The following is a 72,089-nucleotide window of genomic DNA, read 5'->3' on the forward strand; positions in this document are numbered from 1 at the left end:
AGGAATGTTCATCAGCTCCAGGTGGGGGGAGAGAGAGGTTTGATCCCAACAAGCTACACTGAGGCAAAAACTACCTGGGCCTTCCATCCACTAGGGCTGCACATGGTGTTGGCTGCTCAAGTTAGTGACCTTGGTGTAAAAAGACAGTTATAGTTGTAGTGCAGCTGCAGCTGCAGCCCAGGTGCAGTGGTTGGCATTAGCTTTCCCTTTGACCTGACCTAAACTCCATCACTTTTCCGAGTCTAAACAAACCCTGAGCATTACGGTTATACTGTTCCCCCATTTCAAAGCAATTGTTAGTCATCAACAAATTGTTTCGTTCCCAGTTGCTCTGATGTTGCTTCAGGTTGTGCTGGAGAACAAATTGTTACTACCACTTTTCTCACTTAAAATATATTGAACTATAACAAAGAGATGGAACTGGGAGAGAGAGCTCAGTGGTTTGAGCATTGGCCTGCTAAACCTAGGGTTGCGAGTTCAGCCTTTGAAGGGACGATTTGGGGCAAAAATCTGGGGATTGGTCCTGCTTTGAGCATTGAATTCAATGACCTCTTGAGGTCCCTTCTAACCCTGATATTCTATGAACAGGGCAGGGATAGGGGAAAATGTCACTTCACCCTCTCTAACAACAGAAGAAGCTAGGGTAAGTCAGAGGGCTTCCCTATCACCATCCAAACCATTCAGTTGGGAAGGTCAATATATTTTCTAAAGGGCTGTGAAGAAGATTCCCTGGTAAATGACTTGGAACTAAGGTTAGGGGGTTGTTACAGGAGTGGGTGGGTGAGATTCTGTGGCCTGCATTGTGCAGGAGGTCAGACTAGATGATCATAATGGTCCCTTCTGACCTTAAACTCTATGAGACTATAAGATACCCATGCATTTGGCCCCCAAAGCAGTTGTGGCCCAGGCCCTGCAGGAGGTTGCTCGTGAAGAGATCTCCTTCCTAATCAGGTGCGGGTTGCCTGTTATTTGGGAAATGCAATTCCCATCTAGGTAGGGAAGGGAAAAATGGAAGTGATGTTTCTGTTCAGTCACCCCTGGGCGATGCTGCAAATATGTAGAAAATGAAATCCGTGTTGAATGTGATATAGCTGCAGAAAGAGACCTATTTTCCATAGATACCTGACATTTGGTGTTTTACAAGGATTCTAAGCCACACCTGAATTTAGTCCCTAATTTAAATCTGTGCCACCAGATTAAAGAAATAAAGGGCATATTTGGGGGAGGGGAGGAGTTATACTTCACTATTGCTACTGATCTTTTATGTGCTTGGTGAAGAATTCTACACCAGAGAAGTATAAAATTACTCCAAGAAAAGTCAAAGGTTTGACAAGGACTCAGGTAGAAATCGCATGTACTAGTGGTTGATTTTTCGCCCCAGTGATGGAAGCTATGGTGACCTGTGGCCCAGGTAAACTATTTTTAGAATGCTGCTCCTAGTTAAGTGGCATTGGTCTCACTCCTAAAGGATGCCATTATTAAATTGGGAACAACTGTCTTTTACCATTTGGATCCAAAGTTTCATGAAGCACAGAGAGAAACATCTGATTGCTTCAGAGCCAATCCATGCCTATGGGTCCCAATCTGGCTGCCTTGTTGGACAAGAAGCAGTTCCATGCTGGGCAAATTATGGTAGCTAATGAGGGAATGTATCAGATTCCAAGTTCAGACTGCAGGATACATGAATGCTGAGTCCTGACTCTGTGGTTTGGTCTCTTAGTTTTGCTATTAAGTCTTATGCATTTGTATCACTTCTCCACCTGTTGCTACTCTGAAAGATTAGAAAATGTGATAATAGAACACAGGTGTTTTTCTCATGATGCAGCCTTCCCACGTAGCGTGAGAGCCCTTCCACCTACACTTATGGGCGAAATGAACTCACATAAATGGAAGGCTCCTAGGTTATTGTAGAATGTGACTTCACACAAAACTCAATGGTGGAAATGGGAATTAAGAGAAAACTGCCCTATAGGTTTATATTTTGTAATCTTTGAATAAGTTGTTACCAGTGACAATGAAATTAAACATGAAGTTAATTAGTGTAAAGTAAGAGGCTGATTATGTGATAACTTTCAGTGTTACTATATAATTCAGGTTTTCTTCTAGTTCTCTCCCCGCCCCTCCTACTATATTGGAAATGGTGGCTAATCCTGAAAAGTAAAACCTCACTCCAAAGGAATTAGAGCGGGGGAACATGTGGGAGAAATAGCATGTATGAAAATAGAGCCCCAGTGTAGACTGTAATTATTTCTCTTTCAAATGGAATTTACTTTGATAAACTTTAAAATAAATATTCTGTGAAGAGGAAAGTTGCTTGAGTCAAGATGTGTAACCTTCTACCGAGTTAGAGGGTAACAGCCACAGAGTCCCCAATTTGCTTGTTTGCTAAACAAAGACACATCGGGCGGGAGAGGTCAGAATTTAAAATGGTGATGGATGCAGGATGATTGATTTTTGCAACCAGTTATTTTTATGGGTGCTGAGACCGTTTTTCCTTTTGAGGAGGCAGCTGTTAGAGCCCAGCTGCTTAACCCTCAGGCCTGGCCATGGAAACCTCCCCGTAACTGGCCTTTGTTTCTTTCACATTTGATACCTTTGGGGTTCACACGTCCACACTGCATGTGGTTTACGGCAGCAGATACTTTGAGAAAACTGCCGGGCTCAGTCGGGCTGTTCCAAACTGACGTTGGCCCAAACTCTGCCTCACTTCATCTAGAGTGGGACATGTCTGTATCGAAGGATTGGTTCACACCTGATTTGCCCAGACACCTCGCAGGAGGTGTGGTAAGATGGGGTAAGCTGGAATCTACAACGATAAAGTAAAAGGTAAGGGTGGGAGTCCTTCAGCTTTCAGCTCAACAAGCGTGTTCTGTTCATTCTCTCTGAAGCATCTGGCACTGGTCACTCTCAGGCAGCACACTGGGCTAGATGGCCCATTGGTTTGACCTAGTATGACCTGTCTTGTGTTCTTATGTAAGTCATCTAAGGAGACTGACTTCCAGGATCCCAGGACTGATCCTCTGGGAATGAAGCACAACAGTGACAGGCTGTGCAGCCTGCACTAGTCTCCTGTACCTGAAAAGCCTGCTAGCCCGAAGTGCTGGGCCAGCTATGCCAGTACCTGGTTCCTCAACTGCAGCTACAGGTCCTGCTCCATGTGACTCCAAAGCCAAAGAGCTGCAGAGATCCAACCCCTCATAATCTTTGCCATTTATTTTCCTTTTCTATTATTAGTGATGCAATAGTGAAATCTAAGGAGAAAACTAATTCACTTTGAGGCTGTGGGCTAAATATAAGCAATAATTTGGTTTCGGTATTGAAATGTTCAGCTCTCCAAATCTGGGATGCACTGCCTGGGTGAAAACCTCTGATTGGGGTTTTGGTACCACTAAATATGCACCTGCCTCCTTGGGTTGCTGTTCTAGGATTTATAAGGGTTGATTTTCTGCTGTATTCTTCTGATGGTTTGACTAAATTGATGACTTGATTCCAACGCAATATCCTAGTTAACTCGTTGATTTACTGATTTGACCTGAACTTTATCACTGCATTGTTTAACCCTTCATTAGCTAGTCGTTTAGCCTTAGCGATGTATGTTCTTGGTTGTATTTGTTCATGTTAATAAAACATGAAACTGGGATACTGAGTCATTTCTTTCAATAAGCAACAAGGGCTGGAACTGTGGAGAATGTGAACGGAGATCAGACATTGGACGTCTGAGCCTTATCAGATTCATCTAAATTAACACTGTGTTTCCCAAAGGGGAGCAATGGAGGGGCATCTATCTTAGCTCCAGCTGCGGCCGGGTGGGGGAGAGAGCTCAGACCATCACAAGGGAAAATAAGCTCCCTACCCAGGCTTTCAGGAATTTGGGGAGGGTGCAGTGTGTCTGAGTGAGAGAGATCAGTGAGGTGGGGCTGATCTGAGTAGGGGTCAGGGGTCTTGCTCTGCAGCCACTCTCATGGCCCTGCCCAATCCTTACCCCAGTCTGATTTGCCCAGGGGTTGGGCCTTGTCAGGCCAAGATGGGGTTGGAGCTCTGGTTGGAAGGGCTGTAAAGGTAGTGAACAGTTTGTAGATTTCAGCCAGCAGGGTGTTGGTAGAGTAAATGTGTGTGTGTTAAAGGGACGCTGCTGACAGAGGACAGGATGAAGGTGGTGCAGGCAACTGTAACTGCGTCTCCTGCTTTTCAGAAGTTTGAGTTTTGCGGCTGCAGAGGTTCTGCAAGGGGCTGATATTGCTCCAGCCAATCTTAACTCTGCATTAAGGAAGGGTTTTGCCCTTTAATGATTAATTCTCCTCAGTACTAACTGGGCTCTGAGGCTGACCCCAAGCTAAATGCTTAGAAAGAAAACAATGAAAATATCAACTGTCCATGACTCGTTTAAAACAAATCCTGTCCCTCCTGTCTGCACTGGCAATGATGAGAGGAAACCAAGCCAAGTGATTCATTGCCTCGGAGAAGTTTAACCACTTCCATTCTCTGTATCTTTACTGTAACGGAAAGGAACAAGAAAAGCAAATGGAGTTCACAGAGAAAAAGTGGCAGATTTCTTCTCTCTCCAAAGCTCTGAGAGCAAACCCTGTTCTCCACATGACCCTCTTCTTTATATTTAACTCCTCCCCATTGGGCTGGATTACTGCTAGTAGCACATCCTCGCTCTGCTTCCTTCAGCATCTCAGTGTGATTACGATTAGATGAGTAATGTCCGTCCTTTCCCCTTCAACCTGCAAAGGAAACTTCTGCTTCACCACACCAGCTAACAAGAAGTCATGAAAGCAGTTTCCTTGGGAATTCCAGTCCTTGTATTACCACCAAAAACACTAGACTGAGAAATGAGTGGTTCTTTAAAATCAATGTCTTCAACTAAGGCCTGGTCTACACTAGGTGGGGTGTCGATCTAAGGTGCGCAACTTCAGCTACGTGAATAGCGTAGCTGAAGTCGAAGTACCTTAGCTAGAATTACTTACCCGTCCTCACGGCGCGGGATCGACGTCCACGGCTCCCCCGTCGACTCCGCTACCGCCACTCACTCTGGTGGAGTTCCGGAGTCGACGGGAGCGTGTTCGGGGTTCAATATCGCATCTAGATGAGACGCGATATATCGAACTCCGAGAAATCGATTGCTACCCGCCAATCTGGCGGGGAGTGAAGACACCCTAAGAGGCTATATTCTGATCTCACAGGACCAGCCGCCCACCCAGGTCAATATATAACTTAGATATTTCCCCAAAATCACATTGATGCCAATCCTTCAGTATCTAAATGCTAAAGGTTTATTTATAAAAAGAAAGAAAGAAAGAAAGAAAGAAAGAAAGAAAGAAAGAAAGAAAGAAAGAAAGAAAGAAAGAAAGAAAGAAAGGTGAGAATTAAAATTGGTTAAAGGAATCAAATACAATAATTGCAAAGTTCTTGGTTCAGGCTTATAGCAGTGATAGAATAAACTGCTGGCTTGATAAGTCTTTGGGTGCTTCCAAGTCACTGGAAGTTCCTCTCCCTTGGTTAGATGCTCCCATTAGTATAAGTCAGGGGTGTCCAAACTACGGCCCGCGGGCCAACTGCGGCCCGCGGGTCAGTTTTTATTGGCCCGCAGCAAATTCTGAAAATATAATTGAATATGGCCCGCACATGGCGCTTGAGCTCAACTCTGTTGCACTTCTCAGTTTCAACACTAGATGGAGCCAGTCACAGAAAAGGTGCTTCTCCACTAAACAACATTAAGCAAAGAAAAATAGTTACCACCAGTCACCAGAAATGGCAGCACCGAAGAAACGCAAGATAGCAAGTGAGTGTAGAACAGGGGTGGGCAAACTATGGCCTGCAGGCCACATCCGACCCGCGGGACCGTCCTGCTGAGCCCCCGAGCTTCTAGCCCGAGACGCTCGCCCAAGGCCCCTCCCACACTGTTCCCCCTCGCCCACAGCCTCTAGATTTTCAAACCTCTCCTCCCTCCCAATGACCCACCCAGCCCACTTCCCGGGTGCCCTTCCTCCACACTCCCCTCCCCTTCTTCCCATTACTCTCAGCCGGCACCACTTCCCGGCACCTTGGGAGCTTCTTGTATTTTCTCCTCATCTCTCACTACCTCCTACCTCCCTGCTGCTTCTTAGCTCTAACCCTGCACACACCCTCCCCATGTCCTGGCACCCCAGAATTATCTACTCCCCCCTCTTCTCCGCCCCTCCCATGGCTCTCTTATCCCTTCACCCATGGGATCCTGAATGGCAACATTACACGCTCTCCTAAAAGAGCTCATCTCACTGTCACACAAACCATGCATGAGTCATACACATATTTACTCAATTTAGAATTCTACAGGAGGCATATTTTCCTCTTAAAATGAGGAAAAGGCATGAAAGCTACAGTGATTAATATAGCCAATAAGGATATATTAAATCCAATTTTAAAATGACTGACGGCACCAAAAAGGCACATGTCCAAAAATGATACTAGCGTGTGGGAGATAAGGCAAAAAAAGGGGGGCAAGAAAACCTGCAAAACTTGTATGATGAATAAAGGTATACAGTTATTACTACTCAGGTTCTTTAGAGACCCCACAGCTTCTAATAACCCAGGCGACAGGACTCCTTACCCAGCAAGACCACCGTCTCATAGTTCTCCTGCATGACATCCCTGTAGAGGGCTCTCTGAGTGGGGTCCAGCAGAACCCTCTCTTCCCTGGTGAAATACACAGCCACCTCCTCGAAGGTCACCGGCCCCTGAAAGAGCAAGAGTCCAACACTCAGTACCTGCTGCCCCACTCACAACCCCACTATTCACGGAACAGCAGCACCAGGTAAATGGGAGCTCCAGGAGGCACATGTTAATAGAGTCCCACCCCACCTTGCTTAGAGCAGCCAGGAGGCATCAGAGGGTGGAAAGAGAGAACCTTTGTGTCTCCCAGCTGACAGACAGAGGCAGAGTCATCACATTTATCACATAGCTACTAGCCAGGGTTTGATATAGGAGATGGGGCTGTCTCTGGACCCTGCTGGTGGCTCCCTGATAGGAATCTCCAAATAAAATATATGGAAAGGGAAGTCAACAGTAAAGAATATAAGTTAGAAAGTCAGAATTGTAGAAAATTGGTAAGGAAGCTATCAGAAATCAATGACCACTTAATGAAAATAAGAAGGAAGTTTAAAAAAAGTATATTAAGTACAAAATTAATCCCTAACAATGGTAGTGGTAAATTACTAGATGGAAATGGCAGTATTATCAAAAATAATACAGAAGAGGTAAAAGTGTTCAATAAATATTTCACTCCTGGAGTTGGAGAAAAACAGATGATTTAATCATATAAGACGTTGACAACGACAGTCTTTCCATCCCAACAATAACTCACGAGGATGTTAAGAGCAGCTATTACAGTTAGACATATTTAAATAAGCAGGTCCAGATAACTTGTATTAAGAGTTTTGAAAGACCTGGTGGAGGACTGTTAATGTTGATTTTAATTAGGACTTGGACCAATGGGGAAATTCCAGAAGAATGGAATAAAGCTAATGCTGTGCCAATATTTAAAAAGTGTAAAAGAGATGACCCAGCTAATTACAAGAGTGTTAGTCCGATACTGGGCAAGATAATAGAGCAGCGAATATGGATTTAATTAATAAAGAGGTAAAGGAGGGTAATATAATTAGTACCAATTAACAAAGGTTCAGAGACAACAGATCCAATCAAATTCCAAGGGAGGCTGTGGAATTTCCATCTGTGTTGAGGCAGGACCAAGTATCCCTAGACATTCGCAGACTGGCGTATCTCTAACCTGGTCATAAAACCTCCAATGAAGGAAATTCCACAGCCTCCCTTGGAAGCCAATACAAGGCAAACACAGACCAAAACAACGCTGTACACACACACGCTGGGCTTGCGGTTAAGGGGGGAGGCAAGAATTGAAACAATCTGGGTTCAATTCCCAGTTTGGCCGCAAATTCTCCACGCAAACTTGTTAGACACCGGTGGCTGGCCCGTACCACTGACTTGGGCCCACACGGCTCAGGCTGTGGGGTTGTTTAATTGTCATGTAGAAGTTCCGGCTTGGGCTGCAGCCCAAGGTCTGGCACACTCCTACCTCCCAGGGTCCTAAGGTGAAAAGATACAAATTCATATTACAATTAAGGCACAAATATTCAACAGCGAGGATGATTCACCACAGGAACAAGCTACCAAGGAAAGTGGTGGATTCTCCGTCTCGTGACGTCATTTCATGAAGACTAGATGCCTTTCTGGAATGTGTTTACCCCAAAAGTAGCTAGTGTGTCATACAGGAGGCCTGTGATATGCAGGGGTCAGATTAGATGCTCTAATGGTCTCTTCTGGCAATAAAGTCGACTAATTTCTTTAGAACTGAATGTAGCATTGGGAGCAGCAGCGTCTGATGTTTTTCTGTCTAGCCGGCTTGCTTCCTAGAACGAATGCTCCTTGAGTGGGGTGATCCACAGGGAGTAGCTCAAACCTCCAAAGTGCCTGGCCAGGGGCAGGACATTAGCCCAGCAAGGGAGGGGTGTGGCAGTGACATCACAAAGGCCTTTTGCAGGACCTCAGACTATTGGTCAAAGGTGGTGGGGAGGTGGTGACCTCACAGAGAGATGCTGACATCAGCCAGGCAGGACAGGGGCGAGGGGCCAGGGAAACCTCAGAGACCCTGTGGCTTTGCTTCAGCAAGTCTCCTTCTCCAGGTCTCTCTTTGAGGACTGGGGGAATATTGGGGTTCACGTACCTGAGCGCCAGGAGGAACCTCTTTCGAGTTTTCTCCTTCCCTTTTAGTGATTTTACTTGAAAACAGCCGACCCTGTTTAGAAGGTAAGAGCCTCCTCGAGGTTTGAAACTGTTCAGTCTGATCCATCTGGTGACAGTTGAATTCATGGGAAACATGATCTTAAGGAGGCAGAATTTTATTCCAAACCTGGCATCTTGTCCCTTAGAATCACTGAGGACATTAGGGTTTGTCCTTTTTGTTTCACCTTTTCCTCCATCCATCCCTCCTTTCTCTTCCTCTCTTGCTTCTTTTCTCCTTTCTCCTGTTCCCCTCCTAACACCAGGAGAGGGTGTGTGTGTGTGTGTGTGTGTGTGTGTGTGTGTTGCGGGGGAGTGCTCGGCAGCTCTCACTGTGGGAGGTCCACCCCAAACTGTGGAGCTGCAGTAGTGCTGGGGCAGTGATCCCCGCCAGTGACCTGGGCCATCCTTTGAGCTCTCTGGTGAGACCCCTCAGCCTCCCCTCCTCAGTCTCTATCCTGATTGTCTGAGCAGGGCGTTAATGACAGGGAGCAGACTCAAGGCCTTTTTGTTCTCTTTTAAGACCAAGTAAATAAGTCATAACCACTTATATGTTTGATGGATTTTGCTGCTTCTCTGCATTAATTGTCTCTGAGCAGTTCATGATTCTCTCTAACATTGCAGTTCTCCTAAAACACTGGCTGAATAATTACTGTGCATACTTGTTGGTCTGGAGCTCATCTGAGAGCACTTTGTTGAGGTCATTCAATGTATGAAATTCAAGATCTGATGGTTAATATGAAAATCAGGGCTCTGGGGTCCTATTCCCAATTCAGCCATTGACTGGCTGTGTGACCTAAGACAAGTCAATTTTCCTTTCTCAGCCTGAGCGTCTCCCTCTTTCAAGTAGGGATAATTATGATCCGCTCCTACCTACCTCAACCCACTCACTCTTCCCCAGCACACACACACACTGTCTCTCCCCACACACAAACAGTCTCCACACTGCAGCTGAAAAGCAGCTGGCAATCTAGTAGGATGACCCTGGAACAATGGGATAGAGAAACCTGCATCACTGAAAGTGCAGCCACAAAGACACCACACACCAGCTTCCCCTAGCTGGCAAGAATCAAACCTCCAGAGAAAGATCCCTATGGTATTGTAGGCCAGCTTCCTAAAGCCTCAGCCTCAACCACTTAACACTGGGGCCTGTCTACACTCTGGTTCTGTTCTCACTGAAGGATCATTTCCAATTGTTCGCTCAGACCAGCTTGCCCAGCACCCTCACTGCTGTGCAGCTCTGGATGTGTGGCCATGGCTGAACAGCAAGAATTCCTGCCCATTTCCCTTCTGGCTGGAGCATGGTTAGAGTGTGTTTGTGGTTAATGATGTTGCTGTAGATTGTTGGCTTCCTGCTTTGGCAATTCAGACAGTCCCTTTTCCCAACATATCTCCAGCACATCAGTCCCTGGCTGGGTCTCCTGGGCAGTGGAAAACATCCCTTGTTTGGTGCTGCCAAGGGGATCGTGCATAGCTGAGATGTCTCTCGGCTTGGATCAAAGGGGAATGTTGGATGGAATTTATCACACAACCCTCCCTGCTCCCCAGAGCCCCATGGGGAGAATGTAGAGTCATTCCTCCCTGCACTCCCAGGAGAGTTGCTAGGACTCCTTCCTGCCAGCTACTCACCCCTGGCTTCATCCTTAGCTCCTAGGATCTTTCTGCTCCAAAGGCTCCATAGTCCTGGGGTGGGGAGGGTGTCACTGCACAGTCTGAAACACAAGGGAGGTTTCTGGAATTGAAGGAAGGAGCAGAAAATGGAGAGGAAAGAAACAGAGAGAAAACGCCTCATTTCTCTCCTCTCCCCCCCCCCATCAAGAAATGTTACCAAGGACCAGCGTTAGAGGAAATGGTGCCCTGGGCAAGACTTGTACTTTGGCAAAGTTCATAGAATCATAGAATCATAGAATTCAAGATCAGAAGGGACCATTATGATCATCTAGTCTGACCTCCTGCAAGATGCAGGCCACAGAAGCCGATCCACCCACTCCTTAAGCAAGCGACCCCTGCCCCATGCTTGGAGGAAGGTGAAAAACCTCCAGGCCACTGCCAATCTACCCTGGAGGAAAATTCCTTCCCAACCCCAAATATGGCGGTCAGCTCAACCCCGAGCATGCGGCCAAGACTCTCCAGCCATACCCTCTGGAAAAAGGCTAACAATATCCTATCATTGACCCATTGTACTAATTACCAGCGTGTCACTTAATTGACCTATTGACTAAGCCCGTTATCCTATCATACCATCTCCTCCATAAACTTATCTAGCTTAATCTTAAAGTCATGGAGGTCCTTCGCCCCACTGTTTCCTTCGGCAGGCTGTTCCAGAATTGCACTCCTCTCATGGTTAGAAACCTTCATCTAATTTCAAGCCTAAATTTCCTGACTGACAATTTATATCCGTTTGTCCTCGTGTCCACATTAGCACTGAGTTGAATTAATTCCTCTCCTTCCCTGGTATTTATCCCTCTGATATATTTAAAGAGTGCAATCATATCTCCTCTTATCCTTCTTTTGGTTAAGGAAAATCAACCGAGCTCCTCAAGTCTCCTTTTGTACGACAGGCTTTCCATTCCTCGGATCATTCTAGTGGCCCTTCTTTGTACCCGTTCCAGTTTGAATTCATCCTTCTTAAACATGGGAGACCAAAACTGCACACAATACTCCAAATGAGGTCTCACCAACGCCTTATATAATGGGACTAGCACCTCCTTATCTCTACTAGAAATACCTCGCCTAATGCATCCCAAGACCGCATTAGCTTTTTTAACGGCCACATCACATTGCCTACTCATAGTCATTCTACGATCAACCAGGACTCCTAGGTCCTTCTCCTCCTCCGTTACTTCCAACTGGTGCGTCCCCAGCTTATAACTAAAGTTCTTGTTAGTCATCCCTAAATGCATAACCTTACACTTCTCACTATTGAATTTCATCCTGTTACTAATACTCCAGTTTACAAGGTCATCCAAATCTCCCTGGAGGATATCCCGATCCTTTTCCGAATTGGCAATACCTCCCAACTTTGTGTCATCCAAACTTTATCAGCCCACTCCTACTTTGGTTCCGAGGTCAGCAATAAATAGATTGAATAAAATCGGACCCAAAACCGAACCTTGAGGAACTCCACTGGTAACCCCCCTCCAACCCGACAGTTCACCCTTCAATACGACCCTCTGCAGTCTCCCCTTTAACCAGCTCCTTATCCACCTCTGGATTCTCATTTCGATACCCATCTTTTCCAATTTAACCAGTAATTCCCCATGCGGTACCGTATCAAACGCCTTACTGAAATCAAGATATATTAGATAGAACCGCATTTCCCTTGTCTAAAAAATATGTTACTTTCTCAAAGAAGGAGATCAGGTTGGTTTGGCACGATCTACCTTTTGTAAAACCATGCTGTAATTTGTTCTTGGTTCAGGCTTGTAGCAGTGATGGAATAAACTACAGGTTCAAATCAAGTCTCTGGAGTACATCCACAACTGGGATGGGCCATTCAGTCCTTTGTACAGAGCTTCAGTTTGTAGCCAAGTCCCTCCAGAGGTAGGAAGCAGGACTGAAGACAAGATGGAGATGAGGCGTCAGTCTTTTATAGTCTCTTGCCATGTGGTCTTTGCTTTCTTTGTCCCAAGGACATTCTATCCAGCACGTGACATCGAAAAACCTTAGATTTCTGTCCATAGGCAGGTCCCTGCCCACCTTGCTGAGCCACAAGGCATATCTGCCTTCTCTCAATGGGTCAATTGTATAGCTGATGGTCCTTAATGGGCCATCAAGCAGGCTAGGCAGAGCTGACACCAATTTGTCTGGCTGGTGTGTTCCCCAGAAGCATAGCACAAGTTTGAAATACAGGCAGCATAGAGCCAATATTCATAATGTCAACTACAAAAATGATACATATCTAGAGATAGCATAATTATAATCAGCCAATCATAACCTCTCCATAGACCCTTTATGTGACCACTTTTATACAATATTGGCTGCAAATATAGAACAGTGGTGGCAACGGTGATCTATACAGTTACAGATTATGTCAAGAACGTCGCAGGAGGTGACATGGTATCAGTCAGACTGATACTGGAATACTGCCTCCAGTTTTGGTGTCCTCATTTGAAAAGATGGTGTGAAATTGGAGTTGAGGCAGCAAAGAGCCACCAAATGTTCTGAGGGCTGGAGAAAAATGCCTTCTAGTGAGGTATTGAAAGAGCTCAACCTGTTTAGCTTCTCAAAAGAAGATTGAAAGGTGACTTCATTGAAACGTTGAAGTGCCTTACTGGAGAGAAAAGATTGGCTATTAAAGGGCTCTTTAATGTAGCAGAGAAAGACATAAAAAAACCGAATGGCTGGAAGGTGAAAAGAGACAAATTCATATTACAATTAATGCACAAATATTCAACAGCGAGGATGATTCTCCACAGGAACAAGCTACCAAGGAAAGTGGTGGATTCTCCGTCTCGTGACGTCATTTCATGAAGACTAGAGGCCTTTCTGGAATGTATTTACCCCAAAAGTAGCTAGTGTGTCATACAGGAGGCCTGTGATATGCAGGTGTCAGATTAGATGCTCTAATGGTCTCTTCTGGCAATAAAGTCGACTAATTTCTTTAGAACTGAGTGTAGCATTGGGAGCAGCAGCATCTGATGTTTTCCTGTCTAGCCGGCTTGCTTCCTAGAACGAATGCTCCTTGAGTGGGGTGATCCACAGGGAGTAGCTCAAACCTCCAAAGTGCCTGGCCAGGGGCAGGACATTAGCCCAGCAAGGGAGGGGTGTGGCAGTGACATCACAAAGGCCTTTTGCAGGACCTCAGACTATTGGCCAAAGGTGGTGGGGAGGTGGTGACCTCACAGAGGGATGCTGACATCAGCCAGGCAGGACAGGGGCGAGGGGCCAGGGAAACCTCAGAGACCCTGTGGCTTTGCTTCAGCAAGTCTCCTTCTCCAGGTCTCTCTTTGAGGACTGGGGGAATATTGGGGTTCACGTACCTGAGCGCCAGGAGGAACCTCTTTCGAGTTTTCTCCTTCCCTTTTAGTGATTTTACTTGAAAACAGCCGACCCTGTTTAGAAGGTAAGAGCCTCCTCGAGGTTTGAAACTGTTCAGTCTGATCCATCTGGTGACAGTTGAATTCATGGAAAAATTGATCTTAAGGAGGCAGAATTTTATTCCAAAGCTGGGATCTTGTCCCTTAGAATCTCTGGGGACATTAGGGTTTGTCCTTTTTGTTTCACCTTTTCCTCCATCCATCCCTCCTTTCTCTTCCTCTCTTGCTTCTTTTCTCCTTTCTCCTGTTCCCCTCCTAACACCAGGAGAGGGTGTGTGTGTGTGTGTGTGTGTGTGTGTGTGTGTGTGTGTGTGTGTGTGTGTGTGTGTGTGTTGCGGGGGAGTGCTCGGCAGCTCTCACTGTGGGAGGTCCACCCCAAACTGTGGAGCTGCAGTAGTGCTGGGGCAGTGATCCCCGCCAGTGACCTGGGCCATCCTTTGAGCTCTCTGGTGAGACCCCTCAGCCTCCCCTCCTCAGTCTCTATCCTGATTGTCTGAGCAGGGGGTTAATGACAGGGAGGAGACTCAAGGCCTTTTTGTTCTCTTTTTTAAGACCAAGTAAATAAGTCATAACCACTTATATGTTTGATGGATTTTGCTGCTTCTCTGCATTAATGAGGCAAGTATGAAGCCTCATTCAAAGACCAGGGGTCACTATATTACTGCACAGTCAATCAATGCAGTCAATCAATGCGGTTGTAGATAAATCTCTGCATTATGCATTTTTGTATAACTTGTATATGACTTTGTATTGAATCTTGGTAATATGTTATAGCGGGCCCCTAAGGTAGTGTAATTAAGGTAAAAGAAAAGTGTCTTTTTGCTAGAAGTAGAATAAGATCTCCCCCCCCCCACTTGGTAATCAACTGCCCTGTTGCATGAATGAGGTGTGACTGAGCAAGGCGTGGAGGGCAGTACCTCCAGACAGCTGCAATCCTTGGAGAGGGGCTGGCAGCCCAACCAAGGACAATCAAGCTTGGCAAGTGGGCTGACTAGAGAAGAGCAGACATACTGATGGCCTCGGGGATAAGAAGCAAACACCTTCCTGTGGGAACAACCCCCAGCCCAGAGAAAAGCAGCTAGAAGGACCAGCAGACACAGTCACAGATTTTGAATCTGGGAGATTTGCCCCTCTCCATCCACCGACTCGCTGATTGCCTCCTCACCCCCCCACCCCAAGTATAAAGCCTCATTCAAAGACCCAAGGAGTCACTATATTACTGCACAGAGCCCTCCCCCCTGACGAACTCTGCCCCTCACCTGCCTCAGGCTCTGCAAGGGAGTTTGGGTCAGGCGAGGAGGTCTGGGGTGCAGGCCCTGGGTTGGGGCAGGGGTTTGGGGTGTGGGATGGTTGAGAGGTTGGGCTCTGGAATGGAGTTTGGGTGCTGGGTGCAGGCTCCAGGCTGGGGCACAGGGTGGGGGTGCAGGATGGGTGGAGGCAGGGGCGACTCTAGGCACCAGCAAAGCAAGCAGGTGCTTGGAGCAGCCCATTTGCAGGGGCGGCAGCCAGCAGGGATCCAGCCTGGGAGCTGAGAACCAACAGGGGCACTGGGAGCTGTAGTTCCTTGGTTAGCTCCTGCCTATAGAGCCAGCTCTGGAGCAGGAAAAAACTACATTTCTCAGCATTCCCTTGGCCGCTATCAACAGGAAAGGGAGGGGGAGGGAGTACGGTAGCTGAAACCTCAAGCCGCAGCTTGCTGTGAATGGAGAGCTCACTGCTAGAGCGGGGTGGCACTGTGAACACTGGACCTGGGCAGCTTTAGATACAGTACCAGGCACATAGAGGATTTCCACTTCTGAGCCATCGAAGCAGAAATTGACTTTTCCTTTCCAGATTTAGCTAATATTCAGAAAGGGAATCTAGCACCTGCCTTCCAGATTTGAACACCCTCAAAATTCAGGAGTGCTGAAGCTCAATTTGGGCAGCTGTTACTTCATTTCTCCCAAATCAAATATACTGATTCACTGTAGTTTGCTGTAGAAAAGTAGGATAAACTTGAGCAAGAAATGCTTCCCAGTGGTTTTTAGGACTGGAATTGCTATTTTCAACAGCCATTGCCTTTGTTTGTTTGTTTTATAGTTTTATTTGTTTAAAAGGAAGACAGTGATATTGCATTGGCAAATTGCCCATAGAAACAAAGAATGGAACATAAGAATAATAAAGGCACCTCAACGTTTCCTCATTTCTGTAGGACAGTCTTATAATCTGCATCCAGATATCCTTTAATCACACAAGCTGGAAATTGTTCCATGTTACTGCAGTTCTGTAACCATATGGGAACCAATCCTGTCTGTGTTCTGTGCACATCCAAAATTCCTGCTGAATGACCCACTCTGGGAGCAAGTTACCAGTGACCCAGGGCTGGGGTGGAAGGAGGTGCAAGTGGGAGGGGAGCCCAGAGCTGGGGCAGCAGGCAGCAGGGGTGGGGGTGGCGGGGCAGAGCCCAGGGCTGGGGCAGCAGGGAGATTCAGGGAGGAGCCCAGGGCTGGGGTGGGGGCAGCCAATTTTTTTTTTTTGTTGTTGCTTGGGACAGCAAAAAACCTAGAGTTGGCCCTATCTCCACCCACCGTGAGGTAGGTAGGAGTGGATCATAATTATCCCTACTTGAAAGAGGGAGAAGATAAGGCTGAGAAAGGATAATTGACTTGTCTTAGGTCGCATAATCAGTGGCAGAGTTGGGAATAAGACCCAAGAGCCCTGATTTTCAAACTAAGCATCGGATCTTAAATTTCCTACATTGAATGATCTGAGTAAAGTGCTCTCAGATGAGCTCCAGACCAGCAACAGTGCACAGTAAGTATTCAGCCAGTATTTTAGGAGAACTGGAATGTTAGAGAGAATCATGAACTGCTCAGAGACAATTAGTGCAGAGAAGCAGCAAAATTCATCAAACATACAACTGCTTATGACTTATTTACTTGGTCTTAAAAAAGAACAACAAGACCTGAGTCTCTTCTCTGGCAATAACCCCCTGCTCAGCCAATCAGGGTAGAAACTGAGGATGGGAGGCTGAGAGTTCTCACCAGAGAGCCCAAAGGATGGCCCAGGTCACTGGTGGGGATCAGTGCCCACACACACACACACACACATACACACACACACACCCCCTCTCCTGGTTTTGGGAGGGAATAGAAGAAAGGATAAAAGAAGCAAGAGACGAAGAGAAAGGAGGAGGGAGGGATGGATGAAAAGGTGAAACAAAGGACAAACCCCAATGTCCCCAGTGAATCTAAGGGACAAAATCCCAGGTACACAATAAAATTCTGCCTCCTTAAGCTTGTTTTTCCATGCCTAGAATTCAACTCTCACCAGATGACTGAGACTGAACAGGTTTCAAAACTCGATTGGGCTTCTGGCTGTGATTTGTCAGTCCTCAAAGGCCAGCCAGGTGACTGTAAATAACTTACAATCATTAGGAAAAATTAGTATCAAGATTCCAACTCTAGCAGTCAGACAACATTGGTTCAATTTACAGGAGATTACTTTTTATATTCCTTGGTTCCCCCCAAATTAGGAAGGGCCTGTGACCACAGGTCCTGCAGGGTACAAAGGGCAGGTCTACATCCCTTTTCTCTTTGTGCATAGTCCTGCCTGCTACCTTTTCAGTTTCAGTTCTGCTACCACAGTACTGATCAGCACATTCTTCAGTAGCATAGGGAAGGGCAGGCACCATCACACAAGGACTATTACACAGAGACCTGCCAAATGCACACAGCAAACAAATGAAAACAAGAGATGAAAATGTTATTTTTTCATTAATCCCTTTCAGTGACAGCAACCTCCGTGGCTAATTGTAACAATAGTAGATGCAGCATTTTCTGATTGAAATGATTTTCAAGTTGCAGGTGCCCCTTTATGAACAGTAATTGCCTACATCTGTGACACAAGTACTTTTCAATTCCATTAAACCTGGGGTTTTGCTCAATTACACACGATATCTTGGAATTTTTCTGGCATATTCATCATCACATACATCACCTACAAGACTCCTGCCATAACAAGGGTTCTTTATAGGGGTTTGAAATTATTAAAGTGACCCAGCACTTTTCAATTGTAACAGCTCAGGACAAAGTAGATCTCCCTGATCCCACTTATGGAGCTATTTAAATGTACCCTAGTGATGAGGTGGCCTCACTTACTGATATATCTTGACACGTTTTCAAAAAGTGGCCTCTATTTAAATCCATGCAAATATCTGTATGCACACTTTCTGAGCACTGCAAGTCTGAATCTATCACCTGTGCATGCATCTGCTGTTACCTGAAACATGCACATGCTGCTATTTGCATGAAAACTTCTACACGCCTGAATAGAGGAGGATCCTTTGAAAATGTGGCCTTTTAATTATATTTCATACTCCACAAGAGTAGCCTAAAAACAACAACGGGATATAATAAGGCCCTGGCATCAAATGAATAAGGAACAATATAAAAATCAGCAGCACTTTATAAAGAGGACAGGAACAAAATATACAGTAACCATAAAACCAACAGATAAAACAAAATCCAGATTTCCCCAGGTGCAATCTAACAGGACAGTTTTGCCTTCATAACTCTAGCAATACTCATCTATTTCAGCATGTAATGATCCTGTTTAAAGTATTCAGGAAACAATAAACTCTGGCCCCGGTGCTTGTACATGTTCACTTTGTTGAGTGTGGCTCACATATCTGGACCTCCCAGCTGTTAATAGCTTCACCAACCACCCCTCTGTCTTTGCTTCTGTGTATGTCACTTCATTCTGGCTCTGCAAGGTGTCTGAAGTCCCAAATGCCACTTGTCCTTCTGTAAACCTATCCCAGCGGTATCCCTCCCCCAACTGCCTCCTTTGTGGTTCAATTCTACACCATTGAAATCAATGGAATTTTTTCCATTGACTTCAATTAGAGCAAGATCGGGCCCTTCAGCAATTTCCACCCAGTACTTTCTATTATGATTTGTACCAATCAGGGTTTGGGGCCTCATTTGTTCTAGGCACTGTCTAACAAAAGAATGGTCCCGTGCCCCAAATATTCTGCGGCATCATCCAAAAGATGCCAGAAATGCAGTCCAGTGAATTACCTTGATAACCTCTGGTGTAATCTTTCTTAATATCTGTGGTTTCTAATTCTATCAATTACTAGACAATTAAATTAAGGGGGTTAAGTTACACAGTGGTTTCTGAGAGAACTGTTTTGAAAATCCAGTTAAAAATGTATTTTAAAGGTAAATAAATGCCTAATCTTTGCCTGAAACACAAGCAATATGAATTTTCTTTAAAATGTGTGCTACCATCTCCAAGCCTCATCCTCTCTCCAGTGAAATCCCTCTTCAAATGCCTGCACTTTTTCATTTCCACCCATGCCCTTTCCCTTTTTGCCTTTACAGAGCTATTAAATTTGTTAGTCTCTAAGGTGCCACAAGTACTCCTCATTCTTTATGCTTAATGATGTACTTCTAATAAAGAATTTAATTCTAATTTTTGCCTAGAGTGACTCTGACTTTCAAATTATATTTAAATATAGGAACTTATGGACTGGTTTAGGAATAAAAATAAATTAACATGTACAGAAATATGAAATAGAAAAACAAATAGGACAATTTCACTGCTCTACATGGGAAAAACCCACACAGAGCTTATTTCATCTTGTGAATTTTTCTGCAGACTAAGCTAAGGGGGGGAAAAGAAAGAGTTTCTCTAATTGTTTTAAATCATGGATGAAAAGAACCTAACATGATCACCCTTGATTAACATGCTTATTATATAATATATAAACAGGGAAACCAGGGAGACAACCCTGGGCCACGAAAATAAATAAGGAAGCTTTCACAAGAATCAAAACAAAGCATCATTCAGAATCTGTAAACAACTGAGCCCGCTGATCCTAAAACTCATATTATAGGTAGACATGTACCTCTTTCTCTCTATTTGAAATATTTAGATAACATCCTTAATGTTTTATTATTCTTCATGTCTCCACATTAATCCTTTTTATATTGATAGTTCCCAATGTATCCTCTGCCAAGAAATGGACTTTGTGCAGAGAAAAATCCATTGTCTAGTGCCAAAGATATTGATAATTAACATTTATGTCATGAAACTTGTAATACCAGTTTGCTAAAATAAAGCTAAGCTTTTCATTATTATTTTAGAGTTTAATTTAGTCATCCAAGGTTACTCAGCTTCATGTTTATAAATTATACAGGGCAGGGACTTAACTCCTCTTGATCGACCTGTTTTGGAATTATGACTGTACAAGTAAGGAGGTTCATAACCTTGTTTGAATATCTGATCCGGCCTTGAAAGAAGGTGATTTATGGGATCGACAAACCCTCATCATTTCAAGAATCGGCATCTGAGAACAAGATTTTCCTCTATAACACAAAGAGCGGAGCAAATCAGTTAAGTCTCTACTAGAAGCTACAACTTTGTTTATGTAAGAGTCATACAAGGTTACAAGGTCTGAGAATAGTCTGCCAGTAAGAGTATGGATTTTAGAACAAATAAATAGCTACATACTGCATAAAAATTGGAAGTTTTGAAACTACTTGTCTGATAATTCAGCACTAGCCATGCTACAGCATGTTCTAATTTACCATTTGGTATATGCTTTTGAAAATACTGAAAGTACATGCCAGTGGTCAACTAAATCATAGAAAATTCAAGCCCTATTTTACATGATGGGTGAGACATTGAAAACTGCATGACTTAGAAATGCCAGTCCCATTAAAAGTTAATGAGACTTATGTTCCTAAATCACTTACTCTCTTTTGAAAATCTCACCCATTTTCGTTTCCAGGGCTACTGCTGCCAATCACCAATATTTTTAAGATAGTACATTTTTTGTAATTATCTGGCATAATAAAAGCACCAAAATTGTTTCCTGAGAAAAACAAATCCAGAAACCCTAAAATACTGCAGCACTTCTGTTTCACTTTCTGTACCAATGATGAGAGGATTCTGTGAAGACAGACTTTTTTTTTACAGGATCTGAAAAATTTCTATAGTAATCAAACATATATGCCCATATTAAGCACCATAGACTGCCAAATTCCAGAGAAACAGAAAACACTCCATACTTGTGCATGGAATCACTTTTATGTGTTATTTCAAATGCCCTTCCTGAAGTTCTTATGGTGATCTGCGGAGGAGGGGAAGAATTCTGAAGATAAAAGTAAATTCCAATGCCATTTCTATGATTGTGGAACCATGGGAAGCCAGGGCACTGAATTTATCACAGTATTTACATTACTGTTACAAATCCAAATGTTTCACCTATTTTCTAGGAATACTTCACCTTGGTTAAAAAGAACCAAGCAAAATCACGGTGCAACGGTAATACAATTAGGGCATTACCGATGCACCCAAACTTGTAGATTGTGCAAGGAATATCAGGTTGCAACCTGTATAAGTGCAGGTAACTGTGCAAAAAGGGGCTAAAACTGTTTTTCTTTAATAATTGTATTCTCTGCCATGCATTGTCAGGGATTGAAGAAAGCACATGCCCAGCTTTCATTATCTGAAGATAACCTTCCAAATGTAAACCAGTGCAGACCTGTCTTCCTGAGTCTGCAAACTGGCAGTTCAGAGCTTCTATTCCGCCTCACAATGCTGCCAAGCACTAGCAGCTTTGGTCAGTTTCACTGCTGTTATTCAGAACCCCAGGGGTGACGGTAAAACTGAGAAAAATGGTGCCTCTTTCAGGAAAAGTAAGTTCAAGCAGAATCAGGCACTGGAGCTATTCATAGAGAAGCTCAATGCCCTCTTCACTCCTCCAATCGATTAGGAGGAGGGAGGATTTCTCCCTTTGGGTCTTGAAAAAACAAGAGTGAAAACAGGGTGCTGGGCTATGGGGGAGATCTGTGTGTGTCAGGGCACTGCGGGTCTGTGTGGGGCATTGTGCAGTTATGGTGTGGGGCTGTAGGGAAGAGCACTGGGAGGGAGGAAGGAAGGGAGGGAAATCTGTGTGTATTGGGAAACTAGAGAGTGGAGGTTTCTGTGTGGGGTGCTGGGCAGCTGTGGTGGGGCTGTGGGCAGGGGTGTGCTGGGCGAGGTGTGTGTGCACAGCACTGTGCATTTGTGGTGGAAGAGTTGTAGGGGGGTGCTGGGCAGGGGAGCTCTGTGGCACAGCATGGGCGCACCCCAATAGGAAAGGGCACGCTGGTAGCACAGGGCCAGGCGGACCAGTGTGCCTCTGGCTCCCAACGGGGCTGCGCACCTGTGTCTGTCTGTCTCCCCCCCAGCTCCACCAACGTGGCCTGATAGTTCACGCTTGCGATCTGGGCACCCTCCCCTCCTCGATCCTTCACTCCCTTCCCTGCGTCCCCCCAGCCCTGTCCTCTGTCCCGTCCCCTGTCTCCATCCGTCCCTGCCCCCTTCGTCCCCTCCGCCCCATCCCTGCATCCCCCCAGCCCTGTCCTCTGTCCCGTCCCGTCTCCATCCGTCCCTGCCCCCTTCGTCCCCTCCGTCCCGTCCCTGCATCCCCCCAGCCCTGTCCTCCATCCCGTCCCGTCTCCATCCGTCCCTGCCCCCTGCCTCCCCTCCGTCGCGGCCCGGCATCCCCCAGCGCTGTCCTCTGTCCCGTCCCGTCTCCATCCGTCCCTGCCCCCTTCATCCCCTCCGTCCCGTCCCTGCATCCCCCCAGCCCTGTCCTCTGTCCCGTCCCCTGTCTCCATCCGTCCCTGCCCCCTTCGTCCCCTCCGTCCCATCCCTGCATCCCCCCAGCCCTGTCCTCCGTCCCGTCCCGTCTCCATCCGTCCCTGTCCCCTTCGTCCCCTCCGTCCCGTACCTGCATCCCCCCAGCCCTGTCCTCCGTCCCGTTCCGTCTCCATCCGTCCCTGCCCCCTCCGTCCCGTCCCTGCATCCCCCCAGCCTTGTCCTCCGTCCCGTCCCGTCTCCATCCATCCCTGCCCCCTTCCTCCCCTCCGTCCCGTCCCTGCATCCCCCCAGCCCTGTCCTCTGTCCCGTCCCGTCTCCATCCGTCCCTGCACCCCCCAGCCCTGTCCTCTGTCCCGTCCCGTCTCCATCCGTCCCTGCCCCCTTCGTCCCCTCCATCCCGTCCCTGCATCCCCCCAGCCCTGTCCTCTGTCCCGTCCCCTGTCTCCGTCCGTCCCCTCCAGTTCATTTGCAGCCCAGCTCAGCCCCGGTCACTCTCGCCAGGTCCAGCACCGGGCACCGCGGAGCACCGGACAGGCTGTGCAGGGTGGGGAGGGATACTCGCATTGCTGACACCTGCCTGCCTCAGGGCTTTCTCCCTGCCCGCCGCGAGGATCGCCAGGGAGGGCAGCAGCGTGCCGCTGAGAGCCGTGTCCAATTGGCCGGGTGGCTGCCTGCAGACAGCACGGGGGAGAGAACCAGACAGCCCTGTAACGCCGCCGCTGCTCGGGACCCGGATCCACGCTGCTGTGCCACCGAGACCCATCAAGTGCCACGGGAGCGGGGGACACCCCCCCCACCCCATGGAAGTGTCAGGGGCTGCTCGGGCTGGGAGCCCGGCGGAGAGTCCAGCTGGGGAGAGGCTCAAAGGGGGGGGGGGGTAAAAACGTTGCACCAAAAATATGAAAAAGTTGCAAGACAAAAACCCTTTAATTACAGCTCGGACGGGCCCCTCCGGAGCAGGGGGGCGGGGCCAGCCGCGGTCCCGCCGCCGGGCAGCAGCAGCAGCAGCAGCAGGAGGGGGCGGCGCGAGACGGCTCCCGGGATTCCTGCTCGCGCCGCTGCCGGGGGGAGCCGCTGCTGCTGCGAGCTGGTGCGCGGGGGGTGGAGGGGGGGGTGTCCTCGCGGGCGGGGCTCGCGCCCAGAGCGCTGACACTGTCCGTTGGGAACTGTCACGCCGCGCGACCGGGCCGCCCCACTTGTGACGTCACCGCCCTCTGCCCCCGCCCAACCAGCGTGGTCACCCGGGCTCCGCCCACTGTCGCCGCGGCAACCACCAAAACAAACGTTCTCGGCACACGTGGGGCAGGGAGGGGGGAAAAATGGGCCGTGACGCAAACAAAGCAGCTGGCTGGCAGCGCGCGGCAATGACGTCACCGAGGAGGAGTCCGCGACGCAGGGGCGGCTCCTCCCCCCGCCCCCCCGCTCGCGGGCAGCGACCCAGCGCCTCGCGCACCTGTGCTGGAGGGGAGGCGGCGGCGGATGCAGGGACGGGACGGAGGGGACGGAGGGGGCAGGGACGGATGGAGACGGGACGGGACAGAGGACAGGGCTGGGGGGATGCAGGGACGGGACGGAGGGGACGGAGGGGGCAGGGACGGATGGAGACAGGACGGGACGGAGGACAGGGCTGGGTCAGGGACGGATGGAGACAGGGGACAGCACAGAGGACAAGGATGGAGAGACGCAGGGAAGGGAGTGAAGGATGGAGGGAGCGGGAGGGTGACCAGATCGCAAGCGTGAACTATCAGGCCACGTTGGTGGAGCTGGGGGGGAGACAGACAGACACAGGTGCGCAGCCCCGTTGGGAGCCAGAGGCACACTGGTCCGCCTGGCCGTGTGCTACCAGCGTGCCCTTTCCTATGTGCCCTAAGGCATTCCTATGTTATTCCATAACATTCCTATGTGCCATAACATTCTTATGTGCTGAATAAGAGCACATAACATTCCTGTGTTCCCCTCCCAACACCAGGAGGGGAGTGTGTGTGTGCCCTTTCCTATTCTTATGTGCTGATCAGTGCTGTGGTAGCAGAACTGAAACTGAAAAGGTAGCAGGCAGGATTATGCACAAAGTGAAAAGGGATGTAGACCTGCCCTTTGTACCCTGCAGGACCTGTGGTCACAGGCCCTTCCTAATTTGGGGGGAACCAAGGAATATAAAAAGTAATCTCTTGTAAATTGAACCAATGTTGTCTGACTGCTAGAGTTGGAATCTTGATACTAATTTTTCCTAATGATTGTAAGCTGTTTGCAGTCACCTGGCTGGCCTTTGAGGACTGACAAATCACAGCCAGAAGCTCTTTGATTTTTGGGAAGGCCCCAGATCATTTTGCAGCTGGAGTGGGCAGCACCACTCAGGCTACCGTTGATACACTAGGACCATCACAAGTTCTTCTGCTGAGCATCCAGCATGACGTTTGACCACAAAAAGGGGCAGACAAATAGAAGAGGCAATATAGTATGTAGTGGGCTCAGGGATGAGAACAAAGGACTAATCCTAGCGTTGACACTGGCTCCCACTGTGGCCCTGGTCAAATCACATAGGCCAAAATTTCCATACTTGAGTGCCTATAGTTATGTACCTAAATCATTGACTTTAATAGGGTATTAGAGCAGTGGAAGCTACTCCAGCCATTGATCTTTTCCCATTTTGCATACTGAGGAGGGACAGTGCTTCCTTGTGTCCCCCCTTGCAAGGATTCCCAGCACCCACGAGTTACTCATGTGGGTATTGAACATAAAATTTTCCCCATGCAAAAATACATTTTGTTTTCAAACAATCCAAGGACTTAGTTGACACGGAGAATTTTTTTAGAAAAAGGGCAAAATAGCTTGACATTTCAAAAGAAATCACTGTTTAATTTTCTTTATAGTTCAAACATTATTTTAAAGGAGTTGAACTCAGATGTTCCTGAGGTTTAACAATGACTTGTATACATAGCTCCCAGAATGGAACCTGTGCAAACAAAAAATAAACAATAATAGTGTCTTTTAAATTCACTGTATTTTTAAAGACACACAGAGGAGAATCAGCCAGGCTGATTCATTGTATTTTCCCTGTGCTGATGAAGGAATTAGAGACAATAACAGAGCTTGACAAAACCAGCTAAAGCCACCAAACCAACTGGAGGGTTAAATCTATCAATCAGCAGTAAATATGAAATATAGGGGGGTGGGATCAGGGCGATGCCCTGGGGAGAAGCCCAGAGAACTCCTCTTCCCCAAATGTCAGAAGAGGGAAGGTGCTGGGATTTTTATCCGAATGCCCTCCCTGAGTCCTGTTTAGAGATTCAGGTTCTTTAACATTATAGCTGTCCCAAGTTTGCATAGTGCAATGCTTGAATTTACATGAAGAGAAAGTAGAGAGTAAGTAGTAAAGTTCTTCCAATTTTAAACTAGATGTATATTAAATTAAATCTGTGCTAATTAATCAGATGCATAAAGAGTATTTAAGACAACAGCTCAGCCCCTCTCACCCACCCTCTCTCCATCACCATTGTCAACTTTCTCTGGATGTGTTTTTATGGATAAACTGAACTGATCTGACTGGCTGAATCAAACAATAAGTTGTTCTAAACGAATCACGATGCTTCAGGTCAATAACTGTTTGGGAAACATCTGTTACTTTACTGCTTCAACATTCAGCTGAGAAAATTATTAGATATATATTCTGATAATTTGAACAGAAACAAAGTCATCGTAACAGAACATTGAGAGAGGATCAAAGCCTTAGGTTTTGAAAATAAATATCACACGTCAACATTTTTTCCATAAATGCTTCGGCAGCGGGAGACCATTATCCTAAGATAACATTCTCCAGCAGAGAGATGATCTCTTAATTAGAGCAATATGTAAACTACTTTAGGATGCTTGATATAAATCCTGCAAACTGATTCATTGATACTTTTACTAAGATGAATTTTGATATCATGGGATGAAATCCTGGCCCCACTGCCACACCCCTCCCTTGCTGGGCTAATGTCCTGCCCCTGGCCAGGCACTCTGGAGGTTTGAGCTACTCCCTGTGGATCACCCCACTCAAGGAGCATTCGTTCTAGGAAGCAAGCCGGCTAGACAGGAAAACATCAGACGCTGCTGCTCCCAATGCTACACTCAGTTTTTCAGAAATTAGTCGACTTTATGGCCAGAAGAGACCATTAGAGCATCTAATCTGACCCCCTGCATATCACAGGCCTCCTGTATGCAGGCCCGCCCAGAGGGGGGGGGCAAATGGGGCAATTTGCCCCAGGCCCAGCAGGGGCCCCCACGAGAGTTTTTCGGGGCCCCTGGAGCAGGGTCCTTCACTCGCTCCGGGGGCCCCGGAAAACTCTCATGGGACCCGGGCCCCCAGAGCTTCTTCGCTCCCGGTCTTTGCCTGCCAGGGGTCCTTCCTCTCTGGGACAGAAGGACACCCCCCCCACCGAATTACCGCGGCGGAACCTGCCGCGGAGTGCAGCGGGTCTTGGCGGTAATTCGGCGGCGAGGGTGTCCTTCCGTTCCGGGACCCGCCACTGAAGTGCCCCAAAGGCCCGTGGTGGGGGCTGCACTTCGGGGGCGGGTCCCGCTTCGGCGGTAATTCGGCGGTGGGGGGCCCCCGCTGTGGGTCTTTGGGGCACTTTGGCAGCGGGTCCCGGAACGGAAGGACTCTCCGCCGCTAACTTACCGCCAAAGCGGGGGCCCCCCGCCACCGAAGAGCCTGGACCCCCGGAATCCTCTGGGCGGCCCTCGATTTAACAGGGGTTTGTTTCAACTTATTGCCCCGATTAAAATCTATGGCTAAAAGGCAGCCACTGTTGTTAGTACTTGTACCTGTGTTTGGTGCCACCTCCTTTCCCTTTGGCCTTGTAGTTGACCAAGGGCAAAGCTGAACATCTCCTCAGACACCAGGGAGTGTTTATGTCCATTCCTGCGAGCTACACCGGGGTTTGATGTTGCTGCTTTCAATCCTCTGGCTCTGCCGGGATAAGGAACAATTCAGGCTGTCACTGAACTGAAGGAGGAAGATCAGTTTTTGACAGGAGAGGGACGCCTCCTCTTAAAGGTGTTTGGCTGGCTGGCAGTCCTGATCCCCAGATCTCGCCCGTGGGGCTCCAGCAGTTTGGGGACCGGATCTCTCCCTTGGCCCCACCTGCTGCCTCCAGGCGCTCCTCCCCAGGGGCCCCAGCAGTGCAGCACAGCTGAGCAGCATCTGCCTGCTCGCTCCAGTGGCTGTCGGCCCCTCCTCATGGCAGGGCAGGGTGGGGCTGGGCCTCCATGCGCTGCCCCCACCCCGAGCCCCTGCAGCCAATGGGACACTGCGGGGGTGATGCCCGGGGGCAGCAGACCGATGGGGCCCCAGCCCACCCCACCTTGGAGACCCAGGTAAGCGCCACACCCCTGACTCCCTCCCAGAGCCTGCACCACCATCCCCTCCCCACATACCCCCTCCTCCCTGCAAACTCCCTCCCAGAGCCTGCAGCCCGGTCCACACACACCTGCCCCCAACTCCCTCCCACAGCCTGCACCCTCTCCCACCACACACCCTCCTGCCCACCCTAATCTCCCTCCCAGAGCCTGCACCCCCACCCCTCCTCCTGTTCCTCCTACCCCCTGCCCCAGCCCAGAGCCTGCACCCAGCACCCAAACTCCCAGAGCCGTACAAGGAATTTTTGTGCCCGAGGCAAGGGCCAGCTCCAGGCTCTTTGGCTGCGGGTCCTTGATCCCTGTCGGAGGGAAGGACCTGCCACTGAATTGCCACCGCCGCTTCATTCATCCTTCGGTGGCAATTCAGCAGTGGGTCCCTGAGTCCCTCTCGGAGAGAAGGACCCACTGACGAACTGCCGCCGAAGAAGTGGCAGCGGAAGCGCCTCTGATCGTGGTAGAGCTGCGCCCCTCCACTTTCTGCATCCGAGGCAAGTGCCTCACTCGCCTCGCCCATGTTACGGTGCTGCAAACTCCATCCCAGAGCCTGCACCCCAGAACCCCACCCCCACCCAAACTCCCTTCCAGAGACCAGCCTCTCACCCCTTCTGCACCCAAACTCCCCCCAGAGGCTGCACCCCTCCTGCACCCCAATCCCCAGCCCCAGCCCAGGACCTGCACCCTAGACCTCCTCCCCTCACCCAAACTCCCTCCCAGAGCCTTAGGTAGGTGGGGGGTGGAGTTTTGGGGGGCTGGTTCTGGGCGGTATGAGTGACATTATTGGCCCACTGGGAGGATTGGAGGACTGGCCCTGGCCCTAAGGTAAATTGAGGTTGAGACCCTGCTTTAAGGGATTGGAGCAATGCTGGAGAGACTGACGGGCAGGGAGCTGGGGAGCTGTGTGTGCTCCAAGGAGAGTTGTTGTGCTCTGGTGACACAGAGCGGGGGTGGGGAGTTTGTAAGCTGTGGTGTTTGTATAGAGATAAAGTTTACTAACCCCCAGGTTAAAAACTGTTCCTGCTCTGGGCTATACAGGATGTTCTCTGTTGAGAGTATAGCTCAGTGGGTGAATGTTTCCCTGTAGGGTAATGGGTTCCTAGTTCCACTCCAAATGAGTCCCTTAAAGAAACTTTTTCAAATGAAAATCGATTTCCACACCCATCTCCAGTATGTTCAGGAGTTCGCTGAAGTTGAGGGGGGCTTGAAATGAATTTAAACACTATTTTCCTATGCAAATGAATAAAGACCTAGCAGAGCTGCCCAGCAGCTGAAATCAGTTCCAGTCCTCAGCGTCTCTAAGAGGGACACTCGGTAGCTGAGGCATGTGGGACACCTCTGGGATGATGACAGGAGAAAAAATGCTGGATTCAATGAAAGCTGAGACCATAGGAGGAGAAGGTGAATGGCAACACCACACATAGTCATAACACTCAGACACGGGGCTTCACTGTCACTACCCTGTGTTTTCCATCATTTATATCCAGGGGTGAAAGTAACTTACAGGACTTACCGGTACTGCCGGAGTCCCGAGGGGGCGGCCTCATCCAGAAGGGGCGTGGCCTCATCTGGAAGGGGGCGTGGCCTCTCAAGATTTAAAGGCCCTGGAGTACCAGCTGTGGCTGGGAGACCAAGGGCCTTTACATGAACCAGGGCCTCCCAGCTGCAGAGGTAGCCCTTTAAATTCTGGCCCCAGCCCAGCCACCAGAGCCGCGGCCGGGATTCAAAGGGCTCTGGGCTGACCGCAGCCGCAGCAGCCCAGAGCCCTTTAAATCTGGCCCCAGCCTGGCCGCCGGAGCCGCGGGTGGGGGGTTTAAAGGGCTCTGGGCTGCCAGCTGTGGCGGGGAGCCTAGAGCCCTTTCAATCCCCACAGCAAAAGCCGGTGCGTATTGGCTCTTGCCGCTATGCCGTACCAGCTTGTACCAGCTTACTTTCACCTCTGTTTCTATCCTAAGGAACACACCCTCCCCCTCCCCCACGCACTGTCACACACAACCTTCTCCCCTTGAGCCCCATCCAACCCTCCCCCACACACGCCACGGGACACAGCCTCTCGGTGACTCACCCCGATGGGGGCTTGTCTCTGCATCTCCCCAACAGGGGAGCAGGGAGCCGAAAGGGCCACAGGAGACCAGTGGAGCTAGGCAGGGATAGGAAAGACTTCCCCTCCCTTTCCTTCCCCTCCCTGAGTCCCGTTAATCTCACCCATCAGATGCTCCAGCACCAGGTGGGCTCAAAGCACCAACCTTCCCCTGAGCAACGGAAGGGGGAACCAGCTCTTTCACATGGAAGGAGGCTCCCCACCTCTGCTGCTGCCATTCTGCAGCCTTTCATATGGATTTGTATTAGCTAATGCAACCCCCCCACTCCTCTAATCCAGCCATGAAACATGGAGACAAGCTCCTGAAAGCAGGGCCCAGTGGTGCAATGGGTTAGTGCCCAGTACTTACAGAGCAGTGCTGAGTGGAGTGATGCTGAGGTTGTGAGTTCAAACCTCACCTGCAGCCCTAGTTTCCTTTAAGCAAATGGCTTCTGCCAATCAGTTTGCCCTGCAGAAAATACAATTCCTGCTCAGAAGACACTGAGGTCCCCTTGCTTTACAGAGAGCAGGGCAGATTCCACAGATCTACCAGGCTCTGCCCTCCACCAGCTGCCTGTGTCAGGAGGGGTCAGGCAGAACCCAGAGCACTGCCCCTGACTCCCCCTCAGTCTTTGCTCCCCAAACCACCTGTGTGCTCACCCTCTTCGCTGTGAGACTCAAACCCTGCCTGGCTTGCTGTATGCTGGTGTGGTTTTCATCTGTCACGTTGATGTGCATGTGGGTCCTGTGTGATTTTGGTGGATGTCTTGCATAGTTCTGTGTGCATGGATGTGTGTATGATTTTTGCATTAATATTGTTTTTTGCTTTGTATTCTTTTGATATGTGGGTTTTGTGTTTCCTGTTGTGGGCTTTTGCTGTATTTTTGGTGTGGATTTGTTCTTTCTATATTTTGTGAGGTTTTCCTTTTTGTGTATATGGCTCTGTGTGCTGTGTGGGTTTGGTTTTTGTTATGTCTGTGTGGGCCTGTGCAGTGTGTGATTTTCTCATTCTCTGTGTGCGTGTTTGTCTCTCTGTTTGTATCTTCATGTGTAAATTCACTGGAACTTTTCAAAATCTGCACAGCTTTGCCAATTTTCACCAGGAATTTTTCTCCATTAACAAATTCTCACTTGTTCCCTACCCGTTGGTTGTTCCCTACCCGTTGGTGACCATTGCCCCAGGGGCCTGTCAGTCTCAGGGTCCTGATTTCCCATTGGCCCTTCCCCCTTCTATTGGGACTGGGAACTAGCCAACCAAACCCCACTAAGTTTTAGTAAAGGGCCAACAGTCCCTTACACAAGCCAGCCCTGTGAGAGTCTCCAATGTCCCGAGAGACCAGTACAAGCTGGTCCCATGGTGTAAAGGCAGCACTCAGGACTCTGAATCCTGCAATCTGAGTTCAAATCTCAGTGGGACCTTGTGTTAGCTGGTGGTAAAGATCTGGTGCTCAAAGTGCTTTCCTGTCTCCAGCTATACAAAAGTGGGTCATTTCCCTCCTGCTGGTTAACTCCTTTCCCCACCAGAGCCAGGTCTTTGGTGGGGGTTTAGAAGTGGCTCTAGTGGTTGGGATTCTCACTGCTTCACCTGATGCCCACAAGTCTGGTGCTTGTAGCCACACTTTTCCTCTTGCTCACATGGCACTTGAAGAAAGCAGTGCCAGGGCCAGGCTTGATAGGCAGGAGGGAGGCAGAGTCCCAGGCTGGAGCCCAGCACACCTCTCCTCCTCTGGGCACCTGGAGCAGAGGCGGCTGGTGCTGACAGCTCTGAGGGAAGGCTTATAAGCCACAGAGCGACTGAGGGCGGGGCTAGACGAGGACAGGACCATGCCTATGTGTGGCCAGCAGACAGGCAACAAGACTCCCGGCCAGCCTGCTCCCTGCCATGCCAAACCCCCACTGAAGGCCACCCGCAGACCACCATGCGGGGTGGCTGCTGATGCTCTGTGTCCAACATCAGTAGACGGTAGGAAAGCAGGGCCAGCCCCCCTGGTGGGGCCTCTTACCGTTCCCATACCCCATGCTCACTTTTGCAGTGGGGCAGGAGATGTTATCCCAAGAGGCTTTTCTCCAGCTGGTGAGAAGCAGAGAAACATCCAGGCTCCCAAGGCGCTATGTAGCAACCCCCCTCAAGCACAGGGACAGAGGAAACTGCTCCACACGCTAGCCCGGGCAGCCGTCCATTTCCTTTGGGAATTCAGGAATAGCAAAGGCTAGACTGGAAGCACCTGGGGCTCATGCCCCAGCCTTTGTGACATCCAACCCCCAACTCCTTCCCGGGGCTCTAGCTGAAGGCAGAGCATTGGCCTGAGCGGCCAAGAAGAGGTTCCAGATTTGAAAGGAGCAGGACTTTCAGCACGAAGGTAAAACTGCATCAACACAACCACAAAGGGACTTGACCCTCAAGTTCTTAATTCAAAGTCAGGCACCTTATCCGTTAAGCCATGCGGGCGCCTTCTTCATGCGCTTCTTTGGAAAAGGTGGACACTGTGTTTCTTGGGTCACCTATTGAGGGGGGGCGAGACTCTCTGGCACAAGAAGTCGAGTTCCCAGTGAGATGTGAGACTTAATTATACGGGGCCAGGTGCAGGGCTTTGACAGGGAGGCTCAGGCATGGGGGATTGGGGTGCAGCGGACGGACCGGCTGTCTAGCTGTGGAGATTTAGTCGCACTGAGGCACAGGAGGGAGGAGGAGGAGGAATCCTGCTGACAGGCAGTGGCTGTGCAGAAAGAGGAGGAGTTCTGGGGACTTTCTTTTGCCTCTCTTTTGCCTGCCTGCTCACTCCTGTGGTGAACGGTGAAGATGCTCTTAACAAGCCCAGGTAGCTCAGGTGGTAGAGCATCAGGCTTTTAATCTGAGGGGCCAGGGTTCAAGCCCCTGTCTGCGTGCTCAGCTTTTAAGTTGCCTTGTGTTCCAGGAGCCAAATTCTGTTCACAGCCACATGCGGATTCCCAGAAGCTGTGGCCATTTCCTGGAAAGGCTCCTTTCCTTAGCAATCAGGAGAGAGGTCACATCCACAGGAGCAGGTGTAGAAAGCACAGTCTCTGGCTGCCAGGAAGCGGTGTGCCAACATAGTGTTCTCTACAATGGCGTTTAGATCGGGATAATTTACGTGGCTCAGCACCCCCAGTTCCAGCACCTCTGCCCAGGCAGCTCCCCCAGCCTGACACACACACACAGCCCCTGCATCCTCCTCAGCCCAGAGGTGAGCCCCCCAGCTGAGTGGGGAATCAGAACCCCCCGAAATTACCCTGGGACCAGCATGATCTGCCTCCGCCCTGCCCTGCTCTGCATGTATTCGGAGTGAGTCGGTTTCCCTGTCCTGCCATGTGTCTCTTCTCCTCCCCAGTTCCTTCCAAACCACCCCATTTCCCCTGCACCCCGGGCTGGGTCTCTGCCAACCCCCCTTCTCCCCTTCTGCCCCCAATATCTCCCTGCCCCTACAGGTCTATAGGGCTGGATCCCCCCCTTCTCCCCTCAGTTCCTGCCTCTGGGGGTCTATGGAGATGGGTCTCTCCCCCGCCATCCCCTCTCCTGCCCCCCCATATCCCGCTGCCCCTATGGGTCTATGGGGCTGGGTCTCTCCCCTCATCCCCTTCCCCAATATCTCCCTGCCCCAGGCTGTGACGTGCTATGACGTGTGCTGGGGCTGTGCCGTGTGCTGGGGCCAGGGCCGGCTCCAGGGTTTTTGCCGCCCCAAGCGGCAGGAAAAAAAAAATCTGTGATCACAATCGGCGGCAGCTCCACTGCACCACTTTCTTCTTCAGCAGCAATTCAGTGGCAGGTCCTTCCCTCCAAGAGGGACCGAGGGACCCGCTGCCGAATTGCTGCCAAAGACCCCGACATGCCGCCCCTTCCCCTGGGCTGCCCCAAGCACCTGCTTGCTGAGCTGGTGCCTGGAGCCGGCCCTGGCTGGGGCTGTGACGTGCTGGGACCTGCTCACTCCCCGAGGGCAACTCACTCACTTGAAACCAGCAGGACAGAAGGTGTCACGTGTCCATGGGCGGGGCTATGCAGATGAGCAGTGTCTGGCGGCAGTAGGGAGAGCAGCGAGATGAACCGAAGGAGCCCGGCGGAGAAAATTCTCTGCGTGTGGACAGAATCCCACCAGTTTTCTCTGTGTTGGGGGTGGGGGGCAGATTTCATGATATCATAGCCCCTGGGGGAGGGGTTTGAATCATAAGTCCAAAGTGGGAGAACAACTCCCCCCACTTGTGCTCAGTCTCCACTAGGGGGCTGGGCTGGGATCACTAGGGAGGGAAGCACAGGGAAAAACAGTTTCCCCTATGGAACCCAGGAGTCCTGGATCCCAGTTCACTCCACCCCCAGAGCCAGGGATAGAACCCAGGGGTCCTGGTGCCCAGCCCCCTCCCTGCTCTGACCACTCAACCCCACTCCCCTCCCAGGGTGGTGCAGGGGTCACTGGGTCTGTGTCTCAGCTCAGCTAAGGGCCTTGACTGATTTTCCCAAAGTGCTTCCTTCTGAATCCATCCGACGAAGTGGGGATTCACCCATGAAAGCTCATGCTCCAACACGGCTGTTATTCTATGAGGAGCCACAGGACTCTTTGCTGCTTTTACAGATCCGGCACATCTGCCCCCCCTGCCCAGTCACTGCCCAACCCCGTGTGGGGGCACCAGCACTGTGCCGGGTCGTGATGGGAAATTGTCCAAGCTGGCCCAGGAGAGACGTGTGTGTCCCTGCTGCCCCTGCTGGTGGGGCTGAGCCCTACTCTGTGTGTGTGTGCATCTGTGACACTGTTTGTATCAGTGTGTTGCTGGGCTAACCACTAGGAAATGGCTTTGCAGGATTTTGTATTCTGCAGCAAGTCACACACACACACATACATACACACACTCTGACGCACAAAGAGACTCACACAATCGCAAGAACACTCAGACACCACACACCCAGAGGGACATGCTAGCCCAACCCCCAATGGGAGCAACGATCACCGCCCCCCGCCACACTCACAATCACCCCCCCCCACACACCATAATATTCACAATCGTGCTCAGAGATACAACTGCACGCAGTTCACTCCCACAGCTCCCAATACAAGGACCTCCTGCCCCACACAGCATGTGCCAAGGCCTGCGGAACTCACTGCCACTGGATGGCTACCAATGAGAATGATCCCCTCATGCAGGATCATGTGCTTGGACCTTGTCCCCTCTTGGGGTGCGCTGTGCAGCGTGGCTGGGGATTGTGCAATGGCCCAGCACCAGGCAACGCAGAACGGACACCACACGCCCTGCCCTGCCTCAACTGAGCTACTCTCCTGGTGCATTGGAGACCAGCACCCCACACCGTGGCACTCCTGCCCCACAGGGGGAGAGCTGCAGCCCCCGCCACATTCCGCAGAGGGGAGAAGGGTCAGGCCAGCCAGCCCTTGTAAGATGGGGAAATCTCCACTGGGGTCGACGGTATGGGGCTGCGACATACAGAGAAATAGTTGTCGTGCCGGCAGAGGCGGCAGTGCGCATACCCCCACACACAATTGCAAACATACACAGACACATGCATGAATCCTGACACACACACACACAATTGCTAATATACACAAACACCCGCACAAATCTAGCCAACACCAACACAAGCCTGAGAGCCAGGGGAGCAGAGCAGGCTGGGGCCGGGTAACTCCACTTCCCGCAGGAGGTAGCCAGCCCCCCATCCCCCACGGAGGCCTGGGACCAGCCCCCCCTCTGCTTGCCCCCACGGAGGCCTGGGGCTCCAGCCTGCTCTGCTCCCCTGGCTCTCAAGCTTGAGGGGAGGGGGGAACCGCCCCACAGAGTCGCTCTGGGCTAGAGAACAGGGGGCATCAACCCCTTCGGGGGTGAGGAGGCCCAGGGGGTCCAGAGTGCGTGGACTCCCTGAGGGGCCCACGGCGAGAGACAGACGTGCTAAGGCTCAGAGAGGGGCAGCTCCAGGAGGTGGAGGGGCCTGACCCCAAGAGAGAGTGGACCCCCGAGAAGGGCTGTCGCACTGAAAGGGGCACCCCCCATGGACCGCACGGGGCCAAGAGTGGGCACGATCTGTGAGTCCGTGACAGGCAGTGACATCACAAAGGCCTTTTGCAGGGGCTCAGACTATTGGCCAAAGGTGGTGGGGAGGTGGTGACCTCACAGAGAGATGCTGACATCAGCCAGGCAGGACAGGGGCGAGGGGCCAGGGAAACCTCAGAGACCCTGTGGCTTTGCTTCAGCAAGTCTCCTTCTCCAGGTCTCTCTTTGAGGACTGGGGGAGTATTGGGGTTCACGTACCTGAGCGCCAGGAGGAACCTCTTTCGAGTTTTCTCCTTCCCTTTTAGTGATTTTACTTGAAAACAGCCGACCCTGTTTAGACGGTAAGAGCCTCCTCGAGGGAAGGGGTGTCCTGGGGGTGTCACAGTTCAGATGCCGGTGCTCCCCCATTCAAGGAAGTTCCCGCCACCCTGATCTGTATTCGCAGGGTGGGAGAGAGCAGCATCCACAGCAGTGATTTGCTCCTGGCTGCTGGAGCAGAGCAGCAGGCTCAGCTGTCAGAACTTCCTGGAGCTATGAAAGGGGAGAGGCCCATGGCTCTGTAGCAGGACTGCAGGGCAGGCGAGTTCACAGAGGGTATTGTGGGATACTGGCAGAGGCCAGTTATGGTGATATAATGAACAGCAGTGTCTACACTGACACTCTGTCACTTTAAGTTTGCTGCAAAAGCTCTACTGTTCTCATTGAAGTGGTTTTATTTTGCCACCAAAACAGGGCAGTTTTGTCGCCAAACGTGGCATTGCAGTGTGTACACCAGCCAAAAGCTGCTGACCGAGGAGCGTTGTGTGTTTTTCACACACCAGAGCAATATAATTCTGCTGAAATAACTTTGTAGTGCAGATCTGGCCAAAGATTCACACACACACAGCTTGCAAGGAAAACCTCACCTGCTCCTCTGCTTTGTGGGGCCAGGTGGGGCCCAGGGAGTCAGGTGTGAGCAGACACTGTACCTTAGTCACAGGCAGGCTCTATGGTTTAGCTGGTTAAAGTACCTGTTTTGTAAACAAGAGATCCTGGGTTCAACTCCCAGTGGTGCCTTGTTGAGATGTTTTGAGAGCACCTGGTATTGGCTACTGTCAGAAGACAAAATACAGAGCTAGATGGACCTTTGGTCTAGCCCAGTGTGGTTTTTCTTATGGTTTAAATTACACTCACAGGCACTGATAATAGAATTACTGAAAGTTTGGGATTTAAGAGCTGATAGGTCAGTGGGCCAAGCCCCTCGTGGATGAACCCCTCCCTCTGGGACAGAGGCAGGTTTGGGCTCTCGCACCAAATGCTCATTGTGGCTGCCAGAATCTGTGGGCAGCTCATTTAGTTTCCACCCAGGGTTGAGTCCCTGGTTCACACATCGAGGATAACAACCCTTTGTTTCTCCTGCCCCAATAACATGGAGACTGGGAATGCAACACCAGCCACAAGTGATCATTTCGGCAAGCAACCCAACCTATTTCCAACATACTGTAAATCCACATGCAGACTCATACACGAAACCTTGCAAGAAAATCTTCCTGAGGGGGTCTGAAGCACCTGCTGCTGGAGGGAAGGAGGGAGCTGTGGGTTGGGATTGAGGAGCAGCGTGAGGAGCGGGGGGCCTGTGGGTTGGGATTGAGGGGCACTGGGAATAGGAGGGGGCTGTGGGTTGGGACAGAGGAGAAGGGTGAAGAGGAGCAGGCTCTGGTTGGGAGTGAGGCTGGGGACTGGGTCCCAATACTAAAATTTAGGGGTTAGATCAATGTTAGGACAGGGTGGCAGTGGAGGGATGAGTGAGTCCCTAGACAACACAGTGAGTACGGTGCCTTCTTATTTTCCCCCTTTTCCACCCAGGCAGGCAGGTGAACTCTACAGAGGCACCTCTGGGCTTGCACTGACTAAGGACAACAGCTGTGAGTGGGGTGGGAGAGGGGATGGCTCATGTTAAAGGACTTTTGGTTGCTGGACTTATGAACCGTAGGGAGAAGGACACTGCCTAGCTTATTTGGGGGTGGGTCTTTCCCTCATGGTTTATGTTTATGTGTTGGGGCTGCTGACATGACTTCTGCTAACCCTGGGCTTACATTGCAGTGTAGACATACCCTGAGAGGGCATCTATACTGTGATAAAATCCCTGTGGCCCGGCTGGCCTGGATGATCTGATTTGGGCTCCTGGGGCTCAGACTGGAGCCCAGGCTCGGAGACCCTCACCCCTCGTGGGGTCTTGGAGGCTGGGCTGAAGCCCAAGTGTCTACACTGTAATTTTATAACCCTGCAGCACAAGCCCCACAAGCCTGAATCAACTGACCCAGGGTTTGAGAATAGTGACTTGGGTGTGTTAATGGCAGTGTAGACATAATGCTAGGCTATGTCCACACTGCAATGAAACACCCAGGGCTGTCCCGTGCCAGTGCAGGCTCCCAGGCTAGGGCCATGGGGTGGTAAATTTGCACTGTAGACATCTCAGCTCAAGCTCAATATCAGGTTCTGGGAGCCCTCAAAGTTGGGAGGGAGTTTAGCAAAGTGAAAAAGGTAAAATGGCAGTGGAGTATTGCCTGGAGTCAATGGCATTTCTCCATTGGTCTGTCTGCTTTGGGACAGGGACAATAACATGTCCTGCTGCTTTCGTTATTTCAAAGGGCGGTTTAGGATTTTCATTCTCACACACGGTGCACGAAGCAGGACTCAATCCTGGGTGGAAACTAAATGAGCTGCCCACAGATTCTGGCAGCCACAATGAGCATTTGGTGTGAGATCCCAGACCTGCCCCTGTCCCAGAGGAAGGGGGGTCATCTGTGATGGGCTGGAACACTGACCTATCAGCTCTTAACTCCCAAACTTTCAGTAACTCTGTTATCAGTGCCTGTGAGTGTAATTTAAACCATAAAAACAGCCACCCTGGGCTGGACCAAAGGCCCACCTAATGCTGTATTTTGTCCTCTGACAGCAGCTAATATCAGGTACCCAAAGAGTTACTCAACAAGGCACCACTGGGAGTTGAACTCAGGATCTCTTGTTTAGAAGGTAGGTGCTTTAGCCAGCTAAGCCATGGTGCCTACCTAGAGCTAAGGCACAGTGATGCCCACAGCTGACTCCCTGACAGCTCCACCAGGGCCTGACATGCTTTGCATGTGTTTGGATTCTGCAAAGCAGAGAAGCAGGTGAGCTTTTCCTTGCAAGCTGTGTGTGTGTGTGTGTGTGTGTGTGTGTGTGTGTGTGTGAATCTTTGGCCATGTCTGCACTACAAAGTTATTTCAGCATCATTATATTGCTCAGGTGTGTGAAAAACACACAATGCTCCCTCGGCTGGCAGCTTGTGGCTGGTACACACACTGCAATACCACGTCTGGCGACAAAACTGCCCTGTTTTGGTGACAAAATAAAAACACCTTGACGAGAGGTCTAGAGCTTTTTGCAGCAAACTTAAAAAGACAAATTGTCAGTGTAAATGCTGCTGGTCATTATATCACCATGACTGGCCTCCACCAGTATCCCACCATGCCTGCCGTGAACTCGCCTGCCCTGCATTCCTGCTACAGAGGCTGGGCCTCTCCCATTTCATTGCTCCAGAAAGTTCTGACAGTTGAGTCACCATCTGGAGGGAGGAATAGCTCAATGGTTTGTACATTGGCTTGCTAAACCTCAGGTTATGAGTTCAATCCTTGAGGGGGCCATTTAGGGATTGGGGCAAAAAACTGTCTGGGGAGTGGTCCTGCTTTGAGCAGGGGGTTGGACTAGATGATTTCTTGAGGTCCTTTCCAACTCTGATATTCTATGATTCTACACTGGGATTAGGTTGATATAACTGCATTGCCAGCCTAAGTAATGTAATTACACCAACCAAATTTTGTAGTGTAGACCTGTCCAAAGAATCACACACACACCTTGGGAGCAAAACTTCAGCTGCTCCTCTGCTTTACACAATCCAAACAGGAGCAACACTTGTCAGGTCCCAGTGGGGATTGGCAGAGAGTCAGGTGTGGGCAGACACGATGCTTTAAATAACAGCAGGTACCATGGCTTAGCTGGTTAAAGTGCCTGTTTTGTAAACAGAAGATCCTGGGTTCAACTCCCAGTGCTGCCTTGAGGAGTGGCTTTGGGAGACCTGGTATTGGCTACTGTGAGAAAACAAGATTCAGAGCTGGATAGACTCCTATGCTGCCCCTTCCTCCTGCTCACTGCTCTCCTCCCTCACTTGCCCTTACGGTCATTACAAAGTGGCAAGGCAGAGCCCTCCCATTTTTAAAAGTCCTGGGGTGTTGTTCCCCCCTGTTCAGGCCCCCCTGGGGCCTGCACTTCACACAGCTCTCCTGATTTCAGCTGTTAGTGAGGGAGCCTCACTGCTAGCGCAGACTGGGCAGTTTCTTGCATGAGAGACACTCTCCCAAAGCAGGACTAATGCTTAGAGCTGGTTATCAGTGATTTCAGATCTGTTGGTCTGCAGCAAGACTCTCCATTGAGTCTTAACCAGCTCTGTTATTACACAGGGAAGAACAAAAGGGTGAAATGGTGCCTGGAACCCTTAAGAAGAATCCACCCCACCAAGTACCAACACTTGTTGCTATCCGCTCTCAGCTCAGTTTTGGGGTCACTCCTTGCCTTTATCAACCTGGGGGGGGGGGCTCAGAAAATCATAGCAAGCATGTTCTCCAGTGGTGCAATTAGTTAGTGCACAGTACTTATAGAGCAGTGCTGAGGAGCTATGCTGAGGTTGTGAGTTCAAGCTGCACCTGGAGCACTGGTTTCCATTAACCCAGTGGCATCACCCCCTCATTTGGTCCTGTGGAATGTAGAATTCCAGCCCTGGGACACAGAGAAGAGGAGACAAACACGCTCCCTTCAATTATTACCTCCTCTCTAGAGCACAGGTCAGAATCTACAATCCTTTCCCTCCCCCCACCCCAGCCCCTGTGCCAGGATCCCTCAAGCAGAGCCTGGAGTCCTGCCCCTGGCGTCTGTACTATTGACAAACTCTAAGTGACAGGGACAAAACACTCAAATCCCGCCTGGTGCGGGGAGCCAGGTTTGCTCTTCAAATTCTGTCGTTGGTACATTTCCAAGTCTGGGAATGTCCCACAACAGCATTGAATGGGAAGCTGCCTGCAGAACAGTTACAGTGCACAGAGCTCCTGTGGAGGGGTGGGAATTAGTAACATTTTGAAGATCGTTTGGGAAATGAGCCTTTGCTGACAAGGTTTGTCTCTGTTCATATTTCACCTTCAGGTGTTATGTTGAGGGATCTTTAATATATTTTTGTGAGGTTAACAACTATCTCCTCAACTTTATTTACTCAACTTAAAACTTGATTTTTGCATCTCCCTGTGAAAATACAACTGACACGTGTGGCTTTCTACAGGGGATCATGATGTTAAAGTTGGGGAAATCAGGTCTCTGTACTTCTGTGGAGGGGGGGTTGCTTTTTTACAGCTGAATCACTGCCAGGCACACCGGGCTGTTAGCTGCACCCACTGTCCTTGCCGGGGCCCCTGCTGAACCCTGGGCGGCTGCACTGCCGTGCTGGAGTGACTCTGCAGGGGGAGAAGCTGCTGTGGAGCAAGGTAGAGCAGGTGCAGGAAGGAGACGGGGTCACTATTCACATTCTGAACTGCACAATTTTCCAAATTTGGGAATAGATTCATAGACTTAAGGTCAGAAGGGACCATTATGATCATCTAGTCTGACCTCCTGCACAATGCAGGCCACAGAATCTCACCCACCCACTCCTGTAACAAACCCCTAACCTATGTCTGAGTTACTGAAATCCTCAAATCGTGGCTTAAAGACTTCAATGTGCAGGGAATCCTCCAGCAAGTGACCCGTGCCCCACGCTGCAGAGGAAGGCGAATGTCCGAGAACAATTCTAAGGGAAGGTGAACGCAGAGCAGTGACACTGGAGATGCCCAGACCTCCAATGGGGCAGCGTAGAAATTAATATTGGGAAGATCATTTGTGAAATTAGTCGTCACTGACAAGCTTTGTCTCTGTTCCTATTTCACGCAATGGTGTTAGTTAGAGGCATCAGGACAGGTTTTACTATATTAATTAAACACTTAATTTTATTTACCCAAGCCAAAAACTTAGTGTCACTTATTTGTTCTCTGTCCTAGCAAGAATGAATTGAATTTCATGACTTTCTGGAAAGTGCAGCGAGATGAAATGTGGGGAATTCAGTCTGTGTGTTTGTGAGCTGATGTTTTCCTCTCACAGGTCAGTGCCTGCATTGAAATACCAAGAGGGATCTAAGGGCTGGTGTACGCTGGGCACTGAACTGACAGAGCGACGTCTCTCAGGGTGTGAATCCCCCCTCCCCCCAAACCCATAGAGTTAAGGTGACCTAAGCCCTGGTTAGATAGTGGTAAAGAAAAGGAAGAATTGTTCTGTCAATGCAGCTATTACAGGGATGGGAAAACCCCTCCAGTCACTGTCTACTCCAAAGTGCTATAGCAGTGCCACAGCAGCATTTTAAGTGTAGACAGAGTGAAGCTAGATCTGGCTCCAATTTGCACTGTGGATGCTCAGGCACTAAGACTACAATAATAACAACAACAGCACAGTGCTTGCGTAGTTGGCAGGATTTAAACCTGCATGAGGTGACCCCAAGGGATTTCTAGTCCATCGCCTTAACCACTCGGCCACAACTACTTGATGTACAGCTGTTCCACTGCATGATGATTCAGTTCTCACTGAATTGTCACTTCAAATTGTTTGCTCAGACCAGCTTCCCCAGCACACTCACGGCTGCGCATCAGTGTAAGTGTGTCCTGGGCTGAACAGTGAGAATTCCTGCCCATTTCCCTTCTGGCTGGAGCAGGCTGAGAGTGTGTTTGTGTTAATGGCATTGCTGTAGATTGTTGTTCATTCCCCACTCTGACAATACAGGGAATAAGGGAATCTCTCTGATTTACCCTACTTTTGTTGTTACAGTGGATGAAATGACATTTTCCCCTATCCCTGCCCTGTTCCTGCTCTTTGTTATAGTTCAATATATTTTAACTGAGGAAAATGATAATAAAAATATCTGCTCTCCAGCAAAACTTGAAGCAACATCAAAGCAACTGGGAATGAAACAATTTGTTCCCGAAGAAGGACTTGATGACTAACAATTGCTTTGAAATGGGGAACAGTCAAACCGTGACGCTCAGGCTTTGGCCAGCCCTAATCAAGGCATTTCTCACATTCTCTCCCATGTGGCTTGTCTGATGTCTAATAGGAACGTCCTCTGATTGAAGCTTTTCCCAAATGCAGAGCATGTGTAGGGTCTCTCTCCACTGTGGATTCTACGATGTCTGACAAGGTTTGAGCTGTCAATGAAGGTTTTCCCACACTCAGAGCATGTGTAGGGTCTCTCTCCTGTGTGGATTCTACGATGTCTGCTCAGGCTAGGGCTCTGTTTGAAGCTTTTCCCGCACTCAGAGCATCCATAAGGTTTCTCACCTGTGTGGATTATCTGAGGTGTGATAAGGGCTGACGACCGACTGAAGCATTTCCCACACTCAGAGCACGTGTAGGGTTTCTCTCCTGTGTGGATTCTCTGATGCGCGACAAGGGCATATCTCCAACTGAAGCGTTTCCCACACTCAGAGCATCCATAAGGTTTCTCACCCGTGTGGATTCTCCTATGTGTGATAAGGTAGGAGCTCCGACTGAAGCTTTTCCCACACTCAGAGCACATGTAGGGTCTCTCTCCTCTGTGGATCCCCTGATGTGTGAAAAGGTCTGAACTCCCATTGATGCTTTTCCCACACTCATGCCATGTGTAGTGTGTCTCTTCCAAGTTGATTCTCTCGTGTGTAATAAGGTCTGAGAGGCTACTCAGGTTTTCCTCTGGCCTCTGCTGAGACTCACAGGCTTTTGCTTTTCTGGGAGTGCACAACTCTCGGAAACATTCCCTTTGGGTCTTCCTGATAATGTCCTATGTGGTTCTACTTGCTCAGCATCTTCCTACTGGGATTCTCCTCATTCTCACTCACCATCCCAACACCTGATGGGAGACAGAGAGAATCCAGACATAGGTCACTCCCTGCGCTGGAGAGAAAGGAAATCTCAGAGACAAGAAGGGAAAAGGGATGAACAAACCAAAATACGTGTGGGAGAGATCAAACCTATCAGGAGCTCATTTTCCTCAAACCCTTCCCCAGATGAGAGAGGAAGGGATCAGTTCTGGGTGTGCATCTCACCACAACACTCAGGGGAAAGTGAGATTGGGGAGGGACCTGCTGCCAGTTGTCAGTTAGGGTAGGTGGGAAGCCATGAGTGACATCTGCCTAATGATTCCACATCTGAAGGAACAATCCTGAACTTGCAGAGCTCACAAGGTCTTTGTAGGGCATCCCAAATGTTTCCTGTATTCATGGAGAGTTTTGAGTTGGTTTAACCAATCCCTCACCTGTGCAGGCAGCTCTCAGGAGCACTTCTTTCTCAGAGCCCTGGCGGTCTGGGACCCACGGCTCTTCCCCTCGTTCCAGCTGCGAGATCACATCAGGTTTGGAATTTAGAAACCCTACGCCAGGCAAAGAAAACAAGGGAGGTCAGTGGAATTTGTGGGATACTTGTCACAAAGAATAGTCCACGGTTTTAACCGCAGCTCATTTTTAAGCAGTAACGTCCCAAGGCCAGCTTCCTTGGCTCAAAGTGGCAGGAGAGTTATTATTATTATAAATCATATGTATTACCTTAGTGCCTAAGGACCAGCTAACAGTGGGTCCCCATTGTGCTAGGCAAAGTACAAACACAGAATAGTAGATGGCCCATGCCTAAACGATTTACAATCTAACTAGACAAGACAACCACAGAATGGGGGAAGGGGTAGAACCACCCGATAACGAAATAGATCTTAAGATGCTTAAAGAAAATTTAGTTTGATAGCATCCTGTCTGGCAAGAAATCACTTATCAACAGTTGTGGTACCCTCATTTCTGTATTGTTTTATCTTTATGTCCACCACTTTTCTGGTTCTGTAATTGTTTCTGCCAGCGGTATAATTAATTTTGCTGGGTGTAAGTTAATTAGGATAGTAGGATATAATTGGTTAGGTAATTATGTTGCAATACGTTAGGACTGGTTAGTTACATTTCAGTAAAATGATTGGTTAAGGTGTAGCTGGGAATATGACTATATAAACTGGGGTCAAACAGGAGGGGGAAGGGAAATTGGAATCAGGTTTATTAATGGGGGAAATGGGAACAGGGACACAGACAAGGCTCTGTGGCCTCAGAGCTGGGAAGGGGGATGCAGGCTAAACGCTCTGCGGCCTCAGAGCTGGGAACGGCACACTGGGGAACAGACTCTCTGGGCGTACAGCGATGAGCCCGACTGGTGTGAAGGGCTTCGGAATCTGCTTGCTTGGAAATAACCCCAATAAACATTGCACTATCTGCCCTTCGGACTTCTGGTCTTTTGCTGCTTGCTGTCTGCGTGACAAGAACCAGGGAAGTGGGCGGGGGGAGGGAAAGCCCTCTAACAAAACTGACACGACCTGATAACCAAGAGTGGAGCCTTAGGGAAGGTTTTAATACACTTTGTAACTGATGAGGATTCCCACGAGGACTGATGAGGTGCAATGGTAAATACACATTTAGATCCTTTTCTTGTTTTATCTCTTTTTCCCATAAGGCTTAACATCTGGCGCAGTGTCATGGATGCACAGGATCTGTGCAATGCCCTGGCTTTTAAACAGTCCTTGGGAGGTGCCCCTTGAGTGCGCTGGACCCCCAAGGGGTCCCACTCTTCCACAAGGAGAGACCATGTAGCTTCAACACTTGAGACTGAGCCTCTGGATTCAACACTCCTATTTCAACCTGTGAGCTCTGCCAGCAGGTCCAGCTGAACGACACTCCTGTTCAGAGACTGCTCCTCATTCATGCTTCAATGCACCTCAGCAAGTTTTTGCTGTGACACTGGGCAGACTGTTAAAATATAGCAGGGTTTATTAGTCAACTGAAACACAGCATTAGAAAGGCTTTAGATTAGGACAGAGAAGCAAAGAAGACAATATAGTCCATATTGGCCAATGCTCTTGAGCCAGGCTGCTGTTAAAAAAATCCTCCATAAAAGTATTAAGCGTAGTCTTGAAGCCAGATATGTCTTTTGCCCCAATACTCCTTGGAAGGCAAGACTAAACTCCCTAGTGTCCACTTGATAGCCACTGGTTCTTCTTCTTCTCCACGGCATCGCTCGTGGAGAACAAGGACCTGCAAATCTACAGTCGTACTCTATCTTTGTTTCAAGAATGAAAACAAACTAGCGCCTCAGAGGACCGGAACGGATTTCAGCTGATGGACAGCTTTCCTCAGTGTTTGTACATTTTAACAGGAATATATTGAATGATTAAATTCATTTCACGTCCCCGTTCAGCGGAACTCCTGAACATACAGGAGATGGATATGAAAATATAGATCACTTAAAAAAGAGGACATGTAAGAGAGCAGCTGGACTTGAACCAAAAACCTCTCGATCCGCCCTCAAATGCACCACCACTGAGTTCCCTGAGGCAGTGTTGGAGCCAGTGATCTTGAAGAGTATGAAGGGGACACTTATTTCAAAGAGCTTCTCTTCCATTCCCAGACATAAGTGGTTTTAAAAATGGAGTTTCATTACATTTTCTATGTGCATGTAAACACCACAGCTTGCACAATCCCCACAACTGCTCAGTCTCACCAGAGCACAATAACTTTGGAGGCCCCACACCCAGCTACCCAGCTCTGCGGCCTTTAACCTCTTCAGCAGTTCTCCAATGCCTTAAAGCCACAGGGCACAGCATGGAATTTGACCCCATTAATCCTAAATCAATTTGGATGAAAAATCTTTGCAAAAATAGTTCGTTTTCCAAACCAAAAGCATCTCCCGTTTGTGGCGTCCCCTTAAAGTGTCTCTTTGCACACAAGAGGAGACACTTTAATTTGGAAACGAGATAAGATGCTTCAGTCAGGGTAAGCAGTTGCTCCCCTTCATGATTGAAAGATCATAAAATGCCAGTCAAATTGACTCTTTCAGCCCTTACACAGCAGACCCCACTGACGGCATCTCCCCGGGGCCGGGTGGAGCCAGCTCACCTTATCAAACCTTCCCATACCCGGGGGAACGGGAAAGTGCGAGGCTGCAGCGCCACCTAGCGGCCACAGGACAAATCGCCGGCTGCTGCACCTGTGGGCACTGGGAGTTCGCTTAACATGGAAAGCTGCCTAATGCAAGGTTGGCAAAACGGGGGTCTGCTGCACTACATCATCATCTGCAATGACTCAACCCGATAGGACACCTCCTGTGCTACGCTGCTACTAGTGACCCTCTCAAACAGGTCCCCACAGCTCCCCAGCCTCCCCCCACCAGGAGGCAGCTAGGAGAGGCTTGTTACACTGCTCTACAGCCAAAATGCTTCTGAAATAAATGGAGTCCAACTTTACTAATTCTGGGTCACTGAGAACGAAAATGATGCTTAAAATTCTTGATTGGCTCTAGTTTTCAAGATATGCTATTGAGTCAGTATTTATGACCCTTGACTTGGGAATGGCGGAGGAGAAGTGAGTTATAAAGGGACGGGATCTCAATTTAAACCAGTAATGACTAAAATCCATCTTTGACTGGATCTATGAATAAATCTATGAATGGCTTTGGACAGTACTTGCTTTTTAGGCAAAACAATGAAGGATACAATCTGAAGCTGGTATTGCCTCATACATGATATGAATTGCATCATGTTATTCCTAGAAGTCATGGATGATGCAATCATAATGAAGCTGAACCAATTGCCCTATATCAGGTCTAGAAATCATACAGTGTCTTGCTCTCTTATTTGTCAGTGTTTGATTTTGCAAAGGGACCCATTTCTCTTTAGCCAAAGTGAGCAGAGATGCCTCGTACTTGTGTGAACAGTGCAGATAACTTGTGCTATGTTTGTGGTGAAGTGACTTTTGCATCACAAAAGTGCAGTATAAACACTATGGTTAAGAAAGCCTATCACTTTTCTTTTGGCTGCAAAATTGGAGATCAGGTGTGTGTTGGAAGCAATGAGTGTGGCAATCTCAGTGAACCGACGGAGGGTGATGGTGGTCAGAGAGAGACAACGGAAGATTAAAGGGGCAACGATGGGCATAGCGATGATGATTGTGTTGTATTTCATTCCTTAGATCTGGTGCCAGCGCCCGTCCCTTTAGCCTTGTAGTTTACCAAGAGTAAAACTAAATATCTGTTGAGATACAAGGAGAGTCTGTGTCCATTCCTGCTAGCTGCACAGGACTTTGACGTTGCTGCTTTCAATCCTCCGGCCCTGCCGAGACAAGGAACAATTCAGGCGGTCACTGAACTGAAGGAGGAGATGATTTTCTGACAGGGAGGGACGGCTCCTCTTAAAGGTGTTTGGCAGGCAGCCTCCATCCCAGGTCTGTCCCGACAACACCCAGTTGAAAAGGACTCTCCTCAGCCCTTCTCAGCCCGGTGAAAACGAGCGAGTGAGTGAGCGTGGGGAGAGCGGCGACGGAGGGAGATGGATTGAGCGGGCGGGACCTCGGTGAAGGGGCAGGATGAGGGTGTTCAGTTTTGTTGGGTCAGAAAGTTGGCAACCCCAGATCCAGGGGAAACAACTCAAACACCCAATGAGTCTGGCCAGGGCAGGACATCAGCTTTGAGGGGAGGGTGGGTGTGGCAGTGACATCACAAAGGCCTTTTGCAGGAACTCGGCCTATTGGGCAAAGGTGGTGGGGAGGGGGTGACCTCACAGAGAGACCCCGACATCAGCCGGGCAGGACAGAGGTGCAGGGCCAGGCCAGTCTCTGAGACCTCCCGGCTTTGCTGCCGCAAGTCTCCTTCGCGAGGTCTCTCCTCGAGGGCTGAGAGAGAATTAGGATTCACGGATGTGAGCATGAGGAGGAACCTCTGTGGAGTTTTCTCCTTTCCTCCCACTGACTGTGCCAAAAAGAAACTTCCCTTTGAGAAGGTAAGAGGCTCAGAGACGTTTGGAACCTGTTCAGTCTGATCCACCTGGCGCAGGCAGCATTCTAGGCACAGACAGCGCTGGCTTCAGGTGGCAGAATTTGATTTCCTCCCTAGGTTTTGATGATTGGAATCCCTGGGGACATTGGGGTGTATCCTTTTTGGTTTCCCTTTTCCTCTTTCCTCCCTCCTTTCGCCTCTTGCTTCTTTTTTCCCTTTTCCCAGCTTCCCTCCTTCTAACAAGGAGGGACGTGTCTGGAGTGCGGGCAGGGGAGGGGTATTGCTCTCATTGCAGAGGTCCTCACCAAGAGGTGGGGCTGGATCTGAGAGTGATCCCCTGTGATGGTGACCTGGGCCGTCCTTTGGGACATCTGGTGAGACCCCTCAGCCTCCCGCCCCTCAGAGTCTCAGTGGTGATTGGCCGAGCAGGGGGCTATCGTGAGCGAGGAGACTCAGGTCCTTTTGGTCTTTTTTCAAATCAGGCAAAGAAGTCACAACCAATCCAATGTACGGGATTAATCTTGCTGCTTCTCTCCATTAATTGTCTCTTAGCAGGTGATGATTTCCTCTAATGTTCTAGGTCTTCTAAAATCCTTGCTGAATAATTACTATGAACCCCTGTTGGTCTGTAGCTCACTTGAGAGCACTTTATTCTGATCAGTCAGCGTATGAAATTGAAGATCTGAGAGAGAGGTTGAAAGTCAGGAGCAGTGTTTCCTCTAATTTGCTATGTCCGTGTGCGGAATGAATTTTGCTGAGTGCACCAATACGGAGGTGAGGTGTGACACATCACCTGTCTATTGGTGCTCATTCCAAACTTCATTCTGCACATGGATGGTGTGTGACGGGGTGAGGCTGACGGGTTTGGAGTGGGGTGGGGGGCTCAGGACGGGCTGAGGTTGGGATGCCAGGGCTCCGGCTGGGGGTGCAGTCTCTGGGGTGGGGTTGGGGATGAGAGGCTCAGGGCTGGAGCAAAGGGTTGGGGTGCAGGGGTGTGAGGGCTCCGGCTAGGGATGCGGCCTCTGGGGTGGGGCTGAGAATAAGGGGCTTGGAGTGCAGGTTGCCCCAGGGAGAGGACTCCCCACAGCTCTCTCTCACCACAGCAGATCAGGGTCAGGTGAGAGGGCACCTGTCTCCTGGCCACAGCAGCGCTGGTGGGGCTTGGCTGGGTCGGGCTGGGGCAGGGGAGGGAACAGGATTTATTTTCCTAAGTCAAAAGGAGGAAGGGATGGAGTTATGCTTCAGTTTTTACCTTATAAACTTAAGTCCTGTCTAACCTACAGGACACTATGGGAATAAGACACCATGTCATGTGGTGACATCACAAGAGCAGAGGATGTGAGAACTACAGCAACTGAGAGGGTGGGGTTAGAATCAGATTGTTTCAAATGCTGCATTCGTCGGCTGACATTTAACAGCAACGCTTAGCTAACACAATGGAGAAAGGAATTCTCTGCTAAAGATTCAACCTGCCCCTTTGGCCAACTCCACCCCTTCCTGACCGGGTGTGCTCAGAACAGCCCCCACACTCACACCATCACCCCCACAAGCCCACAGCTGGGAACCCAGCACAAAGCAAGGGAGGGAGTTGCTTGGCTTATTTTACTTTTACTTTGCAAAGGTTTTTAAAAGCATTTTCTGCTCCTGTTCCCCATGATGGAGAAGCAGATGGTTGTGGAGAAGGGGATCTGCAGTGGTGGAGTCAGGAACTTGGGGCGAGGCAGAGGAGGAGTGTGTGAGGGGAAGGGGCAGTCGGGGTGAAGGGAGGCTAAAGGGGTCAGGTCAGGCAGCTGGGTGCGGGGTTTGGGGGAGGCTGAAGGAGGCAGTTGGATGTAGGGGAGACTGAAAGGGCAGCTGGGGAGGAGCCTGGGGGCAGGGAAAGCTGAGGGGACAATGAGGGGAAGGGACCGGGGCAGTTGTGGGAGGCAGAAGGGGGCAATTGGGGCAGTTGAGGGAGGCTGAAGGGGTAATGGGGAAGTTGAGGGAGGATAAAGGGGGTGATGGGGGCAGTTGGGGGAGGCTGAAGGGGGCAATGGGTTGAAGGAGGCCGGGGCAGAGAGGCTGCTGGGGGGCTGCTCGTCCCCACGGGAGGGGAGGAGGAAGAGGAGCTGCCCTTCTTTCTGAAGCTGTTTCCTGTTAGATCTTGCAACTTCACTGTTCCTGAGCAGGGTCCTGTGATGAAAAGGAAACTAGAGAGATTCGTGGTCCTGCTTTCAGCAGGGGCTTAGGCTGGATGACCTCCTGGGGTCTCTTCCAACCCTCATTGTCTAGGATTCTGTGTTTCTGTGGAGGACAGGTCCATCAATGGCTGTTGGCCAGGGTGGGCAGGGATGGTGCCCCTAACCTCTATCTGTCACAAGCTGGGAATTGGGCGACAGGGATGGCTCCCTGGATGATTCCTGTCTGTTCATTCCCTCTGGGGCACCTGGCACCGGCCGCTATCGGCCGACAGGACACTGGGCTAGATGGAGCTTTGGTGTGACCCAGTCTGGCCGGTCTTCTCTTCTAATGCTCTTCTCACATGCTCAGTAACAGCTGCAAGCTGCTGCCCTCACGCGCCATCAGAATCTGCTCCCTGCAATCAAAGGCCGGAAAATCCCCCTGAAGGGGGGAATCGGAGGGGCGGGATGGGCAGAGGGACAAAACTGGGACAGGATCAGGGGTTCAGACGGGGCTGCCATGCCAGGTAGGTGCAGAAGGGAAAACCCCCAGCTAGAGGGAGGCAGAGGGGATAGAAGTCCCCACAGATGGGGTGAGCCGGCAGCAGCAGTTCCAAACTAGGGTGTGGTGGATGGTAGAAGGACTCGTGTTCCTCGCAGGATGGTCCATCTCAGCCCCCCCTCCCCAGGGCTGTGGTGTTAAAGGCCCCGAGTGGCCCAGTGCCCAGGCTCCACCGCTCTGCTCTAGCTGAAATGGTGACTGAGCTGCCAAGGGAGATGTGATTCAGGGAAATAGTTTAAACCTCCCTCCCCCCATCCCCTCATCATAAAGCAAACTGATACTTTTAGACGTGTTTACGCCGTTTCAAAGAATTCCTGGCCAGTTTCCGTCTCGGTAACATGTCTGCTTGGAGCCTCAGAGTAGCTCAAGATTTGTCTTATCTGCTGCTCTGATTGCCTGAGTTAGTCTCCCTGTCCTGAGCTCCCTGGAGTTCTGCACCTTTTCATTGTTTATTTCTAGCAATGGTATTTGGATGACAGTGTCCAGTAGTTCAGGCACCCAGCTGAGAGGCAGGAATTAGGACACACCGGGAGCTGATCCCCTGCCCCACTCGCTCTCATTAGTTAGCCCCAATGAACCCCTTCAAAGGGAGAGCTGGACAGAGCCCCACCACGGCACACTGCTTCGTGCACTGACCTGAAACATGGGGACCCTGGTTCAAATCCTTTCTCCCTTGTGGACAGTGGCGGGGGCGGGGTGATGCTGGCAGCCCAAGCTCATGCCGGTGGCCTCAGGCCTCCCTGAGGCACAGATCTAGCCAAAGGCAGACTTGCCTAGGTGGCAGGATAGCCCCGAGTGCCCAAGGGGACTGTCTGTGACTCCCTGCTCAGGCTGTTCGTGTGCCTGGGAGTTCGCTCTCGGGGGTGGAAGCTCCCAGTCCCCATGGGGGTGCCCTGGTGTGTAACAGTCTGCCCTGAGCTTGGTACTCACGTCCCTGAGCTACTCTCTGCAGCTGGACAGAGGAATTGAACCTGGCTCTCCCACATGGCAGGTGAGTGCTGGGAGCACAGGACCTATCTGTGAGAGAGGGGCAGGGCTAGGACACCTCCCGTTGTCAGTGTCTCCTGGGCGGGCTTGGCTGGCTCCCTGCCTGGGAGCTGGTGGTTGGGAGTTGTGTTGTAAGGTGCCTGTGTCGCCCGTGCATCGTACAGGAGTTCAGGCCCCTAACTCCGCTTAGTGGATCACTGGGTTGTTCCTGTAAAAGCAGCAAAGAATCCTGTGGCACCTTATAGACTAACAGACGTTTTTGCAGCATGAGCTTTCGTGGGTGAAACAACAATTCGGTTGTTCCTGGATTTTCTCGCTGCTGAAACCAGGTCCTGTGACGCTCAGCACTGCCCCCCCTCAGTCCCGTCACGGGGTGTAGCCAGTCCGGTCTCTGCAGAGCCCAGCTGAGCAATGCCTGATTGACATGGGTGTGCACAGGAGAAGAGACAGAGCACAGGCTGGAAAGTGACACATCACAGCAAAGCCCAAACGCTCCTCCTAGGGGCACGATATTCCCTGTGGGTGCTGGGGGGACACGCTGTGATGGGATCCGCTGTGCCCCCGAACCCTCTCCAGCCTGGGCTGTCTCCCACAATGCCCTGCTAGTGACCAGCAGCAACCCCTCCAGGCGCTGTTATCCCTCGGCACAACGGCATGTGGAGCGGCTTGATTGCATGGATGCTCCCGGAGCCACTCGTGAATCCCACAGTGAGGTGCCCGCCAGATCCCCCCAGCTCCCAGCACTGCGCATCAGGAATATGCTGTGTGTGTTAGTAATTGGTTCCCCACTTCCCCACTGGAAGGTGGAGGAGCTACACCAGGAACGTGGGGTCTGTGGTGTCGTGGTTTGGGTGGGTTATTGGAAGAGCGGGGAGGACTAGTCTATGGCAGAAGCCTGCGATTTGCCTTGCCTGCCTGGCTTGCGCTTTTGGCTTCACTTTTGGTTTTTGATTTTTTTCCTCCACTGTCATCAGTTCATCCCTTCCCACTGAACTGCCCAGTGCCTGGCTCGGAGGTGGAGGCAGGAGGAGAGAGACAAGAGTGAGATTTCAGCATCTCCAGTAGCCCCAACAAACACTGTGGGGTTTTAATTCATAGCTGTTGTCGGTCTGGGGGAGACCCTGGTGCACCAGCGGGGGAGGGTGTCTGATGGGGTTGGTGGTCTGGCTGGGGGCAGACATTGCATCCCCTTTCCACTGCTAATTGAATGAGAAGACAGACGTCCCTGTGGAGCAGATAAGAGCCTCCGAGAGGTTTCATGTTGTTGTTTCATGTTGTCCTAGGTTTCCTTCCTATGGACTGCATCACCAAGTGGAATTCATGGCAAACCATTGCCATTACGCAGTAAAACATCTTTAAGACTTCGTCTTTGATGAATCAATGAACAGTCTCCACTCATGTGGATTGTGAACGATGTTGCAATGTCCTGGTGAAATTGCTCGCCCAAAACTGTGGAGCTGCAGTAGTGCTGGGGCAGTGATCCCCACCAGTGACCTGGGCCATCCTTTGAGCTCTCTGGTGAGACCCCTCAGCCTTCCATCCTCAGTCTCTACCTGATTGGCTGAGCAGGGCGTTAATGACAGGAGGAGACTCAAGGCCTTTTTGTTCTCTTTTAAGACCAAGTAAATAAGTCGTAACCAGTTATATGTTTCATGGATTGTGCTGCTTCTCAGCATTAATTGTCTCTGAGCAGTTCATGATTCTCTCTAACATTGCAGTTCTCCTAAAATACTGGCTGAATAATTACTGTGCACACTTGTTGGACTGGAGCTCATCTAAGAGCACTTTATTGAGGTCATTCAATGTATGAATTTCAAGATCCGATGGTTAATTTAAAAATCAGGTCTCTGGGGGTCCTATTCCCAATTCAGCCATTGACTGGCTTTGTGACCTAAGGCAAGTCAATTCTCCTTTTTCAGTCTGAGCATCTCCCTCTTTCAAGTAGGGATAATAATGATCCGCTCCTACCTACCTCAACACACTCACTCTTCCCCAGCACACACACACTGTCTCTCCCCACACACAAACAGTCTCCACACTGCAGCTGAAAAGCAGCTGGCAATCTAGTAGGATGACCCTGGAACAATGGGATAGAGAAACCTTCATCACTGAAAGTGCAGCCACAAAGACACCACACACCAGCTTCCCCTAGCTGGTAAGAATCAAACCTCCACAGAAAGATCCCTATGGTATCGTAGGCCAGCTTCCTAAGGCCTCAGCCTCAACCACTTAACACAGGGGCCTTTCTACACTCTGGTTCTGTTCTAACGGAAGGATCATTTCCAAGTGTTCGCTCAGACCAGCTTGCCCAGCACCCTCACTGCTGTGCATCTCTGTATGTGTGGCCATGGCTGAACAGCAAGAATTCCTGCCCATTTCCCTTCTGGCTGGAGCATGGTTAGAGTGTGTTTGTGGTTAATGATTTTGCTGTAGATCGTTGGCTTCCTGCTTTGGCAATTCAGACAGTCCCTTTTCCCAACATATCTCCAGCACATCAGTCCCTGGCTGAGTCTCCTGGGCAGTGGAAAACATCCCTTGTTTGGTGCTGCCAAGGGGATCGTGCAGAGCTGAGATGTCTCTCGGCTTGGATCAAAGGGAATGTTGGATGGAATTTATCACACAACCCTCCCTGCTCCGCAGAGCCCCATGGGGAGAATGTAGAGAAGGGAGTCATTCCTTCCTGCACTCCCAGAAGAGTTGCTAGGACTCCTTCCTGCCAGCTACTCACCCCTGGATTCATCCTTAGCTCCTAGGATCTTTCTGCTCCAAAGGCTCCATAGTCCTGGGGTGGGGAGGGTGTCACTGCACAGTCTGAAACACAAGAGAAGTTTCTGGAATTGAAGGAAGGAGCAGAAAATGGAGAGGAAAGAAAAAGAGAAAACGCCTCGTCTCTCTCCCCTTCCCCTGCCCCAATCAGGAAATGTTACCAAGGACCAGCGTTAGGAAACGGAGCCCTGGGCAAAACTTGTACTTTGGCAAAGTTCTTGGTTCAGGCTTGTAGCAGTGATGGAATAAACTGCAGGTTCAAATCAAGTCTCTGGAGTACATCCATAACTGGGATGGGCCATTCAGTCCTTTGTACAGAGCTTCAGTTTGTAGACAAGTCCCTCCAGAAGTATGAAGCAGGACTGAAGACCAGATGGAGATGAAGCATCAGTCTTTTATAGTCTCTTGCCATGTGGTCTTTGCTTTCTTTGTCCCAAGGACACTCTATCCAGCACGTGACATAGAAAAACCTTAGAGTTCTGTCCATAGGCAGGTCCCTGCACACCTTGCTGAGCCACAAGGCATATCTGCCTTCTCTCAATGGGTCAGTTGTATAGCTGATGGTCCTTAATGGGCCATCAAGCAGGCTAGGCAGAGCTGACACCAATTTGTCTGGCTGGGGTGTTCCCCAGAAGCATAGCACAAGTTTGAAATACAGGCAGCATAGAGCCAATATTCATAATGTCAACTGCAAAATGATACATATCTAGAGATAGCATAATTATAATCAGCCAATCATAACCTCTCCATAGACCCTTTATGTGACCACCTTTATACAATATTGGCTGCAAATATAGAACAGTGGTGGCAACGGTGATCTATACAGTTACAGATTATGTCAATAACGTCACAGGAGGTGACATGGTATCAGTGAGACTGATACTGGAATACTGCCTCCAGTTTTGGTGTCCTCATTTGAAAAAGATGGTGTGAAATTGGAGTTGAGGCAGCAAAGAGCCACCAAATGTTCTGAGGGCTGGAGAAAAATGCCTTCTAGTGAGCTATTGAAAGAGCTCAACCTGTTTAGCTTCTCAAAAGAAGATTGAAAGGTGACTTCACTGAAACGTTGAAATGCCTTAATGGAGAGAAAAGATTGGCTATTAAAGGGCTCTTTAATGTAGCAGAGAACGTCATTAAAATCCCAATGGCTGAAAGGTGAAAAGAGACAAATTCATATTACAATTAAGGCACAAATATTCAACAGCGAGGTTGATTCACCACAGGAACAAGCTACCAAGGAAAGTGGTGGATTCTCCGTCTCGTGACATCATTTCATGAAGACTAGATGCCTTTCTGGAATGTGTTTACCCCAAAAGTAGCTAGTGTGTCATACAGGAGGCCTGTGATATGCAGGGGTCAGATTAGATGCTCTAATGGTCTCTTCTGGCCATAAAGTCAACTAATTCCTAAAAAACTGAATGTAGAATTGGGAGCAGCAGCGTCAGATGTTTTCCTGTCTAGCCGGCTTGCTTCCTAGAACGAATGCTCCTTGAGTGGGGTGATCCACAGGGAGTAGCTCAAACCTCCAAAGTGCCTGGCCAGGGGCAGGACATTAGCCCAGCAAGGGAGGGGTGTGGCAGTGACATCAGAAAGGCCTTTTGCAGGACCTCAGACTATTGGTCAAAGGTGGTGGGGAGGTGGTGACCTCACAGAGAGATGCTGACATCAGCCAGGCAGGACAGGGGCGAGGGGCCAGGGAAAGCTCAGAGACCCCGTGGCTTTGCTTCAGCAAGTCTCCTTCTCCAGGTCTCTCTTTGAGAACTGAGAGTATTCGGGTTCACGGACGTGAGCGCCAGGAGGAACCTCTCTTGAGTTTTCTCCTTCCTTTTAGTGATTTTACTAGAAAACAGATGTCCCTGTTTAGAGGGTTAGAGCCTCCTCGAGGTTTGAAACTGTTCGGTCTGATCATTCTGGTGACAGTTGAATTCATGCAAAACATGATCTTAAGGATGCAGAATTTTATTCCACACCTGGGATTTTGTCCCTTAGAATCACTGGGGCATTAGGGTTTGTCCTTTTTGTTTCAACTTTTCCTCCATTCCCCCCCCTTTCTCTTCCTCTCTTGCTTCTTTTGTCCTTTCTCCTGTTCCCCTCCCAACACCAGGAGGGGTGTGTGTGTGTGTGTGTGTGTGTGTGTGTGTGTGTGTGTTGCGGGGGAGTGCTCGGCAGCTCTCACTGTGGGAGGTCCACCCAAAACTGTGGAGCTGCAGTAGTGCTGGGGCAGTGATTCCCGCCAGTGACCTGGGCCATGCTTTTAGCTCTCTGGTGAGACCCCTCAGCCTCCCCTCCTCAGTCTCTACCCTGATTGCCTGAGCAGGGGGTTATTGACAGGGAGGAGACTCAGGTCCTTGTTGTTCTCTTTTAAGACCAAGTAAATAAGTCATAACCAGTTATATGTTTGACAAATTTTGCTGCTTCTCTGCATTAGTGGTCTCTGAGCAGTTCATGCTTCTCTCTAACATTGCAGTTCTCCTCAAATACTGGCTGAATAATTACTGTGCACACTTGTTGGACTGGAGCTCATCTAAGAGCACTTTATTGAGGTCATTCAATGTATGAATTTCAAGATCCGATGGTTAATTTAAAAATCAGGTCTCTGGGGGTCCTATTCCCAATTCAGCCATTGACTGGCTTTGTGACCTAAGGCAAGTCAATTCTCCTTTTTCAGTCTGAGCATCTCCCTCTTTCAAGTAGGGATAATAATGATCCGCTCCTACCTACCTCAACACACTCACTCTTCCCAGCACACACACACTGTCTCCCCACACACAATCAGTCTCCACACTGCAGCTGAAAAGCAGCTGGCAATCTAGTAGGATGACCCTGGAACAATGGGATAGAGAAACCTTCATCACTGAAAGTGCAGCCACAAAGACACCACACACCAGCTTCCCTAGCTGGCAAGAATCAAACCTCCACAGAAAGATTCCTGTGGTATCGTAGGCCAGCTTCCTAAGGCCTCAGCCTCAACCACTTAACACAGGGCCTTTCTACATTCTGGTTCTGTTCTAACGGAAGGATCATTTCCAATTGTTCGCTCAGACCAGCTTGCCCAGCACCCTCACTGCTGTGCATCTGTGTATGTGTGGCCATGGCTGAACAGCAAGAATTCTGCCCATTTCCCTTCTGGCTGGAGCATGCTTAGAGTGAGTTTGTGGTTAATGATGTTGCTGTAGATTGTTGGCTTCCTGCCTTGGCAATTCAGACAGTTCCTTTTCCCAACATATCTCCAGCACATCAGTCCCTGGCTGGGTCTCCTGGGCAGTGGAAAACATAAGAACATAAGAAAGTCCGTACCGGGTCAGATCAAAGGTCCATCTAGCCCAGTATCTGTCTACCGACAGTGGCCAATGCCAGGTGCCCCAGAGGGAGTGAACCTAACAGGCAATGATCAAGTGATCTTCCTCCTGCCATCCATCTCCATCCTCTGACAAACAGAGGCTAGGGACACCATTCTTACCCATCCTCGCTAATAGCCATTTATGGACTTAGCCACCATGAATTTATCCAGTTCCCTTTTAAACATTGTCATAGTCCTAGCCTTCACAACCTCCTCAGGCAAGGAGTTCCACAAGTTGACTGTGCGCTGCATGAAGAAGAACTTCCTTTTATTTGTTTTAAACCTGCTGCCTATTAATTTCATTTGGTGACCCCTAGTTCTTGTATTATGGGAATAAGTAAATAACTTTTCCTTATCCACTTTCTCAACATCACTCATGATTTTATATACCTCTATCATGTCCTTAGTCTTCTCTTTTCCAAACTGAAGAGTCCTAGCCTCTTTAATCTTTCCTCATATGGGACCCTCTCTAAACCCCTAATCATTTTAGTTGCTCTTTTCTGAACCTTTTCTAGTGCTAGAATATCTTTTTTGAGGTGAGGAGACCATATCTGTACACAGTATTCGAGATGTGGGCGTACCATGGACTTATATAAGGGCAATAATATATTCTCAGTCTTATTCTCTAATCCCTTTTAATGATTCCTAACATCCTGTTTGCTTTTTGACCACCTCTGCACACTGCGTGGACATCTTTAGAGAACTATCCACGATAACTCCAAGATCTTTTCTTGGGGAACTGGAAGGAACTGGAGGAACTGGAGAAAGGACAAAAGAAGCAAGAGAGGAAGAGAAAGGAGGGATGGATGGAGGAAAGGTGAAACAAAAGGACAAACCCGAATGTCCTCAGTGATTCTAAGGGACAAGATCCCAGGTTTGGAATAAAATTCTGCCTCCTTAAGATCATGTTTTCCATGAATTCAACTGTCACCAGATGGATCAGACTGAACAGTTTCAAACCTCGAGGAGACTCTTACCTTCTAAACAGGGTCGGCTGTTTTCAAGTAAAATCACTAAAAGGGAAGGAGAAAACTCGAAAGAGGTTCCTCCTGGCGCTCAGGTACGTGAACCACAATACTCCCCCAGTCCTCAAAGAGAGACCTGGAGAAGGAGACTTGCTGAAGCAAAGCCACAGGGTCTCTGAGGTTTCCCTGGCCCCTCGCCCCTGTCCTGCCTGGCTGATGTCAGCATCTCTCTGTGAGGTCACCACCTCCCCACCACCTTTGGCCAATAGTCTGAGGTCCTGCACAAGGCCTTTGTGATGTCACTGCCACACCCCTCCCTTGCTGGGCTAATGTCCTGCCCCTGGCCAGGCACTTTGGAGGTTTGAGCTACTCCCTGTGGATCACCCCACTCAAGGAGCATTCGTTCTAGGAAGCAAGCCGGCTAGACAGGAAAACATCGGACGCTGCTGCTCCCAATGCTACATTCAGTTCTAAAGAAATTTGTCGACTTTATTGCCAGAAGAGACCATTAGAGCATCTAATCTGACCCCTACATATCACAGGCCTCCTGTATGACACACTAGCTACTTTTGGGGTAAACACATTCCAGAAAGGCATCTAGTCTTCATGAAATGACGTCACGAGACGGAGAATCCACCACTTTCCTTGGTAACTTGTTCCTGTGGTGAATCATCCTCGCTGTTGAATATTTGTGCCTTAATTGTAATATGAATTTGTCTCTTTTCACCTTCGGACCCTGCGAGGTGGGAGTGTGCCAGACCTTGGGCTGCAGCCTGCCGGAACTTCTACATGACAATTAAACAGCCCCACAGCCTGAGCCGTGTGAGCCCAAGTCAGTGGTACGGGCCAGCCACCGGTGTGTAACAAGTTTGCGTGGAGAATTTGCGGCAAAACTGGGAACTGAACCCAGATTGTTTCAATTCTTGCCTCCCCCCTTAACCGCAAGCCCAGCGTGTGTGTGTACAGCATTGTTTTGGTCTGTGTTTGCCTTGTATTGGCTTCCAAGGGAGGCTGTAGAATTTCTTTCATTGGAGGTTTTAAGACCAGGTTAGAGATACGCCAGTCTGCGAATGTCTAGGGATACTTGGTCCTGCCTCAGCACAGCGGGCTGGAGTAGATGACTTCTCAAGATCCCTTCCAGGCCTACATTGAAATAATTCTCTTTTGTGCTGCGTCATGTTCTACGCTGAGCTGTTTTGCATGGTGCCATTTGGAACTGTGACCGCACCATGTCGTGTAGCAGTTTTATGGTGAATTGTTTTGCCTCAGCTTGTTTTCCATTGTGTACTTTTGTCCTAGGATGTCATAGTTCGCATCGTGTTGCTTTCTTTTCGTTTGTTTTGTCATTTTTTTGTGTTGAGTGTAGGTTGTTTTTTTTTTTCCCATGAATTTGCCTGACATTATGTTGTGGTGAGTTTTATTCTGTATGTTGTGTTTTTATATGTATATATTGCATCGCATCCTAGAAATGTAGGGCTAGATAGGACCTCAAGATGTCATCAAGTCCAGCTTTCTCTGCTGAGGCAGGACCAAGTATATGTAGATTATCTCTGACAGAGCATTGTCCTATTTGTTCTTTAAAACTTCCAGGAAAGAGACTCCCCAGCCCCCTTGTAAGACTGTTCCAGAGCTGAACTGCCTTAGCTCTGGGGACACCCACACAGATTTTAGTGGTGAGCAGCTCTGGAGAGAGAGGAGACCCCAGTGAGTGGGCAGTTGGATAAAGAGACTAAAGTTGGGAGGAGAAACATTGACGTGTCCAAGGTCACCCAGGCTGTCTGTGACCGAGCTAGAAATAGTGCCACCGTACTGCTGTTTCTGAAGGTCTCTGCCACACTGCTGTTTTAGGCACTGGTGCAAACCCTTAGTGTAGACAGAATTTACACTAGTGCACTCTGGCACTGGTGCACCATGTCCCAGTGTAAACGCTTCAGGCATTGTAACAGCATTGTAACAGCATTAACATGGAATCACAGACAGTCCTCTTGGGTCATCCCATATATCTCACCATGCAGGTGAGCTCACCTTTGTGACAGGTGGTCCCTTACTCCAGGGGTTCCCAATTTTTTCTTTCTGAGCCTCCCCACCCCCCACCCCCACACACGCTATAAAAACTCCACTGCCCATGTGAGCCACAATAACTGGTTTTCTGCATATAAAATCCAGGGCTGGCGTTAGGGTAGCAAGCAGGGCAACTGCCTGCGGCCCCATGCCACAGGGGCCCCACAAAGCTACATTGCTTAGGCTTTGGCTTCAGCCCTGGTGATGGGGCTCAGGGCCCTGGACTTCAGCCCCCTGCGCTGGGACTTCAGCTTTCTGCACTGGGACTCAGTGAGTCTAATGCCGGCTTTGCTTGGCAGCCCCCTGAAAGCTGCTCACGGCCCCCAGGGGCCCTCGTTGAGAACCACTGCCTTACAGCACGAATCACAGCAATGTTCAAGTTACTGCCAGTCCCGTCACTTCCTTAGGTCAATTAAATCTTAGATCTTCCAACAAAGACACTTGTAGCCAGTCCTGTCATAACCTGTATTAAGACTTATTTAAAAGGAAACGAGAGTTGTTAACAAAGTTAAAGCAGGTAATCCTATAGATGCAGATGAGTTGCAGTCTTAAATTTCAAAGGTAATAGAAGCTTCTGTAATAAGCAAGCTCTACATATTCTTTAGGACTAACCCAGGCTAAGCAGCTGGGGATCTCTTGCTTATGCCTAGAAACTTTGCCCTCCCCGAGTCCAGGCAGCATACAGACAATCAGTTCCTTCTCTATGGGGTTTTCATCCCCTTCCTACCATGTGCTCTGAGCAGGAAACTCAGCTAATGGGAAGTGAAGAGCACAACAACAGTCTTGTGTCCTTGTTAACATCCCATAATAGTCTCTCTGGTGTTGATGGACCTTTCCTGCCAGGCATTCTGTTGCCAATCAGCACTTCACATAGGTAAAGTCTCTCTCCTGTCTGGTGATTTACAGAGCCACAGAGGCTCACAATGCAACTAGTCAGATGTTAACTCAGGCAGCAACTTACAAGCATTCAATAAAGTCTAAACACAAAACACATTCTTATGTTCACAGTCTGTATGAGGAGTATCTACTCATTTCGACTCACTGGGAGCCACAGAAAGAAACAAGGTGTGCTGAGGCAGGAAGGCCCAATCTCAGAGCCCCCAGGGTCACGCTTCCCAAAAGCTAAAACTAGGCCCAGCCCATGAAAGGGCACTCCCAGGAGAGACTGTGTAAAGGCTGGAGCGTCAAATAACTTAGTTAATCTGAGAGAGCTGCCTTGGGGACAATGACAGGGAGAATCCCCAGAGTGACTTCTTTGATTCTGCTCATCTCTGGCCTTTGGTTCATAGAATCACAGAACTGGAAGGGACCTTGAGAGGTAGCTAGTCAGTCCCCTGCACTCAAGGCAGGATGAAGTATTATCTAGACCAGGAGTGGCCAACCTGAGCCTGAGAAAGAGCCAGAATTTACCAATATACATTGCTAAAGAATCATCAGCTCCCACCCCCTGCTCCCAGTGCCTCCCACCCATGGGAAGCCACACTAATCAGCACCCCCCCCCTCCTCGCACTCCCGATCAGCTGTTCATGCTATGCAAGACACTCGGTGGGGGGGACGGGGGGGATGGAGCATGGGCACTGCAGGCTCAGGGAAGGGGGTGGGAAGGGGTGGAGTGGGGGCAGGGCCTGTAGCTGAGTAGTGAGCACACCCAGCACATTGGAAAGTTGGTGCCTGTAGCACCAGCCCTGGCGTTGGTGCCTGTACAAGGAGCCGTATTAAATTCTAAAGAGCCACATGTTGGCCACCCCTGATCTAGACCATCCCTGAGAGGTATTTGTCCAGCCTGCTCTTAAAAATCCCCAATGATGGAGATTCCACAACCTCCCTAGGCAATTTATTCCAGTGCTTAACCACCCTGACAGGGAGTTTTTCCTAATGTCCAACCTAAACCTTCCTTGCTGCAATTTAAGCCCATTGCTTCTTGTCCTGTCCTCAGAGGTTAAGAACAATGTTTCTCCTTCCTCCTTGAAATGAACTTTTATGTACTTGAAAGCTGATCATATCTTCTCCTGACTAAACAAACACAATTTTTTCAGTCTTCCCTCATAGGTGATGTTTTCTAGACCTTTAATCATTTTTATTGCTCTTCTCTGGACTTTCTCCAATTTTTCCACATCTTTCCTGAAATGTGGCACCCAGAACTGGACACATTACTCCAGTTGAGGCCTAATCAGTGCAGAGTAGAGCGGAAGAATTACTTCTCATGTCTTGCTTACAATACTCCTGCTAATACATCTCAGGATTATACTTGGTTTTTCCAACAGTGTAACACTGTTGACTCATATTTAGCTTGTGATCCACTGACTCTCCCAGATCCGTTTCTCCTGTGCTCCTTCCTAGGCAGTCATTTCCTGTCTTGTATGTGTGCAACAGATTGTTCCTTCCTAAGTGGAGTACTTTGGATTTGTCCTCATTGAATTTCATCCTATATTCTCCAATTTGTCCAGATCATTTTGAATTGTAATTCCTAGCCTCCAAAGCACTTGCAGCCCTCCCAGTTTGGTATCATCTACAAACGGTATAAGTGTAACAGAGAGACTCTGCTACTGGGAGGGTTTCACTATGACTAGGAGGGTTACACCCTGGTGGGAGGGCTAGGCCTGTACTGGAATAAGGTCATTTTGTGCTACACAGTGTGGCAGAACCTAGAATGTCCATTACCAGGGAAAATGCTGGGGAATTGACATGTGGAAAGGACAGAAACCCTGTCTGAATTCTCTCACATTGCCCTTCTTGCCCTGGCAGGCTACAGAATAATGTCCACCTTTCGCCCCAAATCATCCCCTCCTCCCAGCAGGAAGGAAACGGCTGCAATGGAGCTGGCTCAGGTAAGGGATTATCAGGGAGCTGGTGGTGGGTTCTGCTTGGAGGAGAGGAGAAGTAAATGTATAGGAGAGCAGGAGCTGCTAGAGGTAGTGGGAGGCAGGAACTGTCTAGGGTGTGGAATGGGAGGGGAAAGGATGTGACAAACCTGCTGAGACTTGTGTACTCTAGGGTGTGATGGGCTGTCACCCCGGGGGTGCAGACTGGGGGGCTTCTGGGAAACACTGTCCCTCTAACCCTCAAACTGGGTTGGCCCTTCTCACACTGCCAGCCTCCAGGCCCTGTTATTACCCAACAGGACAGCAGGTGGCACCACGCATCCAACTAAGCTACCTGAGTGCGTTACCTAAGCCACTCAAAGACAGATAGAAGACAAAAGCCAATTTCCCAGCCATAAGTGGTAGCAAACAGATCAAAGCAGATTACTTAACAAATAACCAAAAACTCAAACTAAGCTTAACATACTATCTGGATAGAATTTGAATTAGCAGTTTCTCACCCTGACTGATGATACAAGCAGTCCACCAAGTTTCCATACACAAGCTAAAAATCCCTTTACCTTGGGACCAGCAGTTCCCCCAGTTCAGTCTTTCTTCCTCAGGTGTTTCCAGGAGTTCTCTTGTGTGGGGAATGAGGCCAAGAAATGATGTCACACTCCACCTTATGTAGCTTTTCCATATTGGGAACCATTTGTTCCAAACTTGTTTCCCAGTCCAGTTTGTGGAAAAATACAGGTACAAAAATGGAGTTCGTTGTCATGTGGTCTGCTCACATGCCCTAGCATGCACTGCTGAGTCATAGTAGCCATGGCTCATAGGCCAGCTGAAAAATTCACAAGAGGGCTAAGCTCTTCCACGGTCCATTGTCTTTCTTGATGAACCATGAACACTGTCTGGCTTCTTTGTTGTACCTGAAAGGCTTGTTGTGAGTGTTACCCAGAGTAAACACATTTGAAATACAGATACAGAGTCAATATCCATAACTTCAGTTACGAACATGATACATGCACACAAATAGGACAGTCATATTCAGCAAATCATAACTTTTCCAATGACACTGAACATGACACATCTTGCACAAAATGCAACATAATTATGTTCTAATCATTTTATAATCATACCACTATGCTGAATGTGTGGTGTAGTGTCAGGGCCTAATTTCAAGGCACAGGAGTTGGGAATGGAACTTCCACTCTTTGTGGAACAGGAAATAACCCTCCAGCCAGGGCTGGGAAAACTTCCCGGACTCCCAGTGCTGGAGCCTGAATCTTCTGACACTTCATTAGTTACCACGAACCCCAATCTTTGTGGCAACTGCAAACTTTATCAATGATGATTTTATATTCTCTTCCAGGTCATTGATAAGAATGTTAAATAGCACAGGGCCAAAACCAATCCTTGTGGGAACCCTCTAGAAAGAAATCTACTCAAGCATGGTTCCCCATTTACAATCATAGTTTTTAATCTGTTTAATGTATGCTGTGTTTATTTTGTATCTTTCTAGTTTTCTAGTCAAAATATTGTGCTGAACCAAGTCATATGCCTTACAGAAGCCTAGGTAATGTTTTCACCTCTCAGCTCATCAATACTATTAGCTGCAACCAAACTTTTGATCTCACCCAATAAGGATATCCAGTTAGATTGATTGGATCTGTTGTCTCTGAACCTTTGTTAATTGGTACTAATTATATTACCCTCCTTTACCTCTTTATTAATTAAATCCATATTCGCTGCTCTATTATCTTGCCCAGTATCCGACTAACACTCTTGTAATTAGCTGGGTCATCTCTTTTACACTTTTTAAATATTGGCACAGCATTAGCTTTATTCCATTCTTCTGGAATTTCCCCATTGGTCCAAGTCCTAATTAAAATCAACATTAACAGTCCTCCACCAGGTCTTTCAAAACTCTTAATACAAGTTATCTGGACCTGCTTATTTAAACATGTCTAACTGTAATAGCTGCTGTTTAACATCCTCGTGAGTTATTGTTGGGATGGAAAGACTGTCGTTGTCAACGTCTTATATGATTACATCATCTGTTTTCTCCAACTCCAGGAGTGAAATATTTATTGAACACTTTTACCTCTTCTGTATTATTTTTGATAATTCTGCCATTTCTATCTAGTAATTTACCACTACCATTGTTAGGGATTAATTTTGTACTTAATATACTTTTTTAAAACTTCCTTCTTATTTTCATTAAGTGGTCATTGATTCCTGATAGCTTCCCTTACCAATTTTCTACAATTCTGACTTTCTAACTTATATTCTTTACTGTTGACTTCCCCGTTCTTCCATATATTTTATTTGGAGATTCCTACCAGGGAGCCACCAGCAGGGTCCAGAGACAGCCCCATCTCCTATATCAAGCCCTGGTTAGTAGCTATGTGATAAATGTGATGACTCTGCCTCTGTCTGTCAGCTGGGAGACACAAAGGTTCTCTCTTTCCACCCTCTGATGCCTCCTGGCTGCTCTAAGCAAGGTGGGGTGGGACTCTGTTAACATGTGCCTCCTGGAGCTCCCATTTACCTGGTGCTGCTGTTCCGTGAATAGTGGGGTTGTGAGTGGGGCAGCAGGTACTGAGTGTTGGACTCTTGCTCTTTCAGGGGCCGGTGACCTTCGAGGAGGTGGCTGTGTATTTCACCAGGGAAGAGTGGGTTCTGCTGGACCCCACTCAGAGAGCCCTCTACAGGGATGTCATGCAGGAGAACTATGAGACGGTGGTCTTGCTGGGTAAGGAGTCCTGTTGCCTGGGTTATTAGAAGCTGTGGGGTCTCTAAAGAACCTGAGTAGTAATAACTGTATACCTTTATTCATCATACAAGTTTTGCAGGTTTTCTTGCCCCCCTTTTTTGCCTTATCTCCCACACGCTAGTATCATTTTTGGACATGTGCCTTTTTGGTGCCGTCAGTCATTTTAAAATTGGATTTAATATATCCTTATTGGCTATATTAATCACTGTAGCTTTCATGCCTTTTCCTCATTTTAAGAGGAAAATATGCCTCCTGTAGAATTCTAAATTGAGTAAATATGTGTATGACTCATGCATGGTTTGTGTGACAGTGAGATGAGCTCTTTTAGGAGAGCGTGTAATGTTGCCATTCAGGATCCCATGGGTGAAGGGATAAGAGAGTCGTGGGAGGGGCGGAGAAGAGGGGGGAGTAGATAATTCTGGGGTGCCAGGACATGGGGAGGGTGTGTGCAGGGTTAGAGCTAAGAAGCAGCAGGGAGGTAGGAGGTAGTGAGAGATGAGGAGAAAATACAAGAAGCTCCCAAGGTGCCGGGAAGTGGTGCCGGCTGAGAGTAATGGGAAGAAGGGGAGGAGTGTGGAGAAGGGCACCCAGGAAGTGGGCTGGGTGGGTCATTGGGAGTGAGGAGAGGTTTGGGAATCTAGAGCTGTGGGGGATCCCAGACCTTTAACCCTCAATCCCTACTGAAGCCTTGTTGCTTTAGAGCCTACACTCCAGTTTTATTTCTGTTCAGTTTCACTTCTTTTTACATTTCCCCCCCCAAATATCATTATTTTAACATTTGACCTCCCTCTCCCACTCATAACCCCTCTCCCCATATAACCTCCCCATGTCTATGCTCAGTGACCCTGGCCACTGATCCTGAGTCCTTGCTGCATTCCTCCCTGTGACGATGCGGTTCTGGCGGGACCCAACGGAGAGTGCCAAATCAGGACCAATTGCTCAAACAGGGCATTCACAGCCCTAGGCTGGGGTTTTTCCACCTCTAAGGCAAACCAAACCAGCCAGACAAAGAGGACTTTGGTTTCACCCCACTGGCTAACCACAAGTCACACAAGCAATTCCCTTAGACACTCCAGTCTCCCAGTATCACCACCAGTGCCACTCGTCCTGGGGATGAATGGTTATGAAAACCAACACCCCAATAAAAGAAAACGGTTCTCTCGATCCCAAAGGACCAAGCCCCAGACCCAGGTCAATATACACATCAGATCTTACCCACAAATCACACTGTTGCCAATCCTTTAGAATCTAAAATCTAAAGGTTTATTCATAAAGGAAAAAAGGTAGAGATGAGAGCTAGAATTGGTTAAATGGAATCAATTACATACAGTAATGGCAAAGTTCTTAGTTCAGGCTTGTAGCAGTGATGGCATAAACTGCAGGTTCAAATCAAGTCTCTGGAGTACATCCCCCACTGGGATGGGTCATCAGTCCTTTGTGCAGAGCTTCAGTTTGTAGCAAAGCCCTCCAGAGGTAAGAAGCAGGATTGTAGACCAGATGGAGATGAGGCATCAGCCTTAGATAGGCTTTTCCAGGTGTAAGAACCTCTTTGTCCTTACTGTGGAAAATTACAGCAAAATGGAGTCTGGAGTCACATGGGCCAGTCCCTGCATACTTTGCTGAGTCACAAGGCGTGTCTGCCTTCTCTCCATGGGTCAATTGTGTAGCTGATGGTCCTTAATGGGCCATCAAGCAAGCTGGGCAGAGCTAACACCAACTTGTCTGGGATGTTTCCCAGAAGCACAGCACCAACTTGAAATACAGACAGTATAGAGCCAATATACATAACTTCAACTAAAATGACACATGCACACAGACAGCATAGTCATAACCAGCAACCCATAACCTGGTCATAGACATCTTATATGACCCCCTTTATCTAACATTTGGTGGCACTACAGGACCTTGGTTACAAACCATGTTCTATATGGTCCCAGTTTATACCAATAACGTCACACTCCCTCCCATAGCAGGGCCGCTACCCAGACACAAATGGGCACTTTGTTGATGATGTCACTGGGTGGTTGCGTAGCCTGCACAATTTTACACTTATAAGATTACATATTCCGAAGCCCTTCACACCACTCGGGCTTATCTCTATACACCCATACAGTCTGTTCCCCAGTGTTCCCTTCCCAGCTCTGATGCTGCAGAGCATTTACCCCGTCCTCCTTCCCAGCCTTGCCTGTGTCCCTGTTCCTGTTCCCCACTTAATAAACATGATTCCAATTTCCCTTCCCCTCCTGTTTGACCCCAGTTTATATAGTCATATTGCCAGCTACACCTAGCACGATTGATTGTACAGAAGAGAGAAACAATTAGAGAACCAGACAGATAAACAACAGAAAAGTGAGGGCCATAAAGATAGAACAATACAGAAATGAGAGTTTCGCAGTCAGAGCCATTGATAAGTGATTTCTTGCCAGACAGGATGCTGTCAAACTAAGTTTCTTTTATCCATCTTAAGATCTGTTTCTTTATCTGGTGGTGATGGGCATCATACAGACAGGATCGTCTTCCTAACAGCCTAATAGCACCTTATTTCAGTGTGACTGGTTTGGGATGAGAGGATGTGACCCTTCGCTTCCCAGCTAATGGCTGCCCCTGCTGCTTAGCCAAAGTCCTTAGCCTAAGAAAAAGGCCTCAGCCTATCCTAGTGAGAGAAGACCCATACACAGGCAGACTGAGATTTTAAAGTGCTCTCAGATGAGCTCCAGACCAACAAGTATGCACAGTAATTATTCAGCCAGTATTTTAGGAGAACTGCAATGTTAGAGAGAATCATGAACTGCTCAGAGACAATTAATGCAGAGAAGCAGCAAAATCCATCAAACATATAAGTGGTTATGACTTATTTACTTGGTCTTCAAAGAGAACAACAAGGACCTGAGTCTGCTCCCTGTCATTAACCTCCTGCTCAGCCAATCAGGGTAGAGACTGAGGAGGGGAGGCTGAGGGGTCTCACCAGAGAGCTAAAAGGATGGCCCAGGTCACTGGCGGGGATCACTGCCCCAGCACTACTGCAGCCCCTCAGTTTGGGGTGGACCTCCCAAAGTGAGAGCTGCCGAGCACTCCCCCGCAACACACACACACACACACACACACACACACACACACACACACACACACCCTCTCCTGGGGTTAGGAGGGGAACAGGAGAAAGGATAAAAGAAGCAAGAGAGGAAGAGAAAGGAGGGATGGATGGAGGTAAAGGTGAAACAAAAAGGACAAACCCTAATGTCCTCAGTGATTCTAAGGGACAAGATCCCAGGTTTGGAATAAAATTCTGCCTCCTTAAGATCATGTTTTCCATGAATTCAACTGTCACCAGATGGATCAGACTGAACAGTTTCAAACCTCGAGGAGGCTCTAACCCTCTAAACAGGGTCGGCTGTTTTCAAGTAAAATCACTAAAAGGGAAGGAGAAAACTCGAAAGAGGTTCCTCCTGGCGCTCAGGTACGTGAACCGCAATATTCCCCCAGTCCTCAAAGAGAGACCTGGAGAAGGAGACTTGCTGAAGCAAAGCCACAGGGTCTCTGAGCTTTCCCTGGCCCCTCGCCCCTGTCCTGCCTGGCTGATGTCAGCATCTCTCTGTGAGGTCACCACCTCCCCACCACCTTTGGCCAATAGTCTGAGCCCCTGCAAAAGGCCTTTGTGATGTCACTGCCACACCCCTCCCTTGCTGGTCTAATGTCCTGCCCCTGGCCAGGCACTTTGAAGGTTTGAGCTACTCCCTGTGGATCACCCCACTCAAGGAGCATTCATTCTAGGAAGCAAGCCGGCTAGACAGGAAAACATCAGACGCTGCTGCTCCCAATGCTACATTCAGTTTTAAAGAAATTAGTCAACTTTATTGCCAGAAGAGACCATTAGAGCATCTAATCTGACCCCTGCATATCACAGGCCTCCTGTATGACACACTAGCTACTTTTGGGGTAAACACATTCAAGAAAGGCATCTAGTCTTCATGAAATGATGTCACGAGACGGAGAATCCACCAATTTCCTTGGTAGCTTGTTCCTGTAGTGAATCATCCTCGCTGTTGAATATTTGTGCCTTAATTGTAATATGAATTTGTCTCTTTCCACCTTCCCGCCATTGGGTTTTTTTATGCCTTTGTCTGCTACATTAAAGAGCCCTTTCATAGCCAATCTTTCCTCTCCAGTAAGGCACTTCAACATTTCAATGAAGTGACCTTTCAATCTTCTTTTGAGAAGCTAAACAGGTTGAGCTCTTTCAATAGCTCACTAGAAGGCATTTTTCTCCAGCCCTCAGAACATTTGGTGGCTCTTTGCTGCCTCAACTCCAATTTCACACCATCTTTTTCAAATGAGGACACCAAAACTGGAGGCAGTATTCCAGTATCAGTCTCACTGATACCATGTCACCTCCTGTGACGTTATTGACATAATCTGTAACTGTATAGATCACCGTTGCCACCACTGTTCTATATTTGCAGCCAATATTGTATAAAGGTGGTCACATAAAGGGTCTTTGGAGAGGTTATGATTGGCTGATTATAATTATGCTATCTCTAGATAGCCCTCTTGTGAATTTTTCAGCTAGCCTATGAGCCATGGCTACTATGACTCAGCAGGGCATGCTAGGGCATGTGAGCAGACCACATGACAATGAACTCCATTTTTGTACCTGTATTTTTCCACAAACTGGACTGGGAAACAAGTTTGGAACAAATGGTTCCCGCAATATGGAAAAGCTACATAAGGTGGAGTGTGACATCATTTCTTGGCCTCATTCCCCACACAAGAGAACTCCTGGAAACACCTGAGGAAGAAAGACTGAACTGGGGGAACTGCTGGTC

General features: G+C 49.0%; 1 non-coding gene across 1 annotated transcript; it reads left to right on the plus strand.

Annotated features, from left to right (window-relative positions):
• The first annotated feature begins 31,276 nt into the window (after positions 1-31,276).
• On the plus strand, positions 31,277-31,347 carry TRNAQ-CUG. Its single transcript has one exon. It is a non-coding gene; the product is annotated as a tRNA-Gln (tRNA).
• Positions 31,348-72,089: the final 40,742 nt, after the last annotated feature.

This window comes from Mauremys reevesii, linkage group 17 (assembly GCF_016161935.1).
Source record: "Mauremys reevesii isolate NIE-2019 linkage group 17, ASM1616193v1, whole genome shotgun sequence".
In the NCBI taxonomy this organism is placed as follows: domain Eukaryota; kingdom Metazoa; phylum Chordata; order Testudines; family Geoemydidae; genus Mauremys; species Mauremys reevesii.